General features: G+C 39.5%; 1 protein-coding gene and 4 non-coding genes across 5 annotated transcripts; 2 read left to right on the top strand and 3 right to left on the bottom strand.

Moving 5' to 3' along the window:
• The first annotated feature begins 25,104 nt into the window (after positions 1–25,104).
• LOC130937745 (small nucleolar RNA R71) lies at positions 25,105–25,212 on the top strand. The gene has a single exon (XR_009068947.1). It is a non-coding gene; the product is annotated as a small nucleolar RNA R71 (small nucleolar RNA).
• Positions 25,213–32,609: 7,397 nt separating this feature from the next.
• On the bottom strand, positions 32,610–32,713 carry LOC130938459 (small nucleolar RNA R71). The gene has a single exon (XR_009069623.1). It is a non-coding gene; the product is annotated as a small nucleolar RNA R71 (small nucleolar RNA).
• Positions 32,714–44,609: 11,896 nt separating this feature from the next.
• Positions 44,610–46,981, bottom strand: LOC130933939 (F-box protein FBX14-like). The gene is made up of 4 exons (XM_057863536.1): positions 46,877–46,981; positions 45,185–45,576; positions 44,868–45,006; positions 44,610–44,780 (listed from the first exon to the last, which is right to left on the bottom strand). Exons 1-4 carry the CDS (start codon positions 46,979–46,981, stop codon positions 44,610–44,612), a joined length of 807 nt encoding a protein of 268 aa, XP_057719519.1.
• A 10,239-nt stretch (positions 46,982–57,220) lies between these two features.
• LOC130937686 (small nucleolar RNA R71) lies at positions 57,221–57,328 on the bottom strand. Its single transcript, XR_009068892.1, has one exon. It is a non-coding gene; the product is annotated as a small nucleolar RNA R71 (small nucleolar RNA).
• An 11,382-nt stretch (positions 57,329–68,710) lies between these two features.
• LOC130938093 (small nucleolar RNA R71) lies at positions 68,711–68,818 on the top strand. The gene has a single exon (XR_009069273.1). It is a non-coding gene; the product is annotated as a small nucleolar RNA R71 (small nucleolar RNA).
• Positions 68,819–72,089: the final 3,271 nt, after the last annotated feature.

Below are 72,089 nucleotides of genomic sequence, written 5' to 3'. Positions count from 1 at the left end.
ACTAACGTTGGCTCAAAGTCCTTCCTTCACGTTAGAGCTCACGTTAACTTAGTTAATGTGACTCTTAACGTGGGCAATGATGGCTTCGAGAGCGTTATTGGCAATCACTTTTCTCATTAACTTTGCAGGTTACCTCCCGTTCCACGTTAGTGGCTACGTTAATTAAATTAACGTGACTGCTAAGTGGTTCCTCCTTGCTTCCTTTGGTCCTGAAATCAAGCAATAGAGTGCATCAAAGTTCTAGTCCAAGTCATGGGTAATGCAACATACCAATTGTCACTAAATTCATGCAAAATCCTCATGAAATCATGTAAAATGCACAATGTATGCTTGAATCAAGGTGTAAGTGAATATCTATCCAAAACTAGCTTATTTCCTAAGGAAATTGCATGAAACTACCCTAAAAACAGTAAAGAAAAGGTCAGTAAAACTGGCCAAGATGTCCTTGCATCACAACACCAAACTTAAAGCTTGCTTGTCCCTAAGCAAGTACTGGAACAAGGGAATGATGAATGGAATGCCAAGAGAAATGAGTCATTCTTGTGGAGGTCATGTTACTGATTTTATGGTGGTTTCATGCATAGCAACTTAGGTTCATTCCATTACTGGCTTTCAGACCTTTATCATGCTCTAAAACACTGGTTTTGCTTACATACCATGAGACCTTTATTGATCCTTTTATTGTCATTTCAGGGCTTATTTGTGTTCTTCAGGCTAGGTGCTCTGTAAGGGGGCAACTCTTTAAAATAAGCTTTCAGCCAACACTCCCGAACCAGTTGGTTCAAGGTGCTAGGTGTTGAAACACCCCTACAGACTTACTTCCTCAAGTCTCTCCCCCATACATACACACCACAGGCATATGGTTTATTTGTTTTCTTTTCTTGAGACCTTGGTGTCCAGCACCTCTTGGGTTACTAAATGCTCTGTAGTGAGGGTTACTCTTGATAGTGGACTTTCAGCTGATAATATCGAGTTAGTTAACCCAAGTTACCAAGTGATAAGGCACCCCTAAGAGCTTATTCATCCAAGTAGATCCCTCACACAGGAACAAAATCCTTATTTCTTTCTTCAAAAAGTTTCCTATCTATAACGCATTAATTTAAGTTCGACAAACCGCGAAAATCATTGTCCGACCTAAAATGGTCTGCAAGATGAAGTGACGATGTACAAATTAATGTAAGAAGTTATATAAACAACTTGTGCAAAAACGACCTCAATTACAAGGTCAAGTAAAATACGAGCTGTAAACGTAACTTAGTAAAGGCCGATTCCTCAAAGTCGGGACTATGAAAGGAAACTCATGACTTAACAAAATTGCTAATATCTAGAATCAAGAAAACTACATTCAACCTCAAGGACCTAGTTCCAATCATTCAAAAAGCTGAAAGGTTCTTTAAGCATAAGAAAGTAACTGGAACACTACGTAATATAGATTATGGAAAAAGCAAACTATAAAGTAAAGTGTTCAGAAAAAAACTAACTAGTACAAAACAAAAAGTTTCATAAAACCCAGAAGTCGGGTCATTCCAAAATATCCCAAATAAAAAATAAGGGTATACTAAGACGACTCGCCAGTAAGTGGATTAAGCTTTTCACTGGTCACAACATCTTCTCCTCTGACAGAGGAAGTTGGGGGGGCATGGAAACTAGCACACCCGGGATAGCAGCAGAGGGTGAGGGAGAAGCTCCTGCATTAATGACCTTGGGATGGACCTCATAGGGTGCTGAAGCTTGACCGACCTGGGGAGCAGAAGTCTTCGGGTTGAGAGGAGGCCCCTCATCCTCATCAGGGACCGGCACGATCTTCCCATCAACAACAATATTGTATGGGCAGAACAAAGAAAGATTAAGGATGGGAGCGAGGACTTGAACTTGAGCCTTCAAATTATTGAATATCTCATCAATCCCGCCGACCACATGCTCCTGAAGAGCGGCATGTTCCTCCCGGGCATCCTTTAACTCCTGACGGAGGTCGATCAACTCCCCATAGGTCCGAGTATAACTCTCCTTCTCCTTCTTTCTTATCCCTTCAGCAATTAACGCCACAGTTTCAGCCTTTACCGCCCAAGAATGGGCTTTCTCCAGGTTAGACTTCAGTTAGGCATTCTCCTTTTCCAACTCCTCCTTCAAACCTGTCAGCCTCTCTACTTCAACTTGGGCGGAGTCCAAAAATGCTTGAGTAGCATGGCCAGGGGTCTTCCTTAGCTCATTTGCCAGAGTAGCACTCATCCCGCCATACGGATACAATTACGAGCCATGTGGTGGAGGTGATTTTGAATGGCCACATCATCCATAGTTATCTGGCTATAGGATAGGATATTTTTGTCGCTCCAGAAAAATCCGCCAAAATCCTTTTCGTTGATGCTCTACTCCCCAGTAGTCTTCTGTTTCTTGGGATGAGGCCCTGAAGGTGATGGGGACGACGATGAACCCAAAATCTCCAAAGGCAAGTCAGAGGGGATCAGAAGAACAGTAAGAGTGGGAATAAGCTTTTTCTGTGTAGCCAAACCAGAGTCCACCTTCTTTAGGGAAGTCGGACAGAATCACCCTCAGCCCCTTGACCTTGAAGACTTCGGGCCATAACTGACTTTTTAGTCTGGTGAAGGAATTCCATAGATGAAGTTTTGGAAGCTACAGTTTCTGAAAGAAATACAAAAGCACATTAAAGCAATGAAATTTAATCTGAGAAATCATTAACTACCTAGCTCGGACTGGAGTTGACCAAGATCCCCTAAGAACCTTTTTGTGTCCCAGTGAGAAGTTTGGCCCCAACACTCTTACAACACGTTCACGAAACCTTTTTCAACTTCATCTAGATTGACTATACTATATTTGGCCACTACATGTTCTTCTTGACAATATAAGGGAAAGGAAGGCTCGTCATTCTCGTCTAAAAAGAAAGGCCAGATGCCCTCCACGGCTCGGATCTTAAAGAAATAATTTTTGAAATCATGGAAGGATTCATCAAAAATAGAGAAAACTTTCCTACCCTGGACAACACAGAAGAAAAACCAATAAGCCTTTCCTTTTAATGTCTCGGGTTTTGTCAAAACAAACAGATAAAAAAAAGCTGGCTGGAAGGACAGACATCAAGTTCCCGACATAGAAGCTAAAAAATTTTTAGAAAGGCTCAAGAGTTTGGATGAAGTTGGGAAGGGGCAACATTATAAGCCCAAAGAATATTCGTTTCAAAGTCGGTAAAAAGAAGAGAAATGCCTAACTTGGTGAAAAAACAATCATATGCGTAAAAAAAGAAACGCTCCGACTTGTTTAAAGGGGGAAAACAAATTGTTTCTTCAGGGTTGGGCACCATTAGCTCATAATTTCTCTCATCCTCTCTATTCCCACATATCTTATGATGCCTACAAAAGGCATCGCTGTACTCCCTATCAACTACAGGGACACAGGAAAGGATGGTAGAATCTACCCAAGTCAAAAGGCTAGGAGGAACCTTAGTAGACATACTCAGAACTACTACACGTGACATAAAAGCTACACCTACAGATGTAAAATAAAGAGATCATTACTACAATAACTTCGACGTCGTATAAAAGAAGTCGGTCAAAACAAAGCCAAAACTAAAGAAAGCCAGTTTTCGAAACTCTCACAAGGCATGGCAAAAATGGTCTCTCTCCTATACAACAGAAGCAACATCATCACACAGAAACGACACCATTAGGGGCAATACAAATGCAATCAACAAAATGACTACAATCCTCAAGAAGCATAAACCAAGAGATTAACAGCAATCCTAATCAACAAAAAGTATTTTAAAAGAAAAGATAGAGCTTTCTTAGCAAAAGAAGCAACAGTAAAAAAAAAAGAAAAGAAAATTTCCAGCCCAAAATAGTGAAAGTCATCATCCACAACGACCCACCATCAAACATTACTAAAACCATTCAAGATAATGACAAGACAAACAGAAACGTGAAGCTACTGATAACATAAACAGAAGCACCAACCTCAAATGAAAAATTCAAAAAAGGAAAGGGCACGTTAAACAGCAAAACCATGAACATTCCTCTCCAAATTTGCAAGGCAAGGCCTTCAGAGAATCCAAGATGAAGAAATCTTGGGATCGAGACTGATCAAGAAAGCAAGAAGAAAAATAAAGGATCTTTACAGGCTTTCGAAACATGGAAAAGGAGAAGAAGAGAATCGAAACGCTTTTATAAGAGACAAAGGGGGCATAATAGCTCTTAACTCCTCTTTAAAACGTGCATGAATCCCTAGGAAAACTGTCTCTCAACATTTGCCTCCCATTTAAAGAGAGGCAACGTTCAAATTTTCAAACACGTCGAGTATTCAACCTCCAAAAAGGGGCATCTGATGTCTAAGCAGAAGCCACGAAATGCTTGAGCCCGACCTACAGAAGGCTTAGGACTCAAGCAAGGGCACTATTCACACCCTAGTCCAATAAGCAAAGCCAGGCCCAATAAACAAAAAGGCCCACCAAGAAAGGTGGCCTCCACAAACGTACCCGACCTCTTAGAAGAGGTCGGACACCAACAAAGGAGGCCAGCTCCACCAGCTCAAAGAAAGTAATTGCTTCCGCGAATCTTGCCTGCAATTTCTATCTTTACTATAAGATAGATTCCAACAAATTTCCAAGATATATGGAACGGCTATCCATCAGAAAAGATGGAACTACTCCAACAAAGGTGGTTATCGACTCTACTATAATACACAGATACCCCCTCAGGTATAATTTATGTTCTAATCGACTAAAAACCTGCCTAAAGTCCCTGCTGACTTAAGCATTGGAGCCTCTTGCAGGTACTACCCCCCACATCCTCACGCGAAACTTGAAAAATCAGCACCTCAACACTAACAAGTCGAACATTGCCACACATAAGGATCTAAACCTCACGTTCAGCCCCAAATCAATGTTTTAGATAATCCTCAAAATAGAACTAGATATTTACAAATAAACATAAATAACAATAAGGTGAGACGATTTATGAGGAAAAAAAAAAGCAAGCACCATCAATTATAAAATTCTAATTTATCCCGTCTAATCACCTTTATATTCTAACAATAGCAACAACATCCTCATAAAATTTTAACCATAAAATTCTAACAAAGTTATATCCTATCTAATCTCCTAAACATTTTACTAAAATTATATACTATCCAATTAATCAAACAAACAATTATAATTGATTACTAATCGCTAAAGTTTTACTCAAAAACATATAACTGAAAAGAAATTAAAATTTGGATGAGCTATGTAAAACGATACTATCTAAATCACAACAAATTATATTGATTTGTATTGTATCAGTTAAAATTTAAAGTAGGATAAGGTAAGAGATAATAATAATAATAATAATAAATAAAAAATAATAAATTCATCAAACTTTTAAAATGTGATAAGTACGAATAATAATAAAAAATAATTCAATCCAAATAATAATAATAATAATAATAATAATAATAATAATAATAATAATAATAATAATAAGTGCCTCAAAAAATAAATAAAATAATAAGAAATAAAAATATTAAAGTAATTGAAAAAAAACTTATCAGTTATGAATGAATAGATTAGTTGCTTTGTTTGTTATATACACGTTTTAGAGAGAGTTCTAAGTTTCTAACACGTTGGAGAGAAAAATTATGACTTATAATTTTAAATTTTTTTAATTTAAGTCATATCACGTCTAAATTTTACCGAGATAAAAATTTTAATTTAAAATTTTTAAATGGTTTCAATAAATTTTAATTTTAATTTTTAAATTATAAAATTATAAAATTTAGATAAAATATAAACCGATCTAAATCGTAATAAATTATATAAATTTTTATTTTTTAAATTAATCAAAACCATACTATAAAGGTATCTCAAGTTTTATTCATAAATTGTCTTAGACTATTGTAATTTAACTTTTGAATGTAAATTATTGATGATCGGATTTCCTGTCGATAAAGAAATTTACAAATATAATTGCGTTGTAAATATAGCTTTTAAACCAACAGAAAATTCTTTCGTACAAATGTTTGGTTGTCACAAGTAACAAAACCCAATAAAATTTATAACCGAAGTATTTAAATTTCGGGTCATCTTCTCAAGGAATTGCAAGGAAGTATGATTTATTATTGGTTATGGAAAACAATATTTTTGGGTTTTTAAAAGGTTTGAACAAGAGAAATAAATTGCAGTAATTAATAAATCAATAACTAATAAAACTCTTGGCAAGGTATGAAAACTGGAAGTCCTATCCTAGTTATCCTTATCAATGGTGATGAGAATTATATTTTTTCTCCCACTAAGTCAACCTCTAACTATGAAGGTAAGTCAAGTGGATAAATCAATTTAACACCTAAAGTCCTAGTAAACTCCTGAGGAAAAACTAGAGTTATAGGAATCTAAATCAAACAGCAAAGATATCAATTATCAATCATGATGAGTTTGACAACTCAAGAGTCACCAATCAATCAATTAAAGCCAAGAATAGAAAAAGCTAAGTAAAAATCATAAATATGAAATACCTCAAATTAATTAGAAAATCAATCTAAACATAAAGAGTTCATAAACCAAATTGAGAAAATAAATAAAAGGAACATTGAACCAGTGATTGAAGAACATGAAATCCTAATCCTAATATAAATCATAATCCTAATCCTAATCCTAAGAGAGAGGAGAGAGCCTCTCTCTAAAACTACATCTAAAAACTAAAGTTGTGTGTATGATCTGATATCTTGAGTCTCTGCATGTTCCCTGACTTTAATCTGTGTTTCTGGGCTGAAATCTAGGTCAAAACACGGCCCAAAATCGTCTCTAACGTTTCCTGAGTTTTCTGCAGATCGCGCATGTCACGCGTACGCGTCATTCGGCGATTTTCCTATCCACGCGTTCGCGTCACTCGTGTAGCTTCCAATCCACGCGTTCATATCAGGCACACGAGCGCGTCACTGCGATTTCCTCCATTTCGCGCGGTCGCGTGAGCCATGCGCCCGTGTCACTTCTCGCTGGTCATCTCCTTAATTTCTTGTGTTCCTTCCATTTTTGCAAGCTTCCGCTCCATTCTCTAAGCCATTTCTGCCATATGAAGCCTGAAACACTTAACACACAGATCACGGCATCGAATGGTATAAAGGAGAATAAAAATATACAATTAAAAGATCTTTAGGAAGTAAGTTTTCAATCATGGAATTGTTTTGGGAAGGAATTGTAACTACATGCAAATCCTATGAATAAGTGGGCAAGAATTTGATAAAAGCCACTCAATTAAACACAATATAAACCATAAAATAGTGGTTTATCAACCTCTCCACACTTAAACATTAGCATGTCCTCATGCTTAGCTTAAGGAGATAAAATAAATGAGTAGGGAAAAGGCAAGACTCATGCAATGCAACCTATGAATGTGAATGCAACTACATGCAAAATATTTCTACCTACTTGGTTAAAAGTAAACAAATTCTCCAAGACAAAAAAATAATTCAAATTCTACTAATTCAAATCATATAGTGAAAACAAGTGAACTTGTAAGAAGATAGCTCATGAAAGCAGGGAACACAAAATCAAGCATTGAACCCTCACTAGTAGTGTATGTGCACTCTAATATCTCTAGTGTATAGGGTAATTCACTCTACTCTTCTCTAGTCATGCTTTCTAAACTTTGTTCTTCATCTAACCAATCAACAAATATTTAGTATACCAATGTAAACATCATGAGGTCTTTTCAAGGTTGTAATGGGACTGAGGTAAAGGTAAGGATGTATATATAAGGCTAAGTGAGCTAACAAAGTGAATCCTTGATTAGTCTAAGATCTCACCTAACATACACGCTTTATATAATTTCAAAGTTCTTTATCTAGCTACCCAAATTTTCCCACTTTTGTATTAGATGCTCATGCACCAAATTTATTTTTGAATTTTGTCCCATGTGCATTGGTTCTTTTTATTTTGCATTGGGATAATTTTTGTATCCCCTTATTTAATTACTTAAAATTTTTTTTTCAATGCACAAGGTAATTTAATTATTTTGATTTCACATGAGCATGCTTCCCAAATTTTGAAATAACTTATTCAATTTAATTCCCTTTTTTCCTATCATCCCATGTTCCCATAAAATTTCCCATACTTAAACTATATACAATATCTATCTTAAGCTTACCAAGGATTCAACTTGGGATTTTTTAATTTGTTTTTCTGCTTAAGGCTAGTAATGTGGTTATAAAACAGAAGAGGGGTCAAAAAGGCTCAAGGGGGCTAACAAAGGTGATTGAAAGGGTAGGCTATTTGGGATAAGTGAGCTAATAATCAAATGATGGCCTCAATCATATGCAAGCATGTAAATACACTAAATAATGGACATATAGAATGGAACAAAGTAAAGATTGCAATTATAGAGAAGAAAATACACAAGAATAAAAATTTATGGTTAAATAATGTAACCATGTAAATAAGCTCAAAATCTCACAGGTTGTGTGTTCTTTGGCTCAAAAACCATGTTTCAAATACAACTTCAAACAAATTTAACACATAGAAAATTTTAATTTTTAATTTAAATTAGTGGAATTTTTTTTTCAAAAATAGGGTCCTAGAAAGAAACTTATTATTTTTCAACCAAGTAGTATTTAAATACAAACAATCAACTACACATGCAATCTATTATGCAATGCAACAATGAACTAATAAAGAAAATAAGATATTGGTGTCAAGAAGAGAATAACTAACCCGTGGAGATCGGTATCGACCTCCCAACACTTAAAGGTTTCACCGTCCTCGGTGCATGCTAAAATATACAAGTGGACGGGCTGCTCCAACTGATGCCTTTCTCTATAGATTGTGCAGATTGACTTGCCTGTCTCCCCATATAGAAGTTCTTCCTTTTCCCTTCCTCGGTGGCCATCCTGAAAGAGGAGGAAAAGGAAGAAAAGTAACCCAGAAATAAAGATAAGAAAGTAAATAAAATATGGGTGTTAATGCCAAATAATAAAGGTCTCAAGTACATGGTAGCTACAACATGCAAGTGAAAAAATAGTGGAAGCAAATGGCATATCAATAGTGGAAAAGTTGCAACAATGGGGAAGATAGCGTGGGTAATGCAAGATAGTGTAAGTGCATATAAATGCAAAAGGAATATCCGTATTATAAAAATTAGCATTGACTTATGAATAATAATACCCAATTAGAATAAAACAAGTCATGAAGTACCAGAATAATTCAAGAAAAGATGCAATAGTCGAAGAAGAGAATTTTAACACCAATGGAAAAGAAAAAGAAAGTAAGAAAGGAGGAAGAAATAAATAAGAAGGAAAGAAAAGATTTAGATATGGGGAAGAAAAGAGTAGATATTTGGCTAATCTGGATAAGCTGTGCACCGCTTGTGACGCGGACGCGTGAGTGACGCGTTCGCGCGGATATCGCTTCTACGAAATGACACAGATGCGTCATCCACGTGGTCGCGTGGATCGATTTGTGCCATTAGCGCGAGGGCAGCCTCGCGGTCGCGCAACTCTCTGTTTGAGACTCATTGCCAAATTTTAGGGTGACACAGTCGCATGGAGGACGCGATCGCGTGAATGGCCTTTCTTTTAAAATGACGCGAACGCATTCACGTGGTAGGGCTGGTGCTTCTAGCACGGTTCGAGCCCCACTCCATCACAACATGCTGCTATACACCCTTTTTACGTCGATTTTTAGGGCACGCGTTCTCGTGGGTGACGCGGACGCGTGGGAGGCATTTTTCCCACATGACGCAGATGCGTCAGCGACGCGGTCACGTGGGGCAAATTGTGCCAAAGGCACGCCTCCAGCCACGCTTTCGCGTGACTCTCTGTTCAATTTAGTTTTCTTCCCAACGCACATATGACGCAGACGCGTCGGCTACGCTTACGCGTCACGTGCGTATTTTTTTTATAATGAAGTATGCAGAATGCAATGCTTAATATGAATGCTATGCATGATTCCAGGTTCAATCAGAACTCAAAAATAGACTAAAATTAAAACTAAAAAAGGAACGATCATACCATGGTGGGTTGTCTCCCACTTAGCACTTTTAGTTAAAGTCCTTAAGTTGGACATTTGGTGATTCCTTTGTTATGGTGGCTTGTGCTTGAACTCATCCAGGAATCTCCACCAATGTTTGCAAATCCAATATCCCCCGGGATCCCAAACTAGGCACATAAAGCCTTCAAGCAAGTTAAAGCAGATGACTAGGCCCCAAGAGTGTTGATTGCCAGAATGGATTCCGGGGTCCCAAATCTTGCTTTTGCACCCGTCTTCTTGTTGAGCAATATTGTTCCATCCGGGTGGCAAGCAGTCTGAATTCTCACAGAAGCGGCTAAACAACATCCTAGACCTATTCAATTGAGTTCTACACCAACCTTTGCATTTAAACTTTGAGCACACAACCATGTTGAACCTTGCTTGACAACTCCAACCACTAACCAACTTCCTCTTACTCTTAATGCCACAAAGAGCTCTAAGTTGACCATCCGTCTCCAGTAGCCCATATTCAAGTGGAATTAGAAAGCTAAGGGATATGAATTTTACCCACTTGAATGTTGTGAAGGATGATGGCAACTTAGGGGGAGGGGTCTCCAACAACTTTGGCAAGGTAGATGCAGGCTTTACTCCCTTGTGCTCTTCTCTAACAACTTCCACATCTTTGCAAGCTTCTTCAATATCAACCTCTTCCTCTTGGTAGCTATCTTCCACTTCAATCTCTTCTTCATTGCTCACCAAGGGTATGGGAAGTTGTGCTTCTTCTTCTTGAATCTCCATCTCTTGATCAACCTCTTCCAAGTCTTCAACCATGACATGCCTTGGAGGTTGTACACCCTCCTAAACATTAATTTCAAGCATCTTGGAAGGAGGCTCTATGACTGGATTTTCCCATGGAGGTTCAGCATTTCCTAAGTCTTCAACAACTTCTTCCTCTTCAATGGCAAGCGTAGTGGTGCGATATTTTAGAACCCACAACTAACCAGCAAGTGCACTGGGTCATACCAAGTAATATCTTACGTGAGTAAAGGTCGATCCCACGATGATTGATGGATCAAGAAACAATAGTATTTGATAGGATTAACTTAGTTGGGCAAGCAGAAAATGGTTTTGAGATATTCAAAGAGTATTAAACAGCAAATTTGGAATATTAAAGACAGGCAGATAAATAAGTTGAGAATAAAGTATTGAGAAAGCAGTTAAGGTTTCAGAGTTATCTATTTTTCGGATTAACTTTTATTACTGATTAATTTAATCATGCAAGATTTAATTTCATGGCAAAATGTATGTGACTAGACCCTAATTCCTTAGACATTCCTAGTCTCCTCTAAAATTCATTAATTGCCAATTCCTTGGTCAATTAATTCCAATTAGAGGGTGATGATCAATTTCTAGTTTGTATGCCAAAAGAATCCTAATTATCCACAAATAAGGGGATTATATGTCACGTATCCCGTTAAATACAAACAATTAAAAATTCAGTATAATATATTTTCAAGTTGTTGTTCAAGTAAAGAGCTTTTCCAAGTTTTACAAGAACTCAATGAGAACATAGGTCATACTTCCGTTCCACCCATATTCATAAAATAAAGAACGAAAACAATTATTGAAATATAAATCAAGACATGAATTAAATTAAAAAGATCAAACGAATCAATCCATGAAAGTAGACAGAGCTCCTAACCTTAACAATGAAGGATTAATTGCTCATGGTTCAGAGAAGAAAAATAAGGGTTCTGGTCAATATCTCTCTTGTCTAAATGTACAGAGTTCCTATTTATAACTAATCCTAATAAATTTTAAAATCTAATTCTCTAAAATTAAAATTAATATCTTTTCCTAAAAATTAAGATTTGAATTTAAATTTGAATTAATTAACAAGTCTTCAATTGATGGGTGGGGACCACTTGATTTATCCATTCTGCAGCTTCTAATCTGTATTTTCTGGGCTAAAAACTGAGTCAAAATGCGGCCCAAAATCCACGCCAGCGATTTCTGCAAATTCTGCAGATCGCGTACGTGTGTCACGCGTACGCGTCGCTGGTCTTCTTCGCAAATCACGCAGACGCGTCGGTCACGCGGCCGCGTCGCTTAGCAAATCTTCAATTCATGCGTATGCGTCAGTCACGCGTAGGCGTCACCATGGATACTTCCAGATCACGCGCACGCGTCAGGCACGCGTGCGCGTCGCTTCTTGCAGCCATCTCCTTTGATTCTTGTGCTGCAAAAACTCCGTCAAATTCCGCCGAATGCTACTTAAAATAAATAAAATTGCCCAAAACTCAAAATAGCATCCATAATGGCTAAAATATAATTAATTCTTAATTAAACTCAACAATTTAAGTGTAAATTTACTAGGAAAAGATAGACAAGATGCTCACGCATCACAACACCAAACTTAGACTGTTGCTTGTCCTCAAGCAACCAAAAGTAATATAGGCTTGGGATGTGAATTTGCATGAGAATAAGAGTTCGATTAAGCTCATGTCTCTTATTATAGTGGGGTTTATAACTGTAATCCTGAATAGGTTTGGCATCTCACTCTCCTTTGAATCAAGAGTGTTATTGTCATTCGGAATTAGAATCTGGATAATATTATCAATTCTCTGATCTTTTATATTTCAGTTTAATCCTTGAACACAGCAAAATTTACTTTAATTTATTTTTCTTTATTGCTTTGCACCTTGAGCCTAGCCGTGACTTTAAATATTTTGTCTCAAGCTTTACTTGACACAAAAACACCACAAGCACTTAACTGGGGAACTCTCTTTGAGTTCTGATTTTTCTTTTAATTACTCCCAGACAGTGGTGCTCAAAGCCTTTGGCATACTCTGTTAAATGCAATTGATCTCGACTCTAAGTGTTCTGTCTCAAGGATTACTTGACACAATCACACCACAAGCATATGACTAAGGAAACAACTCTTTGAGCTTTTAATCATGTCTGACCTCCCTAGTCATTGATGCTCAGAGCCTTGGACCTTGCTTTTATTATTATTTATTTAAAATTTTTTTCTTTTGCTGTTTCTTTTGCTTCAAGGATTAAATTTTTCAACATTTCAGAGAAGTCATAATAATTCTCTAAATTCCTGTTCCTTATACATTAACATCCCTTGATTCAAATTCAAATATGCACTATTTATATCATGCAATCAAAAATCACAGAAAATACCACCACATTTAAGTAAATCAGACTATTCTTAGAATTAACTCAATATCTCATGCAATATTTCACTTTTAAAATTTTTTTATTTCAAGCTCAGTGGGTAATACACGAGACATCTTTCAGAATTAACGTACTTAAGGGAAAACTACACCTATGATTCTCACTAATAACATATCATGCAACAAACAACTTGCAAAATAGCAGAAAAACCGGAACATAACATAGAAAAAAGAAGGGGGAATAAAAAATGAAAGGAACTCAACCACCTTAGTTATCCTAGCGGTCGCTTTATTTTTCAGGTTGTGTTCCTTAGTGAAGATGATTCGCCTCTCTTTTGTGCCAGAAAACCAATAGCGCAGCGTCCAACAACACCAAACTTAAAGGTTTGCTTGTCCTCAAGCAAAGAAGAACTAAAAATAGAAACAAATAGTGAGAGAAAAGAAGAATATAACGATAAAAGAATAAGGGAGAATAAGGATTGGGTGAGAGAGAGAAAGAAAAGTAAAAACAGTGCGGTAATGGCGATGCGTACGGGTGCAGCATGCGTATGCGTGGGTCGCAAATTTTTCATAATGACGCGTAAGCATCAGGCACGCGTCTGCGGGCTCTTGATTTTGTGTGATTAGCGCGAAGCCAGCCGAGCGCCCGCACGACTCTCTGTTCGCATGGCTTGGGAGCCAAATTTTCATACGACGCGTTCGTGCCATGCACGCACTCTCGTGGATGGCCATAAGTGCAACTGACGCGAACGCATCGGTCACGCGTCCGCATGCCCAAATTTGTGCTTTTAGCACACTTCCTGCCCCAAGCCAGCGCAACTCTCTGCCCAAACACTCCTTTACGTCGATTTTGTAGGTCACGCATACGCGTCGACGCGTACGCGTGGATGGCGGTAAGTGCATACGACGCGCACGCGTGGGGTACGCGTACGCGTGGTCATGTTTGTGCGCCAAGCATGAGTCCAGCGCCATTCCTGCGCAACTCTCTGTCAATTATTATTTTTCACACACACATGATTGACGCGTTCGCGTCAGTGACGCTTGTGCGTCATGTGCTTCTTTTTTTTTAGCTTGAGGTGTTCGATTCCTGGAGATAAAATAGCTGCATGATCAATAAATTAGTAAGAAAAAAATCAAACAAGTAAGAAACTACTACTACGAAAAATTACTAAGGATACGAAATCATCGGGTTGCCTCCCGACAAGCGCTTCTTTATCGTCACTAGCTTGACGGTCAGTTCTGCTAATTCAGCAGTTGAGTGGACCTCTGGCGATTAATCTCGCCTCCAAGATAGTGCTTCAACCTCTGGCCATTCACTGTAAATTTCCTGTCAAAATTCTCTTCCTGTATTTCCACATGACCATATGGTGAAGCTCTGGTAACCACAAACGGTCCTGACCATCAGGATTTCAGCTTCCCGGGAAAGAATTTGAGACTTGAATTATATAAAAGCACTCTTTGTCCTGGCTCAAAGACTCTGATGGCAATCTTTTTGTCATGCAGTAGCTTGGTTCTTTCCTTATAGAGCTTGGCATTCTCATAGGCTGAATATCTGAATTCATCAAGCTCATTCAATTGAAGCATTCGCTTGATTCCTGTAGCTTCCGAATCAAGATTCAGATACCTGATTGCCCAGTAAGCTTTATGCTCCAGCTCAACTGGCAAGTGACAGGCTTTACCATAGACCAACTGATAAGGGGACATGCCAATGGGAGTCTTGTACGCTGTCCGGTATGCCCAGAGAGCATCATCAAGCTTCCTAGACCAGTCCTTTCTGGAAATACTGATGGTCTTCTCTAGAATCCTCTTAAGTTTCCTGTTGGAAACTTCAACCTGTCCACTTGTCTGAGGGTGATAGGGGGTTGCCACTTTATGACGGACTCCATATCTCAGCAAAAGAGAGTCCAGTTGTCTGTTGCAGAAATGGCTTCTTCCATCACTAATGAGTGTCCGTGGGACACCAAACCGGCTAAAGATATATTTCTGAAGAAAGCTCATTACCACTTTGGCATCATTGGTGGGCAAAGCCATAGCTTCCACCCATTTGGACACATAGTCAACTGCCACTAGGATATAGTTGTTTGAATGTGAGGGTGGAAAAGGTCCCATGAAATCAATACCCCACACATCAAACAACTCAACCTCAAGAATTCCCTGCTGTGGCATTTCATGGTTGGTAGGGAGATTTGCAGCTTTTTCACATCTGCCACAGTGCTTCACAAATGCCCTTGAGTCCCTGAAGAGAGTCGGTCAGTAAAACCCGCTCTGAAGGACTTTTGTAGTTGTCCTTTCATCACCAAAGTGGCCTCCATAATCAGACCCATGATAGTGCCAAAGAATCTGCTGCTTTTCCTCATCCGGGACACATCTTTGGATTATTCCATCTGAGCACCTTTTAAAAAGGTATGGTTCTTCCCAAATGTAGTACTTTGCATCAGTCAGTAGCTTCTTCACCTGTTGCCTACTGTACTCCCTTGGGATAAAATTCATGGCCTTATAATTTGAAATGTCTACAAACCATGGAGCCTGATGAATGAGAAACAATTGCTCATCTGGGAACGTCTCAGTCACAGCTGTGGGTGGTTGTACTCCTGCTTCTGGCTCAATTCTGGAGAGATGGTCAGCTACTTGATTCTCTGACCCTTTCCTATCTTTTATCTCAATATCAAACTCCTGAAGGAGCAACACCCATCTGATTAATCTTGGTTTAGAGTCCTATTTGGTTAGAAGGTACTTCAAAGTAGCATGATCAGTATAAATAATAAACTTAGAACCAAGTAAATAGGACCTAAATTTATCAACAACGTACACAATAGCTAATAATTCCTTTTCTGTAGTTGTGTAATTCTTTTGGGCATCATTTAACACACGACGGGCATAGTAAATGACATGTACAAGCTTACCATGCCTCTGTCCTAAAACAGCTCCTATAGCAAAATCACTAGCATCACACATTAATTCAAATGGTAGATCCCAGTCAAGGGGGCTATAATAGGGGCAGAGGTAAGGTTTGCTTTTAGAGTTTCAAAAGCATGCAAACAATCAGAATCAAAGACAAAAGGAACATCAGCAACCAAGAGGTTGCTTAGAGGTTTAGCTATTTTAAAAAAATCCTTTATAAATCTTCTATAAAATCCTGCATGACCCAAGAAACTCGTGATTGCCTTAACATTAGTTGGTGGTGGTAATTATTTAATTACTTCCACCTTTGCTCTATCAACCTCAATCCCTTTACTTGAAATTCGGTGTCCAACAATAATACCTTCTGTAACCATAAAATGACATTTTTTCCAATTTAAAACAAGGTTTGATTTTTGACACTGTTTCAAGACAAGAGATAAATGCTTAAGGCAAGATTCAAAAGAATTACCAAAAACAGAAAAGTCATCCATAAATACCTCAATAAACTTTTCAACCATATCGAAAAAAAATTGAAAGCATACACCTCTGAAAAGTTGCTGGAGCATTACAAAGTCCAAAAGGCATTCTTCTGTAGGCAAATACTCCAAAGGGGCATGTGAATGCTGTCTTTTCCTGATCTTGAGGGTCCACTGCAATTTGATTATATCCAGAATATCCATCTAGAAAACAGTAAAATGCATGACTAGCTAACCTCTCAAGCATCTGATCAATGAACGGTAGGGGGAAATGATCCTTTCTTGTAGCAGTGTTGAGCCTCTTGTAGTCTATACACATTCTCCATCCTGTGACTGTTCTAGTAAGGATAAGCTCATTCTTTTCATTCTTGATCACTGTTATCCCTCTTTTCTTGGGAACTACCTGCACAGGACTTACCCAAGGACTGTCAGAAATAGGATAAATAATTCCTGCTTCCCATAGTTTCATTACCTCTTTTTGGACCAGCTCTTTCATGGTTGGATTGAGTCTCCTTTGTGGTTGCACAACTGGTTTAGCATCATCTTCAAGGAGGATCTTGTGCATACACTTGGTTGGACTAATCCCCTTCAAGTCACTAATAATCCACCCAAGAGCTGTTTTATTACTCTTGAGCACTGAAATAAGTGCCTCTTCCTCTTCATGGTTCAGGGAAGAGCTAATAATCACTGGATATGAGTCATTCTCACCCAAGAACACATATTTCAGAGAAAGGGGTAGGGATTTAAGCTCAAGCTTGGGGGCTTCCTCCTCTGCTTTAGGCGTGTGAACCATAGCTTTCTGGGGTGGTGAATTATCAATTTCAACTAATTCATACTCAGAGATAGGATCCAAAATGTCATCAAGCACCTCAGCCTTCAGTACCTCTTGAACAAGTGGTTCAATAACATCTATTTTCATACACCCTTCAGAATCATTAGGGTGCTTGAGAGCTTCAAAAACATGAAGGACCACCTGTTCTTCATTGACCCTCAGGATTAATTCACCGTTTTGTACATCAATCAGAGCTCTACCTGTAGTTAAAAAGGGTCTACCAAGTATAATAAAGGATTTTACCTCCTCTTCCATGTCTAATATAACAAAATCAATAGGAAAGATGAATGGTCCTACTTTAACAAGTAAATCCTCAACAACACCCATAGGTAATTTAATAGAAAGATCAGCAAGTTGAAGAGAAATACGAGTGGGTTTTACCTCCTCAATTTGAAGCTTTTTAATCACTGAAAGTGGCATGAGATTGATGCTGGCTCCAAGGTCACATAAAGCTCTCTAAATGGTGACATCCCCAATAGTGCAAGGAATGACAAAGCTCCCTGGGACTAGCATCTTCTCAAGAAGGTTGTGTTGAATAACGGCACTGCATTCCTTGGTTAACACCAATGTTTCTTGTTCCTTCCAGTTCCTCTTGTGGGTCAACAATTCTTTCATAAATTTAGCATAGAGAGGCATTTGCTCAAGAGCCTCTGCAAAGGGAATGTTGATCTGTAGCTTCTTGAAGACATGTAAAAATTTAGAGAACTGCTTTTCTTTTGAAGCCTTCTGAAGTCTCTGAGGATATGGCATTTTTGGCTTGTATTCAGGAGCCTTTGGCAATGTAGGATACGTGTCTAGAGAGTCAGGAAATGGGTTGTCTACACGCTTTGGGGGGGCGTGCTCCACTTCTTCCTTTTTCTCCTCTGGAGCTTTCTTTTCAACTGGCTCTTCATTGGCCCTTGTCTCAGAGCCAGCTGTTTTACCACTTCTTAATTGAATAACCTTGCAGTCTTCTCTTGGGTTTACCACTGTATCACTTGGAAATGTACTTGCAGATTTCTCGGGTATTTGTTTGCTCAGCTGGCCCAATTGCACTTCCAAGTTTCTAATGGAGGCTCTGGTTTCCTGCATAAAACTCCTCATCATCTCCCAATTAGAATCTTCCTTGGATTTAGAGTTAGCCTGCTGAGGCTGAGATTGATGGTTATTGTAGCTGTTCTATTGGAATCTGCCCTGAGAGTTATTGTTGAAGTTCTGAGGTCTCTGGGGTTGGTCCCTCCACCCAAAAATTGGGTGATTTCTCCATCCTTGATTGTATGTCTGAGAATAGGGGTCATTATTTGGATTTCTGGAACCGCTCCCCATGTAATTAACTTGTTCAGAAGAGGATTGAGCATAATCATAGTTGTCATTTTGCACTAAATGTCCTGCCATGTCATAAGAAATCTCTTGAGGTGGATTTTGGGTGTTGATAGCTGAGACTTGCATGCCATTCATGTGTTGATTAAGCAGATTTATTTGCTGAGACATAAGCTTGTTCTGAGTAAGAATAGCATTAAGAGCTTCCACTTCCATGACACCCTTCTTCTGAGGAGCCTCAGAGTTCACAGGATTCCTGTTAGATGAGTGGTGCACGAAATTGTGATCACTACTTTTCACAACTCAAATAATCTCCGGTAATGAATCCAAAAACTTGGTGCTCAATACCATGGTATAAACACAACTTCGCACAACTAACTAGCAAGTGCACTGGGTCGTCGAAGTAATAAACCTTACGCGAGTAAGGGTCGATCCCATGGAGATTGTTGGTATGAAGCAAGCTATGGTCACCTTGTAAATCTTAGTCAGGCAGATTCAAATGGTTATGGATGATATATGAATAAAACATAAAGATAAAGATAGAGATGCTTGGTGAGAACTTCAGATAAGCGAATGGAGATGCTTTGTCCCTTCCGTCTCTCTGCTTTCCTACTGTCTTCATCCAATCCTTCTTACTCCTTTTCATGGCAAGCTGTATGTTGGGCATCACCGTTGTCAGTGGCTAAAATCCGGTCCTCTCAGTGAAAATGTTCAACGCACCCTGTCACGGCACGGCTATTCAGCTGTCGGTTCTCGATCATGTCGGAATAGAATCCAGTGATTCTTTTGCGTCTGTCACTAACGCCCCACAATCACGAGTTTGAAGCTCGTCACAGTCATTCAATCATTGAATCCTACTCAGAATACCACAGACAAGGTTTAGACCTTCCGGATTCTCTTGAATGCTGCCATCAATTCTAGCTTATACCACGAAGATTCTGGTTAAAGAATCCAAGAGATATCCACCCAATCTAAGGTAGAATGGAGGTGATTTACAGTCACAAGTTCATAGGTGAGAATGATGATGAGTGTCATGGATCATCACATTCATCAAGTTGAAGAACAAGTGATATCTTAGAACAAGAACAAGCTGAATTGAATAGAAGAACAATAGTAATTGCATTAATACTCGAGGTACAGCAGAGCTCCACACCTTAATCTATGGTGTGTAGAAACACCACCGTTAAAAATACATAAGAACAAGGTCTAGGCATGGCCGAATGGCCAGCCTCCCAATAATCTAAGAACTAGATGTCCAAAGATGAAAAATACAATAGCAAAAGGTCTTATTTATAAAGAACTAGTAACCTAAGGTTTACAGAAATGAGTAAATGACAGAAAAATCCACTTCTAGGCCCACTTGGTGTGTGCTTAGGCTGAGCATTGAAGCATTTTCGTGTAGAGACTCTTCTTGGAGTTAAACGCCAGCTTTTGTGCCAGTTTGGGCGTTTAACTCCCATTCTTGTGCCAGTTCCGGCGTTTAACGCCGGGCATTCTTGAGCTGATTTGGAACGCCGGTTTGGGCCATCAAATCTCGGACAAAGTATGGACTATTATACATTGCTGGAAAGCTCAGGATGTCTACTTTCCAACGCCGTTGAGAGCACGCCAATTGGGCTTCTGTAGCTCCAGAAAATCCACTTCGAGTGCAGGGAGGTCAGATTCCAACAACATCTGCAGTCCATTTCAGTCTCTGAATCAGATTTTTGCTCAGGTCCCTCAATTTCAGCCAAAAAATACCTGAAATCACAAAAAAACACACAAACTCATAGTAAAGTCCAGAAAAGTGAATTTTAACTAAAAACTAATAAAAATATACTAAAAACTAACTAAATCCTACTAGAAACATACTAAAAACAATGCCAAAAAGCGTACAAATTATCCGCTCATCACAACACCAAACTTAAATTGTTGCTTGTCCTCAAGCAACTGAAAATCAAATAAGATAAAGAGAAGAGAATATGCAATGAATTCCAAAAACATCTATGAAGATCAGTATTAATTAGATGAGCGGGGCTTTTAGCTTTTTGCCTCTGAATAGTTTTGGCATCTCACTCTATCCTTTGAAATTCAGAATGATTGGCTTCTATAGGAACTCAGAATCCAGATAGTGCTATTGATTCTCCTAGTTAAGTATGAGGATTCTTGAACATAGCTACTTTATGAGTCTTGGCCGTGGCCCAAAGCACTCTGTCTTCCAGTATTACCACCGGATACATACATGCCATAGACACATAATTGGGTGAACCTTTTCAGATTGTGACTCAGGTTTGCTAGAGTCCCCAATTAGAGGTGTCCAGGGTTCTTAAGCACACTCTTTTTGCCTTGGATCACAACTTTATTTCTTTTTTTTCTTTCTTTTTCTCTTTCTCCCTCTTTTTTTTCGTTTTTTTTCGCTTCTTTTCTTTTTTTTTTGTATTCACTGCTTTTTCTTGCTTCAAGAATCATTTTTATGATTTTTCAGATCCTCAGTAACATGTCTCCTTTTTCATCATTCTTTCAAGAGCCAACATTCATGAACCACAAATTTAAAATACATATGCACTGTTTAAGCATACATTCAGAAAACAAAAGTATTGCCACCACATCAAAATAATTAATCTGTTATAAAATTTAAAATTCATGCAATTCTTCTCTTTTTCAATTAAGAACATTTTTCATTTAAGAGAGGTGATGGATTCATAGGACATTCATGACTTTAAGGCATAGACACTAAGACACTAATGATCACAAGACACAAACATAGATAAACATAAGCATGATTTTTCGAAAAACAGGAAAATAAAGAACAAGGAAATTAAAGAACGGGTTCACCTTAGTGATGGCGGCTTGTTCTTCCTCTTGAAGGTCTTATGGAGTGCTTGAGCTTCTCAATGTCTCTTCCTTGCCTTTTTTGTTCCTCTCTCATGATTCTTTGATCTTCTCTAATTTCATGGAGGAGGATGGAATGTTCTTGGTGCTCCACCCTTAGTTGTCCCATGTTGGAACTCAATTCTCCTAGGGAGGTGTTGATTTGCTCCCAATAGTTTTGTGGAGGAAAGTGCATCCCTTGAGGCATCTCAGGGATTTCATGATGAGTGGGATCTCTTGTTTGCTCCATCCTTTTCTTAGTGATGGGCTTGTCCTCATCAATGGGGATGTCTCCCTCTATGTCAACTCCAACTGAATAACAGAGGTGACAAATGAGATAAGGAAAGGCTAACCTTGCCAAGGTAGAGGACTTGTCCGCCTCTTTATAAAGTTCTTGGGCTATAACCTCATGAACTTCTACTTCTTCTCCAATCATGATGCTATGAATCATGATGGCCCGGTCTATAGTAACTTCGAACCGGTTGCTAGTGGGAATGATTGAGCGTTGGATAAACTCCAACCATCCCCTAGCCACGGGCTTGAGGTCATGCTTTCTTAATTGAACCGGCTTCCCTCTTGAATCTCTCTTCCATTGGGCGCCCTCTTCACAAATGTCTGTGAGGACTTGGTCCAACCTTTGATCAAAGTTGACCCTTCTAGTGTAAGGGTGTTCATCTCCTTGCATCATGGGCAAGTTGAATGCCAACCTTACATTTTCCGGACTAAAATCTAAGTATTTCCCCCGAACCATTGTAAGCCAATTCTTTGGGTCCGGGTTCACACTTTGATCATGGTTCTTGGTGATCCATGCATTGGCATAGAACTCTTGAACCATTAAGATTCCGACTTGTTGAATGGGGTTGGTAAGTACTTCCCAACCTCTTCTTCGGATCTCATGTCGGATCTCCGGATATTCACTCTTTTTGAGTTTGAAAGGGACCTCGGGGATCACCTTCTTCAAGGCCACAACTTCATAGAAGTGGTCTTGATGCACCCTTGAGATGAATCTCTCCATCTCCCATGACTCGGAGGTGGAAGCTTTTGCCTTCCCTTTCCTCTTTCTAGAGGTTTCTCCGGTCTTGGATGCCATAAATGGTTATGGAAAAACAAAGAGCAATGCTTTTACCACACCAAACTTAAAAGGTTTGCTCGTCCTCAAGCAAAAGAAGAAAGAAGAGAGTAGAAGAAGAAGAAATAGAGGAGATGGAGATGGCTTTGTGGTTCGGCCAAAGGGGGAGAAGTAGTGTTTAGGATGTGTGAAAATGAAGGAGTGAAAATGGGTTTATATAGGGGTGGAGAGAGTGGTAGGGTTCGGTTATGTGAGGGTGGGTTTGGGAGGGAAAGTGGTTTAAATTTAAATGGTGAGGTAGGTGGGGTTTTATGAAGGATGGATGTGAGTGGTGAAGAGAAAGATGGGATTTGATAGGTGAGGGGTTTTTGGGAAAGATGTGTTGAGGGTGGTGGGGTAGGTGGGGATCCTGTGGGGTCCACAGATCCTGAGGTGTCAAGGAAAAATCATCCCTGCACCAAATGGCGAGCAAAATTACTCTTCATGCCAATTCTGTTAAACGCCGGGCTGGTGCCCATTTCTGGCGTTTAACGCCAACTTCTTGCCCTTTCCTGGCGTTTAACGCCAGTCTGGTGCCCCTTTCTGGCGTTAAACGCCTAGAATGGTGCCAGACTGGGCGTTAAACGCCCATTTGCTAGCTTCACTGGCGTTTAAACGCCAGCATGTTCTCCTCCAGGGTGTGCTGTTTTTCTTTCTGTTTTTCATTCTGTTTTTGCTTTTTCAATTGATTTTGTGACTTCTCATGATCATCAACCTACAGAAAACATAAAATAACAAAGGAAAATAGATAAAATATAACATTGGGTTGCCTCCCAACAAGCGCTTCTTTAATGTCAGTAGCTTGACAGAGGGCTCTCATGGAGCCTCACAGATACTCAGAGCAATGTTGGAACCTCCCAACACCAAACTTAGAGTTTGAATGTGGGGGTTCAACTCCAAACTTAGAATTTGGTTGTGGCCTTTCCAACACCAAACTTAGAGTTTGACTGTGGGGGCTCTATTTGACTCTGTTTTGAGAGAAGCTCTTCATGCTTCCTCTCCATGGTGACAGAGGGATATCCTTGAGCCTTAAACACAAAGGATTTTTCATTCACTTGAATGATCAATTCTCCTCTGTCCACATCAATCACAGCTTTTGCTGTGGCTAGGAAGGGTCTGCCAAGGATGATGGATTCATCCATGCTCTTCCCAGTCTCTAGGACTATGAAATCAACAGGGATGTAATGGTCTTCAACCTTTACCAGAACATCCTCTACAAGTCCATAAGCTTTTTTCTTTGAATTGTCTGCCATCTCTAGTGAGATTCTTGTAGCTTGTACCTCAAAGATCCCTAGCTTCTCCATTACAGAGAGAGGCATGAGGTTTACACTTGACCCTAGGTCACACAGAGCCTTCTTAAAGGTCATGGTGCCTATGGTACAAGGTATTGAAAACTTCCCAGGATCTTGTCTCTTTGGAGGTAATCTCTGCCTAGACAAGTCATCCAGTTCTTTGGTGAGCAAAGGAGGTTCATTCTCCCAAGTCTCATTACCAAATAACTTGTCATTTAGCTTCATGATTGCTCCAAGGTATTTAGCAACTTGCTCTTCAGTGACATACTCATCCTCTTTAGAGGAAGAATACTCATCAGAGCTCATGAATGGCATAAGTAAATCCAATGGAATCTCTATGGTCTCACTGTGAGCCTCAGATTCCCATGGTTCCTCATTAGGGAACTCATTGGAGGCCAGTGGACGTCCATTGAGGTCTTCTTCAGTGGCGTTCACTGCCTCTCCCTCCTCTCCAAATTCGGCCATGTTGATGGCCTTGCACTCTCCTTTTGGATTTTCTTCTGTATTGCTTGGAAGAGTACTAGGAGGGAGTTCAGTAATTTTCTTGCTCAGCTGACCCACTTGTGCCTCCAAGTTTCTAATGGAGGACCTTGTTTCAGTCATGAAACTTTGAGTGGTTTTGATTAGATCAGAGACCATGGTTGCTAAGTCAGAGTGGCTCTGCTTAGAATTCTCTGTCTGTTGCTAAGAAGATGATGGAAAAGGCTTGCCATTGCTAAACCTGTTTCTTCCACCATTATTGTTGTTGAAACCTTGTTGAGGTCTCTTTTGATCCTTCCATGAGAGATTTGGATGATTTCTCCATGAAGGATTATAGGTGTTTCCATAGGGTTCTCCCATGTAATTCACCTCTTCCATTGAAGGGTTTTCAGGATCATAAGCTTCTTCTTCAGATGAAGCATCCTTAGTACTGCCTGGTGCAGCTTGCATTCCAGACAGACTTTGAGAAATCAAATTGACTTGCTGAGTCAATATCTTGTTCTGAGCCAATATGGCATTCAGAGTATCAATCTCAATAACTCCTTTCTTCTGATTCGTCCCATTGTTCACAGGATTCCTTTCAGAAGTGTACATGAATTGGTTATTTGCAACCATTTTAATTAGTTCTTGAGCTTCTTTAGGCGTCTTCTTTAGATGAAGAGATCCTCCAGCAGAGCTATCCAAAGATATCTTGGACAGTTCAGACAGACCATCATAGAAGATACCTATGATGCTCCATTCAGAAAGCATGTCAGAGGGACACTTTCTGATCAATTGTTTGAATCTTTCCCAAGCTTCATAGAGGGATTCTCCTTCCTTCTGTCTGAAGGTTTGGACTTCCACTCTAAGCTTACTCAATTTTTGAGGTGGAAAGAACTTTGCCAAGAAGGCATTGACTAGCTTTTCCCAAGAGTTCAGGCTTTCTTTAGGTTGTGAGTCCAACCATATCCTAGCTCTGTCTCTTACAGCAAAAGGGAATAGCATAAGTCTGTAGACTTCAGGGTCAACCCCATTAGTCTTGACAGTGTCACAGATTTGCAAGAATTCAGCTAAAAACTGATGAGGATCTTCCAATGGAAGTCCATGGAACTTGCAATTCTGTTGCATTAGAGAAACTAATTGAGGCTTAAGCTCAAAGTTGTTTGCTCCAATGGCAGGGATAGAGATGCTTCTCCCATAGAAGTCGGGAGTAGGTGCAGTAAAGTCACCCAGCACCTTCCTTGCATTATTGGCATTGTTATTGTTTTCGACTGCCATGGGTTCTTCTTCTTTGATGATTTCTGTTAGGTCCTCTACAGAGAGTTGTGCCTTAGCTTCTCTTAGCTTTCGCTTCAAGGTCCTTTCAGGTTCAGGGTCAGCCTCAACAAGAATGCTTTTGTCTTTGCTCCTGCTCATATGAAAGAGAAGAGAACAAGAAAATATGGAATCCTCTATGTCACAGTATAGAGATTCCTTGAGGTGTCAGAGGAAAAGAAAAATAGAAGGAGAGGTAGAAGAATTCGAACTTATCAAGAAAGATGGAGTTCGAATTGTTCCCTGAGGAATAGTGTTAGTCCATAAATAGAAGGATGTGAGAAGAGGGGAAGAAATTTTTGAAAATTAAGTAAAAGATTTTAAAAACATTTTGAAAAACACTAATTGATTTTCGAAAACTAAGAGTGGAAAAGAAATCAAGTGATTTTTGAAAAAGATTTTGAAATTAGAAATCAAAAATATATGATTGAAAACTATTTTGAAAAAGATGTGATTAAAAAGATATGATTGAAAAGCAATTTAAAAAGATTTGATTTTGAAAATTAATGACTTGGCTAACAAGAAAAGATATGATTCAAACATTAAACCTTTCTCAACAGAAAAGGCAACATACTTGAGATGTTGAATCAAATCATTAATTGATAGCAAGTATTTTTGAAAATGGAAAGAAATTGATGTTGAAAAAGATTTGATTGAAAAGATTTGATTTGAAAAAGATTTGATTTTGAAAACTTGAAAAAAATTTGATTTGAAAACAAAATCTTCCCTCTTGTGCCATCCTGGCGTTAAACGCCCAGAATGGTGCACATTCTGGCGTTTAACGCCCAAAGCACTACCCTTTTGGGCGTTAAACGCCCAGCCGGACACCCTGGCTGGCGTTTAAACGCCAGTCTGCCTTCTTCACTGGGCATTTTGAACGCCCAGCCTTTTTCTGTGTAATTCCTCTGCTGTATGTTCTGAATCTTCAATTATCTGTATTATTGACTTGAAAAGACACAAATTAAAAATTTTTGGATTTTTTAATAATGAGGAATAATCAAAATGCAACTAAAATCAAATAACAATGCATGCAAGACACCAAACTTAGTAGTTTGTATACTACTGGCACTAACAAAATGAGAACGCATATAACAAAACACTCAAGTCAAGAGAATTCAAAGATCAGAGCAAGGAAATCATCAAGAACAACTTGAAGATTAATGAAGACACATGCTTGAATTCGAAAAATGCAAGAAAAATAGAAACATGCAATTGACACCAAACTTAAAATGAGACACTATACTCAAACAAGAAATATTTTTGGTTTTTATGATTTTGTAATTTTTTTTGGATTTTTCGAAAATTAAGTGGAAAAAGAAAATAAAGATATCAAAATTCTTAATGAGAATTCCAGGAATCATGCAATGTTAGTCTAAAGCTTTAGTCTAAAGAAATTAGACATGGCTAGCCAAGCTTCAGTAGGACATTGCATTCAAGAGCTAAATTGATGAGAATCAATCAGCTTTGGTGATGATAAGAACATCACTTTGAAACAGTAGAATTCAATCTTAAGAACTCTGAAGATAAATACCTAATCTAAGCAACAAGATGAACCGTCAGTTGTCCAAACTCGAAACAATCCCCGGCAACGGCGCCAAAAACTTGGTGCACGAAATTGTGATCACTACTTTTCACAACTCAAATAATCTCCGGTAATGAATCCAAAAACTTGGTGCTCAATACCATGGTATAAACACAACTTCGCACAACTAACCAGCAAGTGCACTGGGTCGTCCAAGTAATAAACCTTACGCGAGTAAGGGTCGATCCCACGGAGATTCTTGGTATGAAGCAAGCTATGGTCACCTTGTAAATCTTAGTCAGGCAGATTCAAATGGTTATGGATGATATATGAATAAAATATAAAGATAAAGATAGAGATACTTATGTAATTCATTGGTGAGAACTTCAGATAAGCGAATGGAGATGCTTTGTCGCTTCCGTCTCTCTGCTTTCCTACTGTCTTCATCCAATCCTTCTTACTCCTTTCCATGGCAAGCTGTATGTTGGGCATCACCGTTGTCAGTGGCTACAATCCCGTCCTCTCAGTGAAAATGTTCAACGCACCCTGTCACGACACGGCTATTCAGCTGTCAGTTCTCGATCATGTCAGAATAGAATCCAGTGATTCTTTTGCGTCTGTCACTAACGCCCCACAATCGCGAGTTTGAAGCTCGTCACAGTCATTCAATCATTGAATCCTACTCAGAATACCACAGACAAGGTTTAGACCTTCCGGATTCTCTTGAATACCGCCATCAATTCTAGCTTATACCACGAAGATTCCGGTTAAAGAATCCAAGAGATATCCACCCAATCTAAGGTAGAACGGAGGTGATTGACAGTCACACGTTCATAGGTGAGAATGATGATGAGTGTCACGGATCATGACATTCATCAAGTTGAAGAACAAGTGATATCTTAGAACAAGAACAAGCTGAATTGAATAGAAGAACAATAGTAATTGCATTAATACTCGAGGTACAGCAGAGCTCCACACCTTAATCTATGGTGTGTAGAAACTCCACCGTTGAAAATACATAAGAACAAGGTCTAGGCATGGCCGAATGGCCAGCCTCCCAATAATCTAAGAACTAGATGTCCAAAGATGAAAAATACAATAGCTAAAGGTCTTATTTATAAAGAACTAGTAGCCTAAGGTTTACAGAAATGAGTAAATGATAGAAAAATCCACTTCCGGGCCCACTTGGTGTGTGCTTGGGCTGAGCATTGAAGCATTTTCGTATAGAGACTCTTCTTGGAGTTAAACGCCAGCTTTTGTGCCAGTTTGGGCGTTTAACTCCCATTCTTGTGCCAGTTCCGGAGTTTAACGCCGGGCATTCTTGAGCTGATTTGGAACGCCGGTTTGGGCCATCAAATCTCGTGCAAAGTATGGACTATTATACATTGCAAAAAAGCCCAGGATGTCTACTTTCCAACGCCGTTGAGAGCGCGCCAATTGGGCTTCTGTAGCTCCAGAAAATCCACTTCAAGTGCAGGGAGGTTAGAATCCAACAGCATCTGCAGTCCATTTCAGTCTCTGAATCAGATTTTTGCTCAGGTCCCTCAATTTCAGCCAAAAAATACCTGAAATCACAGAAAAACACACAAACTCATAGTAAAGTCCAGAAAAGTGAATTTTAACTAAAAACTAATAAAAATATACTAAAAACTAACTAAATCCTACTAGAAACATACTAAAAACAATGCCAAAAAGCGTACAAATTATCCACTCATCAACGAGTATAAATATTTGTTGCTGATGAGCGGATAATTTATACGCTTTTTGGCATTATTTTTAGTATGCTTTTAGTATGTTTAGTTAGTTTTTTTTAAAAATTTACTTTTCTAGACTTTACTATGAGTTTGTGTGTTTTTCTGTGATTTCAGGTATTTTCTGGCTGAAATTGAGGGACCTGAGCAAAAATCTGATTCAGAGGCTGAAAAAGGCTGCAGATGCTGTTGGATTCTAACCTCCCTGCACTCAAAGTGGATTTTCTGGAGCTACAGAAGCCTAATTGGCGCGCTCTTAATTGCATTGGAAAGTAGACATCTAGGGCTTTCCAGCAATATATAATAGTCCATACTTTGCCCGAGATTTGATGGCCCAAGTAGGCATTCTAAGTCAGCTTCAGAATTCCCAGCGTTAAACGCCGGAACTGGCACAAAAGTGGGAGTTAAACGCCCAAACTGGCACAAAAGCTGGCGTTTAACTCCAAGAAAAGTCTCTACACATAGAGGCTTTAATGCTCAGCCCAAGCACACACCAAGTGGGCCCGGAAGTGGATTTTTACGTCATTTACTCATTTCTGTAAACCCTAGGCTACAAGTTCTCTATAAATAGGACCTTTTGCTATTATCTTGAGAAGCTTTCAATCTTTGGACGTCTAGTTCTTAGATCATGGGGGCTGGCCTCTCAGCCATGCCTAGACCTTGTTCTTATATATTTTCAACGGTGGAGTTTCTACACACCATAGATTAAGGTGTGGAGCTCTGCTGTACCTCGAGTATCAATGCAATTACTACTATTTTCCATTCAATTCAGCTTATTCTTGTTCTAAGATATTCATTCGCACCCAAAAACTTGATGAATACGCGTGCCTGACAACCACTTCCGTTCTACATACAAACAAGGCTTGAGTGGATATCTCTTGGATTCCTTAATCAGAATCTTCGTGGTATAAGCTAGAATCCATTGGCGGCCATTCTTGAGAATCCAGAAGGTCTAAACCTTGTCTGTGGTATTCTGAGTAGGATTCAGGGATTGAATGACTGTGACGAGCTTCAAACTCGCGATTGTGGGGCGTTAGTGACAGACGCAAAAGAATCAGTGGATTCTATTCCGACATGATCGAGAACCGACAGATGAATAGCCGTGCTGTGACAAAGCGCGTTGAACATTTTCACTGAGATGACGGGACTGTAGCCATTGACAACGGTGATGCCCGACATACAGCTTGCCATGGAAAGGAGTAAGAAGGATTGGATGAAGACAGTAGGAAAGCAGAGAGACGGAAGGGACAACGCATCTCCATACGCTTATCTGAAATTCTCACCAATGAATTACATAAGTATCTCTATCTTTATTTTATGTTTTATTTATTTTTTAATCATTAATCCTCCATAACCATTTGAATCCGCCTGACTGAGATTTACAAGATGACCATAGCTTGCTTCATACCAACAATCTCCGTGGGATTGACCCTTACTCACGTAAGGTTTATTACTTGGACGACCTAGTGCACTTGCTGGTTAGTTGTGCGAAGTTGTGATAAAGAGTTGAGATTGCAATTGAGCGTACCATGTTGATGGCGCTATTGATGATCACAATTTTGTGCACCAAGTTTTTGGCGCCGTTGCCGGGGATTGTTCGAGTTTGGACAACTAACGGTTCATCTTGTTGCTTAGATTAGGTATTTTTCTTCAGAATTTTTAAGAATGAATTCTAGAGTTTCAAGGTGATGTTCTTATCATCACAAAAGCTTATTGATTCTCATTAATTTAGCTGTTGAATGTAATGTCCTGCTGAAGCTTGGCTAGCCATGTCTAATCTTTTTAGACTAAAGCTTTAGACTAACATTGCATGATTCTTGGAATTCTTATTAAAAATTTTGAATCTCTTTATTTTCTCTTCCATATAATTTTCGAAAAATCCAAAAAAAAATTATAAAATCTTAAAATCAAAAATATTTTATGTTTCTTGTTTGAGTCTAGTGTCTAATTTTAAGTTTGGTGTCAATTGCATGTCTTTATTCCTCTAAATTTCGAATATTACATGCATTGTGTTCTTCATTGATCTTCAAGTTATTCTTGATGATTTTCTTGATCTGATCTTTAAATTCTCTTGTCTTGAGTGTTTTGTTGTTTCTCATATGCATTCTCAATTTTTTAGTGTCAATAGTATACAAACTTCTAAGTTTGGTGTCTTGCATGCATTGTTTATTTGATCTTAGTGGCATTTTGATTATTTCTCATCATTAAAAATTCAAAATTTTTTTTATTTGTGTCTTTTCAAGTCAATAATACAGAGAATTGAAGATTTAGAACATGCAGCAGAGGAATCACACAGAAAAAGCTGGGCGTTTAAAACGCCCAGTGAGGAAGGAAAACTGGCATTTAAACGCCAGCCAGGGTACCTAGCTGGGCGTTTAACGCCCAAAAGGGTAGCATTTTGGGCGTTAAATGCCAGAATGGATACCATTCTGGGCGTTTAACGCCTGGATGACACAAGAGGGAAGATTCTATTTTTAATTCAATTTTTTTCAAGTTTTCATAATTTTTCAAAATCAAATCTTTTTCAAATCATATCTTTTCAATCATATATTTTCAAAATCAATTTCTTTCCATTTTTCAAAAATACTTGCTAACAATTAATGATTTGATTCAACATTTCAAGTATGTTGCCTTTTCTGTTGAGAAAGATTTAATGTCTGAATCATATCTTTTAAATTTCTTGTTAGCCAAGTCATTAATTTTAAAAATCAAATCTTTTTAAATTGTTTTTCAATCATATCTCTTTAAAACCATAACTTTTCAATCATATCTTTTTAATCACATCTTTTTCAAAATAGTCTTCAATCATATCTTTTTTATTCCTAATTTCAAAATCTTTTTCAAAATCACTTTATTTCTTTCCCAACTTTAATTTTCAAAAATCATCAATCAAATTTTCAAAATTTCTTTTAATTATTTTAAAATCTTTTACTTTAATTTCGAAAATTCTTCCCCTCGTCTCACATCCTTCTATTTATGGACTAACACTCCTCCTCAATGCACAATTCGAACTCTATCCCTCTTGATAAGTTTGAATTCTTCTACCTCCTCCTTCTATTCTTCTTTTCCTCTGACACCTCAAGGAATCTCTATCCTGTGACATAGAGGATTCCATACTTTCTTGTTCTCTTCTCTTTCATATGAGCAGGAGCAAGGACAAAAGCATTCTTGTTGAGGCTGATCCTGAACCTGAAAGGACCTTAAAGTGGAAGCTAAGAGAAGCTAAAGCACTACTCTATGGAGAGGACCTAACAAAAATCTTCATATAAGAAGAAGACATGGCAGCCGAAAACAACAACAATGCCAACAATGCAAGGAAAGTGCTTGGTGACTTTACTGCACCTACTCCCGACTTCTATGGGAGAAGCATCTCTATCCCTGCCATTGGAGCAAAAAATTTTGAGCTTAAGCCTCAATTAGTTTCTCTAATGCAACATAACTGTAAGTTTCATGGACTTCCATTGGAAGATCCTCATCAGTTTTTAGCTGAATTCTTGCAAATCTGTGACACTGTTAAGACCAATGGGGTTGACCCTGAGGTCTACAGACTTATGCTATTCCCTTTTGCTGTAAGAGACAGAGCTAGGATATGGTTGGACTCACAACCTAAGGAAAGCCTGAACTCTTGGGAAAAGCTAGTCAATGCCTTCTTGGCAAAGTTCTTTCCACCTCAAAAACTGAGTAAGCTTAGAGTGGAAGTCCAAACCTTCAGACAGAAGGAAGGTGAATCCCTCTATGAAGCTTGGAAAAGATACAAGCAGTTGATCAGAAGGTGTCCTTCTGGCATGCTTTCAGAATGGAACATCATATGCATATTCTATGATGGTCTGTCTGAACTGTCCAAGATGTCATTGGACAATTCTGCAGGTGGATCTCTTCATCTGAAGAAGACGCCTGAAGAAGCTCAGGAACTCATTGAAATGGTTGCAAATAACCAATTTATGTACACCTCTGAGAGAAATCCTATGAATAATGGGACAAATCAGAAGAAATGAGTTCTTGAGATTGATACTCTGAATGCCATATTGGTTCAGAACAAAATATTGACTCAGTAAGTCAATATGATTTCTCAAAGTCTGTCTGAAATGTAAGCTGCACCAAGCAGTACTAAGGACGCTTCATCTGAAGAAGAAGCTTATGATCCTAAGAACCCATCAATGGAAGAGGTGAATTACATGGGAGAACCCTATGGAAACACCTATAATCCTTCATGGAGAAATCATCCAAATCTCTCATGGAAGGATCAACAGAGACCTCAACAAGGTTTCAACAACAATAATGGTGGAAGAAACAGGTTTAGCAATGGCAAGCCTTTTCCATCATCCTCTCAGCAACAGACAGAGAATTCTAAGCAGAGCCACTCTGACTTAGCAACCATGGTCTCTGATCTAATCAAAACCACTCAAAGTTTCATGACTGAAACAAGGTCCTCCATTAGAAACTTGGAGGAACAAGTCGGTCAGCTGAGTAAGAAAGTTACTGAACTCCCTCCTAGTACTCTTCCAAGCAATACAGAAGAGAAATCAAAAGGAGAGTGTAAGGCCATCAACATGGCCGAATTTGGAGAGGAGGAAGAGGCAGTGATCGCCACTGAGGAAGACCTTAATGGACATCCACTGGCCTCCAATGAGTTCCCTAATGAGGAACCATGGGAATCTGAGGCTCACACTGAGACCATAGAGATTCCATTGGATTTACTTCTGCCATTCATGAGCTCTGATGAGTATTCTTCCTTTGAAGAGGATGAAGATGTCACTGAAGAGCAAGTTGCTAAGTACCTTGGAGCAATCATGAAGTTAAATGCCAAGTTATTTGGTAATGAGACTTGGGAGGATGAACCCCATTTCCTCACTAAAGAACTAGATGACTTAACTAGGCAGAGATTACCTCAAAAGAGACAGGATCCTGGAAAGTACTCGATACCTTGTACCATAGGCACCATAACCTTTAAGAAGGCTCTGTGTGACTTAGGGTCAAGTATAAACCTCATGCCTCTCTCTGTAATGGAGAAGCTAGGGATCCTTGAGGTACAAGCTGCAAGAATCTCATTGGAGATGGCAGACAATTCAAAGAAACAGGCTTATGGACTTGTAGAGGATGTCTTGGTAAGGGTTGATGACCACTACATCCCTGCTGATTTCATCATCCTTGGCAGACCCTTCCTAGCCACAGCAAAGGCTGTGATTGATGTTGACAGAGGAAAATTGATCATTCAAGTGAATGAGGACTCCCTTGTGTTTAAGGCTCAAGGATATCTCCCTGTAACCATGGAGAGGAAGCATAAAGAGCTTCTCTCAATACAGAGTCAAACAGAACCCCCACAATCAAACTCTAAGTTTGGTGTTGGGAGGCTACAACCAAACTTTAAGTTTGGTGTTGAACCCCCACATTCAAACTCTAAGTTTGGTGTTGGGAGGTTCCAACATTGCTCTGAGTATCTTTGAGGCTCCATGAGAGCCCACTGTCAAGCTACTGACATTAAAGAAGCGCTTGTTGGGAGGCAACCCAATGTTATATTTATCTATTTTCCATTGTTATTTTATGTTTTCTATAGGTTGATGATCATGTGAAGTCACAAAATCAATTGAAAAAGCAAAAACAAAATGAAAAACAGAAAGAAAAACAGCACACCCTAGAGGAAAACTTGCTGGCGTTTAAACGCTAGTGAAGACAGCAAAATGGGCGTTTAACGCCCAGTCTAGCACCATTCTGGGCATTTAACGCCAGAAAGGGGCACCAGACTGGCGTTTAACGCCAGAAAAGGGCAAGAAGCTGGCGTTAAATGCCAGAAATGGGCAGCAGCCCGGCGTTTAACGCCGAGATTGGCAGAAAGGGCATTTTACACGCCACTTGGTGCAGGGATGAGCTATCCTTGACACCTCAGGATCTGTGGACCCACAGGATCCCCACCTACCCCACCCCTCTCTCTCTTCTTCACCCACTCACCAATCACCTCAACACCTCTTCCCCAAAAATCCCTCACCTATCAAATCCCACCATTCTCTTCACCACTCACATCCATCTTTCATAAAACCCCACCTACCTCACCATTCAAATTCAAACCACTTTTCCTCCCAAACCCACCCATAATGGCCGAACCATACCCCTCTCTCCACCCCTATATAAACCCATCTTCACCCCCTCATTTTCACACATCATACACACTACTTCTCCCCCTTGGCCGAATCACTCCCACTTCTCCATCTCCTCCATTTTCTTCTTCTTCTCCGTCCTTCCTTCTTCTTTTGCTCGAGGATGAGCAAACCTTCTAAGTTTGGTGTAGTAAAAGTGTTGCTTTTTGTTTTTCCATAACCATTTATGGCACCTAAGGCCGGAGAAACCTCTAGAAAGAGGAAAGGGAAGGCAAAAGCCTCCACCTCTGAGTCATGGGAGATGGAGAGATTCATCTCAAGGGTGCATCAAGACCACTTCTATGAAGTTGTGGCCAAGAAGAAGGTGATCCCCGAGGTCCCTTTTCAAACTCAAAAAAGGTCAACTTTAATCAAAGGTTGGACCAAGTCCTCATGGATATCTGTATGGAAGGAGCTTAATGCAAACAGGAGATCCCACTCAAAGACATGAGCATGAGGAAATTCCTTTTCATGAAATCCCTGAGATTCCTCAAGGGATGCACTTTCCTCCACAAAACTATTGGGAGCAAATTAACACCTCCCTAGGAGAATTAAGTTCCAACATGGGACAACTAAGGGTGGAGCACCAAGAACATTCCATCCTCCTCCATGAAATTAAAGAAGACCAAAGAGTCATGAGAGAGGACAACAAAGGCAAGGAAGAGACATTGAGGAGCTCAAGCACTCCATAAGATCTTCAAGAGGAAGAACAAGCCGCCATCACTAAGGTGGACCCGTTCTTTAATCTCCTTGTTCTTTATTTTTCTGTTTTTCAAATTTTTATACTTATGTTTATCTATGTTTGTGTCTTATTACATGATCATTAGTGTCTTAGTGTCTATGCCTTAAAGTTATGAATGTCCTATGAATCCATCACCTTTCTTAAATGAAAAATGTTCTTAATTGAAAAAGAGAAGAATTGCATGAATTTCGAATTTTATAACAGATTAATTATTTTGATGTGGTGGCAATACTTTCGATTTCTGAATGTATGCTTGAACAGTGCATATGTCTTTTGAATTTGTTGTTCATGAATGTTAAAATTGTTGGCTCTTGAAAGAATGATGAAAAAGGAGACATGTTACTGAGGATCTAAAAAATCATAAAAATAATTATTGAAGCAAGAAAAAGTAGTGAATTCAAAAAAAAAAGAGCAAGCAGAAAAAGCCAATAGCCCTTTAAACCAAAAGGCAAGGATAATAAAAAGGATCCAAGGCTTTGAGCATCAGTGGATAGGAGGGCCTACAGGAATAACATCCTGGCCTAAGCGGCTAAACCAAGCTATCCCTAACCATGTGCTTGTGGCGTGAAGGTGTCAAGTGAAAACTTAAGACTGAGCGGTTAAAGTCGTGATCCAAAGCAAAAAGAGTGTGCTTAAGAACCCTGGACACCTCTAATTGGGGACTCTAGCAAAGCTGAGTCACAATCTAAAAAGGTTCACCCAGTTATGTGTCTGTGGCATGGATGTATCCGGTGGTGATACTGGAAAACAGAGTGCTTTGGGCCACGGCAAAGACTCATAAAGTAGCTATGTTCAAGAATCATCATACTTAACTAGGAGAATCAATAACATTATCCGGATTCTGAGTTCCTATAGAAGCCAATCATTCTGAACTTCAAAGGATAAAGTGAGATGCCAAAACTGTTCAGAGGCAACAAGCTAAAAGCCCCGCTCATCTAATTAATACTGATCTTCATAGATATTTTTGGAATTCATTGTATATTCTCTTCTTTTTATCCTATTTGATTTTCAGTTGCTTGAGGACAAGCAACAATTTAAGTTTGGTGTTGTGATGAACGGATAATTTATACGCTTTTGGCATTATTTTTAGTATGCTTTTAGTATGTTTTAGTTAGTTTTTATTTAAAATTCACTATTCTGGCTTTTACTATGAGTTTGTGTGTTTTTATGTGATTTCAGGTATTTTCTGGCTGAAATTGAGGGACTTGAGCAAAAATCTGATTCAGAAGCTGAAAAGGGCTGCAGATGCTGTTGGATTCTGACCTCCCTGCACTCGAAGTGGATCTTCTGGAGCTACAGAAGCCCAATTGGCGCGCTCTCAATTGCGTTGAAAAGTAGACATCCAGGGATTTTTAGCAATATATAATAGTTCATACTTTGTCCGAGATTTGATGGCCCAAGCAGGCGTTCCAAGTCAGCTTCAGAATTCCCGGCGTTAAACGCCGGAACTGGCACAAAAGTGGGAGTTAAACACCCAAACTGGCACAAAAGCTGGCGTTTAACTCCAAGAAAAGTCTCTACACATGGAAGCTTCAATGCTCAGCCCAAGCACACACCAAGTGGGCCCGAAAGTGGATTTTTACGTCATTTACTCATTTTTGTAAACCCTAGGCTACTAGTTCTCTATAAATAGGACCTTTTGCTATTATCTTGAGAAGCTTTCAATCTTTGGACATCTAGTTCTTAGATCATGGGGGCTGGCCTCTCGGTCATGCCTAGACCTTGTTCTTATGTATTTTCAACGTTGGAGTTTCTACACACCATAGATTAAGGTGTGGAGCTCTGCTGTACCTCGAGTATCAATGCAATTACTACTATTTTCCATTCAATTCAGCTTATTCTTGTTCTAAGATATTCATTCGCACCCAAGAACTTGATGAATGTGATGATTATGTGACGCTCATCATCATTCTCACTTATGAACGCGTGCCTGACAACCACTTCCGTTTTACATGCAAACAAGGCTTGAGTGGATATCTCTTGGATTCCTTAATCAGAATCTTCGTGGTATAAGCTAGAATCCATTGGCGGCCATTCTTGAGAATCCAGAAGGTCTAAACCTTGTCTGTGGTATTCTGAGTAGGATTCAGGAACTGAATGACTGTGACGAGCTTCAAACTCGCGATTGTGGGGCGTTAGTGACAGACGCAAAAGAATCACTGGATTCTATTCCGACATGATCGAGAACCGACAGATGAATAGCCGTGCTGTGACAGAGCGCGTTGAACATTTTCACTGAGAGGACGGGACTGTAGCCATTGACAACGGTGATGCCCAACATACAGCTTGCCATGGAAAGGAGTAAGAAGGATTTGATGAAGACAGTAGGAAAGCAGAGAGACGGAAGGGACAAAGCATCTCCATACGCTTATCAGAAATTCTCACCAATGAATTACATAAGTATCTCTATCTTTATTTTATGTTTTATTTATCTTTTAATCATTAATCCTCCATAACCATTTGAATCCGCCTGACTGAGATTTACAAGATGACCATAGCTTGCTTCATACCAACAATCTCCGTGGGATCGACCCTTACTCACGTAAGGTTTATTACTTGGACGACCTAGTGCACTTGCTGGTTAGTTGTGCAAAGTTGTGATAAAGAGTTGAGATTACAATTGAGCGTACCATGTTGATGGCACCATTGATGATCACAATTTCGTGCAGCAGTTGCTAGCAACCAATTCAATAAGCTCAATAGTCTCCTCTGGTGTCTTCTTCTTGTGCAATGAATCTCCTGCAGAATTATTTAGGCACATCTTGGACATTTCACCCAAGCCTTCATAAAAGATGTCTAGTTGAGTCCATTTGGAGAGCATGTCCGGAGGGCATTGCCTAGTCAGTAGCTTGTATCTCTCCCAAGCTTCATACAGAGTCTTACCATCCTTCTGCCTGAAGGTCTGAACCTCTATCCTAAGCTTAGTCAGCTTCTTTGGTGGAAAAAAATTTGTGAGAAACTCAGTAACCACCTTGTTCCAAGTATCCAGACTTTTCTTGGGTTGGGAATCTTGCCATAGCTTTGCTCCATCCCTCAGAGCAAACAGAAAGAGCATGAATTTATACACATCTGGGTTTACTCCATTTGTCTTCACAGTATCACAAATTTGCAGAAAACTAGAAATAAACTGATTTGGGTCTTCGTGGGAGAGACCATGATACTGGCAGTTTTGTTGCACCAGAGTGACCAGTTGAGGCTTCAACTCAAAGTTGTTCGCAGCAATAGAAGGCACCACGATGCTTTTTCCATAAAGATCTGCAGTAGGAGATGAGTAAGAGCCAAGCACTCTCCTTTGTTGCTCATTCCCATTCGGATTTGCCGCATTGGCATTCTCAGTATTAGTCAGATCCATAGTGGATTCTGCAACCTTGTAAAGTCTTGCTTGTTGTAAACGCCGCCTGAAAGTCCTTTCAGGTTCAGGATCAAAGTCTAAGAGATGTTCTTTGTCTCTGTTCCTGCGCATAAACAAACAGAAAACAAGAAAGAATGGGAATCTCTACGTTAGAGTGAAGAGAATTTCCAGTGAGGTAACCTGTGTAAAGAAATAAAATACTAAATAAAATAAATAATAAATAGGTAACACCAAACTTAATTTCAGAAATTAAGAAAGATATTAGTGCTATTTATTTTAAAAAGATTTTTTTTCGAAAACTTTTTAAAAAAATAGATTTTAATAAAATTAAAAATAAAACGCCTAATCTAAGCAATCAAACAATTGATAGTTGTTAATCACTATCAATCCCCGGCAACAGCGCTAAAAACTTGGTGCGGTATTTTATAACCCACAACTAACCGGCAAAGTGCACCGGGTCATACCAAGTAATACCTTATATGAGTAAGGGTCGATCCCATGAGGATTGATGGATCAAGCAACAATAGTGTTTGATAGGATTAACTTAGTTAGGCAAGCAGAAAATGGTTTTGAGATATTCAAAGAGCATTAAACAGCAAATTTGGAATATTAAAGACAGGCAGATAAATAAGTTGAGAATAGAGTATTGAGAAAGCAGTTAAGGTTTCAGAGTTATCTATTTTCTGAATTAACTTTTATGACTGATTAATTTAATCATGCAAGATTTAATTTCATGGCAAACTATATGTGACTAGACCCTAATTCCTTAGACCTTCCTAGTCTCCTCTAAAATTCATTAATTGCCAATTCCTTGGTCAATTAATTCCAATTAGAGGGTGATGATCAATTTCTAGTTTGTATGCCAAAAGAATCCTAATTATCCACAAATAAGGAAATTATATGTCACGTATTCCGTTAAATACAAACAATTAAAAATTCAGTATAATATGTTTTCAAGCTGTTGTTCAAGTAAAGAGCTTTTCCAAGTTTTACAAGAACTCAATGAGAACATGGGTCATACTTCCGTTCAACCCATATTCATAAAAAAAAGAATGAAAACAATTATTGAAATATAAATCAAGACATGAATTAAATTAAAAAGATCAAACGAATCAATCCATGAAAGTAGACAGAGCTCCTAACCTTAACAATGAAGGATTAGTTGCTCATGGTTCAGAGAAGAAAAATAAGGGTTCTGGTCAATATCTCTCTTGTCTAAATGTACAGAGTTCCTATTTATAACTAATCCTAATAAATCTTAAAATCTAATTCTCTAAAATTAAAATTAATATCTTTTCCTAAAAATTAAGATTTGAATTTAAATTTGAATTAATTAACAAGTCTTCAACTGATGGGTGGGGACCACTTGATTTGTCCATTCTGCAGCTTCGAATCTGTATTTTCGGGGCTGAAAACTGAGTCAAAATGTGGCCCAAAATCCACGCCAGCGATTTCTGCAAATTCTGCAGATTGCGCACGTCACACGTACGCGTCAGTCACGCGTACGCGTCGCTGGTCTTCTTCGCAAGTCACGCGGACGCGTTGGTCACGCGGCCGCGTCGCTGAGCAAATCTTCAATTCACGCGTATGCATCAGTCACGCATACGCGTCGCCATGGATACTTCTAGATCATGCACACGTGTCAGGCACGCGTACGCGTTGCTCCTCGCAGCCATCTCCTTTGATTCTTGTGCTGCAGAAACTTTGTCAAATTTTGCCGAATGCTACCTAAAATAAATAAAATTGCCCAAAACTCAAAATAGCATCCATAGTGGCTAAAATATAATTAATTCTTAATTAAACTCAACAATTTAAGTACGAATTCACTAGGAAAAGATAGACAAGATGCTCATGCATCAGGTAGCTTCTTCCAGTTGTTCTAATACAAAATCGTGCTACTCACTGTCCACCGAAATTTCTAATATCTCCTTCATGTTATGTTCTTCATTAGATTGCCCATATGAAGCCATGGGGGTTCCTTGAGTATCCGAACGTCGGGAAGGTAACCGATTTATCGCTTGGTCCAGTTGGCGAAGGGTTGCATTAAGTTTTTCCACCGTTTCCTTGAAATGATCCCTTGATTCTTGTTGTGCTCGGCTATCATAAGTAGGATCATAGTGCTCTTGGATTGATGGATATGGAGATGGTGAATATTGAGGTGGTGGCTCTAAGTATGGCTCATAAGGTGGTTGGTATGGTGGATATGGGTTAGGGTCATATGGAGATGAATGGCTGAAAGGGGCTTGTGAGTTTGGTGGTTCAAAGGCATGTTGTGGAGGTGGTTCATAATCATAGGGTGGGGCTTGTTGGTAACTACCAGGGGGTCCACCATATCTATCTTCTTAGTACGCACCTCGAAATGGCTCTTGACCATGGTAAATTGGTGGAGGTTGGTTGTCACGAAGGGGTCCACCATAACTATTGTCTTAGCATGCATTGTAGAATGGTCGTCGTTCATGGTACTTTGGAAGGTGTTGTCGCCGAAAGGGTTGATCAGATCCTCGTGGCTCCTTCCATCTTTGATTGCTTTGACCTTGATGCATGTTCCTGTTATAGCTTCCATTCCTTTCAACAAAATTTGAACCAAACACATAGCGACAGGGGTGAGAATTCATAGTAGTGAGAGAAAATAAAAACAAAAACTAACAAAAAGAAAATGTTTTGAAAAAGATATGATTTTTGAAAAAAGATGAGATAAGATAAAAATTTAAAAAAATATTTACAATAACCAATAATAAGGCACACGTTTGCAATTTTCCGGCAACGGCGCCATTTTGACGATCGGATTTCATGTCGGTAAGGAAATTCACAAATATAATTGCGTTGTAAGTATAGCTTCTAAACCAACAGAAAATCCTTTCGTACAAACGTTTGGTTGTCACAAGTAACAAAACCCAATAAAATTTATAACCGAAGTATTTAAACCTCGGGTCGTCGTCTCAAGGAATTGCAGGGAAGTATGATTTATTATTGGTTATGAAAAACAGTATTTTTGGGTTTTTAAAAGGTTTGAACAAGAGAAATAAATTACAGTAATTAATAAATCAATAACTAATAAAACTCTTGACAATGTATGAAAACTGGAAGTCCTATCCTAGTTATCCTTATCAATGGTGATGAGAATTATATTTTTGCTCCCACTAAGTCAACCTCTAACTATGAAGGTAAGTCAAGTGGATAAATCAATTTAACACCTAAAGTCCTAGTCAACTCCTGAGGAAAGAATAGAGTTATAGGAATCTAAATCAATCAGCAAAGATATCAATTATCAATCACGATGAGTTTGACAACTCAAGAGTCACCAATCAATCAATTAAAGCCAAGAATATAAAAAGCTAAGTAAAAATCATAAATATGAAATATCTCAAATTAAATAGAAAATCAATCTAAACATAAAGAGTTTATAAACCAAATTGAGAAAATAAACAAAAGGAACATTGAACCTGTGATTGAAGAAGATGAAATCCTAATCCTAATCCTAAGAGAGAGGAGAGAGCCTCTCTCTCTCTAAAACTACATCTAAAAACTAAAGTTGTGTGTATGATCTGATATCTTGAGTCTCTGCATATTCCCTGACTTTAATCTGTGTTTTTGGGCCGAAATCTGGGTCAAAACGCGGCCCAAAATCGTCTCCAGCGTTTCCTGAGTTTTCTGCAGATCGCGCATGTCACACGTATACGTCAGTCACGCGTACACGTCATTCGGCGATTTTCCTCTCCACACGTACACATCGTCCACGCGATCGCGTCACTCGTGCAGCTTCCAATCCACGCGTTCGCGTCAGGCACGCGAGCGCGTCACTGCAATTTCCTCCATTTCGCGCAGTCGCGTGAGCCATGCGCCCGCGTCACTTCTCGCTGGTCATCTCCTCAATTTCTTGTGTTCCTTCCATTTTTGCAAGCATCCTCTCCATTCTCTAAGCCATTTCTGCCATATGAAGACTGAAACACTTAACACACAGATCACGGCATCGAATGGTATAAAGGAGAATAAAAATATACAATTAAAAAATCTTTAGGAAGCAAGTTTTCAATCATAAAACAGTTTTGGAAAGGAATTGTAAATACGTGCAAATCCTATGAATAAGTGGGCAAGAATTTGATAAAAGCCACTCAATTAAACACAATATAAACCATAAAATAGTGGTTTATCAATTATCATAGTCTAAAACAACTTAGATATGTGTTTTTAACACACATTAAGCTAATACGTTTTATCTTTATTTTTTAGTTAAAATTTTAACTCATAAATTTTCCTGCCTGGATGATTTATATTCTAACATAAAATTGAGCATTTTAAAATGATTTATATGAATAATAAAAAATTACTTTTGTATATTTGATTTTTGTTAAGGAAAATTATGTAATATTAATTGTTTTTAAGTTTATATATATAAAAATTATATCAACTTAATTATTATAGTGCCTCACTGCCTCTTTGACCACTTGTAATGGATTAATTTTGAATATTTTACTCGATGCATTTATTCGGAGAGAAATTACTAATATGCTTTTTAATCTCTTCTTGCATGAGATACAAGATATCAAAAACATTCTCAACTAAAAATCAAAGCCTTTTATTCACTTTGAACATATCCAAGAAATATCGATATTTGTCCTACACAGTAATTTCCTTTTTCCGCATATGATAATTGTACTATGTACAGTGTTTGCGTGTAAAAGTCTCCCAAAAATAGTATTTGGATTTGTACTTCTTGTCTTTGGAAGTTGCCAGCTATTGAAACGCAATTTCCAACATCGGAGAACAGTTATGTCTTTTGATTTTTTATTTCTTCCAGTAATACAAATTCTTAGGCTCAAAAATTAGTATATGAATAAAATTTTGGTGTAATGCACGTAAATAGACTTGCCAGGTATAATATATATCTGGCCAAACAATTTTTGCAGGTTGCGAAAATTATAGATTTGTGATATGTGTTATTTGTTACAGGAGAAATAAACATCTGATTGGTCCATTCCATTTATATTTTTGCAGAATAAATGATTATTTGTACCCATGAGAGTTCAGAATGCTGACATTTGTACCCATCGTAGATTGAAACTGACTTTGTAACCATGAGAGATGGACTCCGTGTGACAAAAGTAGTCTGGCTTGGATTGGCACCTGCTTCGGGCTTGAAGGGTCCTACGTGGCTCTCCGAACCTCCCAAAGCCCAATCAACGTGGAATTAAACAATTTTTTTTAGTAAGGGCAGGAAGATTGAACAAAATTTTGCAAATTTCGCGGGACTCTGCGGATGCCCTAGCAGAGATCGTCGTTTTGCTTCCAACTATGGAGAAGACGTCTGGAACACTCCCAAGCCATCACCCTGAAACTACGGCTTTCAACGCTGTCATTCCCAAGACAGAAACGCCATTCGGAGCAGTAGCAAGCCATCAGTACGAAAACGTGAAAGAGGAACGTGCAAGGAATAGCTAGCAGAGGTCGAACCCAAGGATTAATCCGGCAAAATATCCCGGAACCCAGACAAACAAACTAGGGATTTGCAAGCTGCAAAGGCAGATGAGTAATCCAGTTCCTGATCACCAACAGCCACATCATCTGATGCACAGAATGAACCTGTCCCAAGATGGGTGAGCTGTGGAGCTCGATGCATCAGGCCGTACAACTGAGGAATGGAAACATAATGATTCAACCTAAGCTTCTTTAGTTAAGGTGATCTAGCCACTAGCCTCTCCAAGGCCTCAAAATTCACCGGGCACTCAACGCACTCAAACACAAGAGACTCCAGATGAGTCTCACCATCCGAAAAACATGATATCCAATCCATCACCTCCTCGTCTTCATCAGCATCCTCAACCACAGACTCCACAAGGTCAAGCACTCTCATCAACCTGCCAATACAAGGCAATGAAGGTATGAAACCCCTTTAACACAACAAACAAATACCACACAATGAAGAGTCAAATGTACAAACACCTAGAGTGCATACCCAGTACCCAACAATGCCACAAATATATGCAACCTTTCCTTATCAAACAAGAACCCAATATAGATAAAAACAACGAATACCTGCAGTTGGCAGCAATAGCGCCAATTCCCGCGATCCCAAAACCTTCATGGCACACGAGAACGAGTTCCTTCAAGGAAGGGAAGGAGCGAGCGATAAGGTTGAGGTCATCATCAGTGAGAGACACACGCTTCAGGTGAAGCTTCTCGAGCCAAGGGTAGGCATCGGCGAGTGCAGAGCCCCAGGGAGAGAAGTGGGCACCCCAGTTAAGCGGCAACAGATCGAAGTCCGCAAAACAAGGCTTGCCCTTCACGGTGAGGAACCGGACACGGCGGAAGCGGGAGGTGGCGCGGTGTGGCGAAACGGCGTAGCAGTTTCCGATGAAGAGATCAGATCGGGTGAGCACCTCCGCCCGGTACCATGAATGGCAGACGAATGAGGCGGCGTTCCGGTCCTGGCAGCATGTTAGGGTTCGTAATCGTTCAAGTCTCCATCAACACAACATTGGGCTTTGGAGGGTTCGGAGAGCCATGTAGGACCCTTCAAGTCCGAAGCAAGTACCAATCCAAGTCAGGTTACTTTTGTCACACGGAGCTCATTTTTCATGGTTATAAAGTTAGTTTCAATCTATGATGGGTACAAATGTCAGCGTTATGAACTCTCATGGATACAAATGGTCATTTATTCTATTTTTGCAGGTTGTGAAAATTAAAGAAAATAATTCATTTAATTTTTCTAGTCAGGGTTTTTTGCTTACCACAAAAATTTTTTTGTTGTTGTTAATCGAAAAATATTTTCGATTAGGACAAGCTAATTCGAAGTATTGAAGAAATAATGAGAAGGGAAGTAGATGTTAAAAAAGGTGCACGTGAAAGTATTATTTGGAAGTTGCTCATTATGAACTCGATTTTGGATTTCTTCTTAAATCGAACGGGCTAAATCGAACGGTTATATAGGTGGAGGAGTTGAAGACTTTCAACACGCGAAGAATTGATGGGTAACGTTTCATTAGCAAAAGAGTGGGAACGATTACTAGGGAGTGCGCGCGAGATAGCACTGGGTAATTAATAATCGGTTACAGAAGTAGACTATAAATATTAGAAAGTTTTAGGGAACAGGGGTTGAAATTTTACTTCAAAAAATACTCAAGCACACTCACATCCCCAGCGAGTTTCTGAGTCTGCGATCGAGTCTCTTTCTGTAGGGTTCCTTCCATATTTTTATCTTTTCAATTTATGCAAAAACTTTACTTTCCATGTTCAATTTACCTTTCAAGCAATTTTAATTTCCTTGTCAAATTTACATTTTAGCATCTTTTAATTTCCATGTTGAAAGTCCTTTGATTCACTCGAAGGCATTTTATTGCTTTGTTTAATTTTAATGCAATCTTTTATGATTCCAGTCAATTTACCTTTCAAAAACTTTATTTTTTCATTTCTTTTATTCTTTAACAAATTTCAATTTATCTTTCATTTTGATATCCGGCTAATCGAAGATGCTTTGATGCACTTATAAAAAACTGGTACCTGCAAAAGAGGAGTTGGTTTCGCTCCCAAACCATTAGAATCAAACCACCATCAATTTGCTAAAAATCGACAAAACAAATTGAAACGTTCGGTGGGACAGTTTAAATTGAAGTGTGTCAAAAAGTTTTTGTGTTATTTGGTGTATGCGATTGAGAAGTGGAAAGATCATTCACATGGATGATGAAGTGTCAAATGTGAATGGTGGTTCATCCACCAATGATAGCATACCAGTATTGTGCAATAAGCGGATGTGACTTCACGTTCGGAAGGTGCAATTGGAAGTAAAAGCATAGCGGTTACCACTGTGCAGACTGGAAATGTTGGACGTAACATTCGTCCACGTGGTAATTTGCCACCACCTCCTAACTACCGGTTGGACTCCTTATGGCCTTCCTCCCGGTTATACTCCACCGGTGGGTAGTTTTGTTCCTCCTGTTCGATTTGAGAGTGTAAATGGAGGGAATAACTCTCAAAAATCCACAACAACATTCTGAGTATTCTCGTGATTACAATGTGGGCTCTACTTCGAATGCTACTAATTCCATGGCAGTATATCGACAGTAAGTAGAGGAAAGTCATCATGACTTAGTCAATTTGTTGACTCAACAAATGACCACAATTCTAAATCTTATGATGGCTGATCACGAATCGAAATTCGAACGTCTTGCTAGACAAGTCGAACGTATTGCTCGAATCGTAGATTATGAGGAAAGTGAAAGGAACAATGCCAAGGGAAATAATGGATTCGAAAATATGTTTCAAAATGAAAAAAATATTTTTAACAGAGAAAATCCTCATGTAATTCCCCGTGGTCAAAATGCTGATGAATTTCTAGCCAGATTACGTGCTAATCATGGTGGTGAACGTTATCAAGTCACTAAATTGTGGAAGAAGTGCTCAATCGAGTCGGTTTAAATGTTGGCTTTATGAATCGACCTCAGTTTGTGTCTGCTTTCCCTCAAGTTGTCCAAATGACTGAAGTGCTAAGAGGAATGAAAAACCCAAAGATAACCACAAAATTTGCTGGGGAAGTTGGAGAATCAACCACTGAACATGTTGCTCGATATTTGGTTGAGATTGAAAATTTAGCCAATGATGAGAATTTGAAAATGAAGTTTTTCCCTTCTTCGTTAACGAAGAATGCGTTTACTTGGTTTTCGAATCTTAGACCAAATTCGATAACGACATGGAATCAATTGGAAACTGCTTTTCACGCTCAGTTCTATCGAGGGAAATTGAATGTGGCAGTTATTGATCTAGTTGCTTTGAAACATGAAGATGATGAAACCATTGATGACTATATGATACGTTTCAAAAATGCTAGAAGTAGGTGCTATGTGTCATTATCCGAGAGCAAAGTGGTGAAAATAGCAATTATGGGGCTAGGATTTTATATGCGCCGAAAGTTACTTAATGGGCATTTCTTTGATTTAGCCCATCTGGTTGAAAAGGTCCGTTAGACCAAACTCATGAATAAAGAGAAGGAGAAATATAGGAGTGAGCAAAGATCAAAGAGTAAATCTTTTACTCAAAAAGAGAAAGTTGCTTATGTGACTATCAATTCCTCAGAGGAGGAACTTGATTTCAAAATAGAGATCGACTTGGCCGAACTTAAAAAGGGCCCTTCATATGTTTGTTCTTTACTTAAAAAGCTTCCTAGTAATGAAAAGTTGAATGATTCAAGACTAAAAACTGGAAAGAAATACAATTTTGATATTTCGAAATCTGATCAAATTTTTGATATGTTGCTTAAAGATAAACAATTAGTTCTTCTTGAGGGTAGAATCTTACTTTCGGTGAAAGATTTAAAAGAGAAATCTTATTGCAAATTTTACTAGGCAACTAGTCATTCTACTAACAGTTGTGTTCGTTTCAGGGACTTAATTCAAGAAGCTATAATGGAGGGATGGTTGAAGTTTGATGATGGCAAGAAGGAAATGAAGGTTGATCCCTTCGATGCTGATGCTAGCTTCATTGAACCATATTTCGGAGTGAATATGGTTGGTATGTCTTACGACTTTGATGTGGCCTTTGACGATTTTGAGTCACAAGTTCGATCTGTGTATCCTCGAGCTGGGGATAGCCTGCTAGATTTTCTAGTACAACAAAATATTAAAGATCGGGAAGTGCCTCTATGTCCACGATGCAACGTTGTATTCGATGCTGAAGCTACAGTGATTTTTGAGAATGAAAGAATTGGCTCATAGAGAAGAGCAAGTGCGTCAGAGGCAGCCGATTCGACGTCTAGAGGGTCAGAGTTCTAAGACCCCTCAACAAAATTTAGTTACACCTTTGAGCATCCCAGGCTATAGGTGTTCAGTAGATTTGGAACTGTCAGGAGTTCCAGAAGCGGGATGCTCTTTATCGTCATAACCTACAGTGGGGACATCGGGAACCTCCTCGAAACCAATATCCTCACTACCATGGTCGAGCCAGAGGGTATCCAAGAGGGAGAGGAAGAAGGAACCCTAATCAAAATAAGAAGCCTCAAACAGATCTAAGCAAGGGGGCAACGCCTTCCGTTCATTCTTGAATAGTCTTTTATTCTAATGGAGAGACGTGTCCAAAGGGAATTCCATCTCCTGCGAAGATGGAGAAAGTAAAAGCAATAGCTCAGTCTTTGGGGGTCGACAAAGGTAAGGAAGTTGATGTTGATGAAGAGTACTTCGAAGAAGGGGATAATGATATGGTTGGAATGATTTCGATTATTCCGACCGAGTTTCTAGGGGAATATGCAGGTGACTCAGAGGAAGACTATGATATGGAAGCCGAAGAAGCTTTTTCCTTCATCTGATATGAGGATGAACTGGGTTACATTCTGAGGCCTACTGAGAGGCAAAAATCCCATCTCCGCCCACTCCACATCACTACTACTCTGAGTGGGATCAAAGTGAGTAAAGTTCTGATTGATGGGGAAGCAACAATAAATCTCCTGCCTGAAAGGATGTTGATGAAGGTTGGGAAGTATCCTGATGACTTGGTCTCCACAAATATTGCTGTAACGAACTTCAGTGGGGCTTTGACCTTAGCAAAGGGTCTAGTCACTTTGAGTGTAAAAGTTGGGTCCTCCGAACGAAATACTGTGCTCATGGTAGTACCGTCAAAAGCAAGCTACAATGCTTTATTGGGACAAGATTGGATCCATGGTGTGGGGGATGTACCTTCTACCGTGCATCAAAGCGTCCTTCTTTGGACGGAAGATGACAAACCTGACGTCATTAAAGCAGATTCAAACTTGTAAGTCGAACAGCTGCATGTTGACTTTAGAATGTATAGCCCTAAATTGAAACCTTTGAATGTTGACAGGACCAGGATGTTTCAGACTACCTGGTAATTGTAAACAATTATTTAAGTAATTCTCTTAATGTAGAAAATTAAAGTGGTTCTTCTGATGAAGTGGAATCATGTAGGAATATAAGTTCTTCTAGTAGTTGTAATGGCTCAATTTGTTCAATCGAGTTTAGTCATGGTATAAGTATTTCTTCATTATGTAATCCAAGTAATGTTTCAAACCAAATTGCTGATGTAGTAACAGAAGTACATGGTGTTGAAAATCAAGTTGATGTTAATTTAGTAAATGATCAAGTACATTTCATTCCCGATGAATCTGTTGATCTCTCTTTTGATTGCATCTATGATTTAGAGCCTTTGGGTTTCAAAAAACATTCTGTAATAGATGATGAAAAAGGTTTAAATCTCAGGGTCCCTTAGAAGAAATTAATTTGGGGACTTCTGATGATGTTCGAATCACTTATATCTGTAAATATTTTGTTGATCCTTTTCGAACTGAACTTTTTCATCTTTTGCATGAATTTAAAGATTGTTTTGCTTGGGATTATCATGAGATGCCAGGTCTCGATCGTTCTCTCGTAGAATATCGATTAGCATTAAAACCAAATGCTTGACCTGTGAAGCAAACTTCACGTCATTTTGCTCCAGAAATAAATCAAAAGATTAAAGAGAAAATCGAATGCTTGATTAAAGCGAAATTTATCCGAACCGCTCATTATGTCGAGTGAGTTTCAAATATTGTTCATATGATGAAGAAAAATGGGAAGTTAAGGGTATGCATTGATTTTCGGGATCTGAACAATGCTATCCCAAAATATGAATATTTTATGCCAATTGCAGTTATATTGATCGATTCTGTAGCAGGAAACAAAATCCTAAGTTTTATGGATGGTTATTTAGGATATAACCAAATCTTCATTGCAGAAAATGACGTGTCCAAAACTGCTTTTCGTTGTCTTGGAGCATTAGGCACTTATGAATGAGTGGTTATGCCTTTCGATTTAAAAAATGCCTTTCGATGAATACTATATTTCATGAGTATATTGGGAGATTTATGGAGGTATATATCGATGATGTCATGGTTAAATCAATTTCAGTGAATCAACACATTGATCACTTAAGAAAGGCATTTGTTACCATGAGAAAGAAGGGATTAAAGATGAATCCTTTAAAATGTGCTTTTGGTGTGTCAGCCGGAAACTTCTTAGGTTTTGTTGTTCATAAAAAAAGAATTGCAATTGATAAAATTAAAGCAGATGCAATATTAGCATTATCTGCGCCCAAATCGAAAAAGGAAGTGCAGCCCTTCCTAGGAAAAGTGAATTACCTCAGAAGGTTCATCTCGAATCTTTCTGATCGAGCTCGAGTGTTTGCACCTTTAGTGAAACTAAAGAATGACTCACAGTTCGAATGGACAGATGAGCATCAACTAGCATTCGATTCGATTAAGGCTTATTTATCTAGGGCTCCAATTATGGCAAATGCTCGTCCACATGAGCCTTTGAAGTTGTACATTATAGAATCTGTAAACACAATTGGGTGTATGTTAGCAAAAGATGATGAGAATAGGCATGAACGGGCAGTTTATTACCTTAGTCGGGTGCTAATTGATATCGAGATGAGGTATTCCTCGATAGAAAAATTGTGTTTGTCTTTAAATTATGCCTGTATGAAACTAAAATGTTATATGGTGGCTAAATCAGTTAAAGTTATAGCACAAACTGATCTCATCAAATATATGTTAAGTTTCCCAATGTTACAAGGACGTTTAGAGAAATGGATGCTAGCCTTGACAGAGTTTGATTTACAGTATGTCCCGGCCAAAGCTGTGAAAGGTCAGGTCAATGCAGATTTTCTTGTAGATAATTCGAAAGATCTGAATGACCAGGGGGCAAATTTAATCAACATTGAAGTTGATTATTGGAAGTTATATTTTGATGGATCGAAGCATAAAGATGGTGCAGGGGTTGAATTCTTATTATCTCACCAGAGGGGATTCCATCAGAATTCTTGTTTGAATTAAAATATCCTTGTTCGAATAATGTGGCAGAGTACAAAACTTTGATTTTGGGTCTCAAAATATTAATTAGTAAAGGGGATTTGGAAGTTTCAATACTTGGTGATTCTTAGTTGGTTTTAAAGCAGTTATTGAAGGAGTTTAAATGCAATAATGAGAAGTTGCAAAAGTATTTAACAACTGCTTAGGAGTTGTTAACCTCCTTTCGAAAAGTTTCTTTGGTTCATGGTGCACGAAATTGTGATCATCAATGGCGCCATCAACATGGTACGCTCATTGCAATCTCAACTCTTCATCACAACTCCGCACAACTAACCAGCAAGTGCACTGGGTCGTCCAAGTAATAAACCTTACACGAGTAAGGGTCGATCCCACGGAGATTGTTGGTATGAAGCAAGCTATGGTCACCTTGTAAATCTTAGTCAGGCAGACTCAAATGGTATAGATGATGAATAAAACATAAAGATAAAGATAGAGATACTTATGTAATTCATTGGTAGGAATTTCAGATAAGCGCATGAAGATGCTTGGTCCCTTCCGTCTCTCTGCTTTCCTACTGTCTTCATCCAATCCTTCTTACTCCTTTCCATGGCAAGCTTATGCAAGGGTTTCACCGTTGTCAGTGGCTACCTCCCATCCTCTCAGTGGAAATGTTCAACGCACCCTGTCACGGCACGGCTATCCATCTGTCGGTTCTCGATCATGCCGGAATAGAATCCAGTGATTCTTTTGCGTCTGTCACTAACGCCCCGCCCTCAGGAGTTTGAAACACGTCACAGTCATTCAATCATTGAATCCTACTCAGAATACCACAGACAAGGTTAGACCTTCCGGATTCTCTTGAATGCCGCCATCAGTTCTAGCCTATACCACAAAGACTCTGATCTCACGGAATGGCTGGCTCGGTTGTCAGGCGAGCGCTCGGTTGTCAGACGATCAACCATGCATCGTGCAACAGGAATCCAAGAGATATTCACCCAATCTAAGGTAGAACGGAGGTGGTTGTCAGGCACACGTTCATAGGTGAGAATGATGATGAGTGTCACGGATCATCACATTCATCAAGTTGAAGAACAAGTGATATCTTAGAACAAGAACAAGCGGAATTGAATAGAAGAACAATAGTAATTGCATTAATACTCGAGGTACAGCAGAGCTCCACACCTTAATCTATGGTGTGTAGAAACTCCACCGTTGAAAATACATAAGAACAAGGTCTAGGCATAGCCGTGAGGCCAGCCCCCAAATGATCTAAGAACTAGATGTCCAAAGATGAAAATACAATAGTAAAAAGGTCCTATTTATAGAGAACTAGTAGCTTAAGAATTACAAAGATGAGTAAATGACATAAAAATCCACTTCTGGGCCCACTTGGTGTGTGCTTGGGCTGAGTGATGAGCGGATAATTTGTATGCTTTTTGGCATTGTTTTTAGTATGTTTTTAGTATCTTTTAGTTAGTTTTTAGTATATTTTTATTAGTTTTTAGTTAAAATTCACTTTTCTGGACTTTACTATGAGTTTGTGTGTTTTTCTGTGATTTCAGGTATTTTCTGGCTGAAATTAAGGGACCTGAGCAAAAATCTGATCCAGAGACTCAAAAGGACTGTAGATGCTGTTGGATTCTGACCTCCCTGCACTCGAAGTGGATTTTCTGGAGCTACAGAAGCCCAATTGGCGCGCTCTCAACGGCGTTGGAAAGTAGACATCCTGAGCTTTCCAGCAATATATAATAGTCCATACTTTGCCCAAGATTTGATGGCCCAAACCGGCGTTCAAAGTCACCTCAAGAAATTCCAGCGTTAAACGCCGGAACTGGCACCTAATTGGGAGTTAAACGCCCAAACTGGCACTAAAGCTGGCGTTTAACTCCAAGGAGAGTCTCTACACGAAAAAGCTTCATTGCTCATCCCAAGCACACACCAAGTGGGCCCGGAAGTGGATTTTTATGTCATTTACTCATCTATGTACTAGTTTTCTATAAGTAGGACCTTTTACTATTGTATTTGGAGAGACTTTTGGTAGCTATCTTCGTTTTATGCTATCTTAGACCTTTGGGAGGCTGGCCATTCGGCCATGCCTAGACCTTGTTCTTATGTATTTTCAACGGTGGAGTTTCTACACACCATAGATTAAGGTGTGGAGCTCTGCTGTACCTCGAGTATTAATGCAATTACTATTGTTCTTCTATTCAATTCCGCTTGTTCTTTATCCAAGATATCACTTGTTCTTCAACATGATGAAGGTGATGATTGACGCCCATCACCATTCTCACTCATGAACAAGGTGACTGACAACCACTCTTGTTCTACAAGCATATGAGGCTTAGTGAATATCTCTGGGATTCTTTAATCGGAATCTTCGTGGTATAGGCAGGACCTGATGGCGGCATTCAAGAGAATCCGGAAGGTCTAAACCTTGTCTGTGGTATTCTGAGTAGGATTCAATGACTGAATGACTGTGACGTGCTTCAAACCTGCAACCTACTGGGCGTTAGTGACAGACGCAAAAGAGGGATTCTATTCCGGTAGGGGAGGGAACCAAACCGGTGATTGGCAGTACTGTGACAGAGTGCGTGCATTAGCTTTCACTGCGCGGATGGGAGGTAGCTGCTGACAACAGTGAAACCCTACACGAGCTTGCCATGGAAAGGAGTAAGAAGGATTGGATGAAGGCAGTAGGAAAGCAGAGAGACGGAAGGGAAGGCATCTTCATACACTTATCTGAAGCTCTTACACCAATGATATGCATAAGTATCACTATCTTTATCTTTTATATTATTTTCGTTCATCATCATATACATTTGAGTTTGCCTGACTAAGATTTACAAGATGACCATAGCTTGCTTCAATGCTAACAATCTCCGTGGGATCGACCCTTACTCACGTAAGGTATTACTTGGACGACCCAGTGCACTTGCTGGTTAGTTGTGCGAAGTTGTGTAATGCCATGGTATTGAGCTACCCAGTTTTTTGGAGCCATTACCGGGGATTATGAAAGTTGTGAAAAAGTATTGTTCACAATTTCGCGCACCAAGTTTTTGGCGCCGTTGCCGGGGATTGTTCAAGTTTTGAGCAAGCTTTTGGTAACAATGCCTGGGATTGTTCTAGTTTGGACAACTGACGGTTCATCTTGTTGCTTAGATTAGGTATTTTTTTTCGAAATTCTTGAAGGTGAATTCTAGAGTTTCATGATGATTTGTTGAAATCTGGCTGGCTGAGAAGCCATGTCTAATCTGATTGGACCGAGGTTTCAACTTATCACCACAAGAGCTTGATGATTTTCATCAATTTTGCTTTTGGAGCAGTGATCCGCTAAGGCTTGGCTGACCTTTGGTCATGTCTAGTGTTTTGGACCGAAGCTTTCTTTGAAAGCTTGGCTGGCTGTGAAGCCATGTCTAATTCCTGGACCGGAGTCTTAGACTAGCATTGCACTGATTCCTGGAATTCTCATTAAGAATTTTGATACCTTTTTCCACTTAATTTTCGAAAAACACAAAAAATTTACAAAATCATAAAAACCAAAAAAAAATATTTGCTGTTTCTTGCTTAAGTCTAGTGTCTCATCTTAAGTTTGGTGTCAATTGCATGCATTCATTCATGTGTCTTAAGGATCTTCAAGTAATTCTTGATGATTTCTTACTCTGATCTTTGAATTCTTTTGGCTTGAGTATTTATGTGTCTCATATAGTGTCAGTAGTACACAAACTGCTAAGTTTGGTGTCTTGCATGCATTGTTATTTGATTCTTGTTGCATTTTGATTATTAAAAAATCCAAAAATATTTTTAATTTGTGTCTTTTCAAGTCAATAATACAAAGAATTGAAGATTCAGAACATACTGCAGAGGAATTATACAGAAAAAGCTGAGCATTCAAAAATGCCCAGTGAAGAAGGCAGACTGGCGTTTAAACGCCAGCCAGGGTACCTGGTTGGGCGTTTAACGCCCAAAGAGGTAGCATTTTGGGCGTTAAACGCCAGAATGTATACCATTCTGGGCGTTTAACGCCAGGATGGTGCTAGGGGGAAGATTTTGTTTTCAAATCAATCTTTTTTCAAGTTTTCAAAGTTTTTCAAAACCAAATCTTTTTCAAATCATATCTTTTCAATCAAATGTTTTCAAAATCAATTTCTTTCCTTTTTCAAAGATACTTACTAACAATTAATGATTTGATTGAACATTTTTTGCCTTTTCTATTAAGGAAGGTTTTATGTTTGAATCATATCTTTTCTTGTTAGGCAAGTCATCAAAATTTTTTTTTAATCACATCTTTTCAAATTGTTTTCAAATCATATCCTTTAAAATTGTTTTCAAATCATATCTTCTCAATCACATCTTTTTAAAACCATAACTTTTCAATCAAATCTTTTTAATCACATTTTTTTAAATAGTTTTCAATCAAATCTTTTTAATTTCTAATTTCAAAATCTTTTTCAAAAATCATTTTATTTCTTTCCCACTTTCATTTTCGAAAATTAAGTGATGTTTTTCAAAAATATTTTCAAAATCTTCCACTTAATTTTCGAAAATTACTTCCCCTCTTCCCACATCCTTCTATTTATGGAGTACCACTCCTTCTAAATGCACAATTCGAACCTTATCTAATTAAAGTTCGAATTCTTCTTCTCCTTCTTCTTACTATTTCTCTTTTCCTCTGACACTTCAAGGAATCTCTATACTGTGACATAGAGGATTCCACATTTTCTTTTTCTCTCCTCTTTCATATGAGCAGGAGCAGAGACAAAGGCATTCTTGTTGAAGCTGATCCTGAACCTGAAAGGACCTTGAAGAGAAAGCTAAGAGAAGCTAAAGCACAACTCTCTTTAGAGGACCTGACCGAATTCTTCAAGGAAGAAGAACACATGGCAGCCGAAAACAACAACAATGCCAATAATGCAAGGAAGGTGCTGGGTGACTTCACTGCACCTACTCCTGATTTCTATGGGAGAAGCATCTCTATCCCTGCCATTGGAGCAAACAACTTTGAGCTTAAGCCTCAATTAGTTTCTCTAATGCAACAGAATTGCAAGTTCCATGGACTTCCAATGGAAGATCCTCATCAGTTCTTAGCTGAATTCTTGCAAATCTGTGACACAGTCAAGACTAATGGGGTTAACCCTGAGGTCTACAGACTGATGCTATTCCCTTTTGCTGTAAGAGACAGAGCTAGAATATGGTTGGATTCTCAACCTAAAGAAAGCCTGGACTCTTGGGAAAAGCTAGTCAATGCCTTCTTGGCAAAGTTCTTTCCACCACAAAGATGGAGTAAGCTTAGAGTGGAAGTCCAAACCTTCAGACAGAAGGATGGAGAATCCCTCTATGAAGCTTGGGAAAGATACAAACAATTAATCAGAAAATGTCCTTCAGACATGCTTTCTGAATGGAGCATCATAGGTATTTTCTATGATGGTCTCTCTGAACTATCCAAGATGTCTTTGGATAGCTCTGCTGGAGGATCTCTTCATCTGAAGAAGACGCCTGCAGAAGCTCAAGAATCGATTGAAATGGTTGCAAATAACCAATTCATGTACACTTCTGAAAGGAATCCTGTGAACAATGGGACTAGTCAGAAGAAAGGAGTTCTTGAGATTGACACTCTGAATGCCATATTGGCTCAGAACAAGATATTGACTCAACAAGTCAATTTGATTTCTCAAAGTCTGTCTGGAATGCAAAATGCACCAAACAGTACTAAGGATGCTTCATCTGAGGAAGAAGCTTATGATCCTGAGAACCCTTCAATGGAAGAGGTGAATTACCTAGGAGAACCCTATGGAAACACCTATAATTCTTCATGGAGAAATCACCCAAATTTCTCATGGAAGAATCAAGAGAGACCTCAACAAGGTTTCAATAACAATAATGGTGGAAGAAACAGGTTTAGCAATGGCAAGCCTTTTCCATCATCTTCTCAGCAACAGACAGAGAGTTCTAAGCAGAATACTTCTGACTTAGCAACAATGGTCTCTGATCTAATAAAGACCACTCAAAGTTTCATGAATGAAACAAGGTCCTCCATCAGAAATTTGGAAGGACAAGTGGGACAGCTGAGCAAGAAAATTACTGAACTCCCTCCTAGTACTCTTCCAAGTAATACAGAAGAAAATCCAAAAGGAGAGTGCAAAGCCATAAACATGGCCGAATATGGAGAGGAAAGAGAGGAGGAGGACGCCACTGAGGAAGACCTCAGTGGGCGTGTACCAATCTCCTCTGAGTTCCTCAATGAGGAACAATGGGAATCTGAGGCTCAAAATGAGACCATAGAGATTCCATTGGACTTACTTCTGCCATTCATGAGCTCTGATGAGTATTCTTCCTCTGAAGAGGATGAGTATGTCACTGAAGAGCAAGTTGCTAAATACCTTGGAGCAATCATGAAGCTAAATGACAAGTTATTTGGAAATGAGATTTGGGAGGAAGAACCACCTTTGCTCACCAAAGAACTGGATGACTTGTCTAGGCAGAAACTGCCTCTAAAGAGGCAAGATCCTGGGAAGTTTTCTATACCTTGTACCATAGGCACCATGACCTTCAAAAAGGCCTTGTGTGACTTAGGGTCAAGTGTAAACCTCATGCCCCTCTCTGTAATGGAGAAATTAGGGATCTTTGAGGTGCAAGCTGCAAGAATCTCATTAGAGATGGCAGACAATTCAAGAAAACAAGCTCATGGACTTGTAGAGAATGTTTTGGTGAAGATTGAAGACCATTACATCCCTACTGATTTCATAGTCCTAGAGACTGGGAAGTGCATGGATGAATCCATCATCCTTGGCAGACCCTTCCTAGCCACAGCAAAGGCTGTGATTGATGTTGATAGAGGAGAGTTGATCATTCAAGTGAATGGAGAATCCTTGGTGTTTGAGGCCCAAGGACATCCCTCTATCATCATGGAGAGGAAGCATGAAGAGCTTCTCTCAAAACAGAGCCAAGCAGAGCCCCCACAGTCAAACTCTAAGTTTGGTGTTGGGAGGCCACAATCAAACTCTAAGTTTGGTGTTGAACCCCCACATTCAAACTCTAAGTTTGGTGTTGGGAGGTTCCAACACGGTTCTAAGTATTTCTGAGGCTCCATGAGAGTCCTCTGTCAAGCTAATGACATTAAAGAAGCGCTTGTTGGGAGGCAACCCAATGTTTTATAGTTAACTATTTTCTTTTGTTATTTTATCTTTTTTGTAGGTTGATGATCATAAGAAGTCACAAAAACAATGAAAAAAGCAAAAACAGAATGAAAAACAGGAAGAAAAATAGCACACCCTGGAGGAGAAGAAGCTGGCGTTCAAACGCCAGTAATGCTAGCTGTTGGGCGTTTAACGCCCAGTCTGGCACCATTCTGGGCGTTTAACGCCAGAAAGGGGCACCAGACTGGCGTTAAACGCCAGTAAAGGGCAACAACCTGGCGTTAAACGCCAGGAATGGGCACCAGCCCGGCGTTTAACGCCAGAAACAGCTCAAAACGTGATTTTGAGCAACATTTGGTGCAGGGATGACTTTTCCTTGACACCACAGGATCTGTGGACCCCACAGGACCCCACCATCACTCTCTCTCTTCTTCCCCCATTCACCAATCACCTCAATACCTCTTCCCCAAAAAACCCTTCACCTATCAAATCCCATCTTTCTCTTCACCACTCACATCCATCCTTCATAAATCCCCACCAACCTCACCCTTCAAATTCAAACCACTTTCCCTCCCAAACCCACCCATCATGGCCGAACCATTACCCCCCCTCTCTCCTATATATACCCTTCTTCAACCCTTCATTTTCACACAACCTAAACACCCCTTCTTTCCCTTCTTGGCCGAACACACCACCTTCCCCCTCTTCCTCATTTCTTCTTCTTCTACTCTCTTCTTTCTTCTTTTGCTCGAGGACGAGCAAACATTTTAAGTTTGGTGTGGTAAAAGCGTTGCTTTTTCATAACCATTTATGGCATCCAAGGCCGGAGAAACCTCTAAAAAGAGGAAAGGGAAGGCAAAAGCTTCCACCTCCGAGTCATGGGAGATGGATAGATTCCTCTCAAGGGTGCATCAAGTCCACTTCTATGAAGTTGTGGCCTTGAAGAAGGAGATCCCCGAAGTCCCTTTTTCACTCAAAAAGGGTGAATATCCGGAGATCCGCCATGAGATCCGAAGAAGAGGTTGGGAAGTGCTTACCAACCCCATTCAACAAGTCAGAATCTTGATGGTTCAAGAGTTCTATGCCAATGCATGGATCACCAAGAACCATGACCAAAGTATGAACCCGAATCCAAAGAATTATCTCACTATGGTTCGGGGGAAATACTTGGATTTTAGTCCGGAGAGTGTGAGGGTGGCGTTCAACTTGCCTATGATGCAAGGAGATGAGCACCCTTACACTAGAAGGGTCAACTTTGATCAAAGGTTGGACCAAGTCCTCACAACCATATGTGAAGAGGGCGCACAATGGAAGCAAGATTCAAGAGGAAAGCCGGTTCAATTAAGAAGGCATGACCTCAAGCCTGTGGCTAGAGGATGGTTAGAGTTCATACAACGCTCAATCATTCCCACTAGCAACCGGTCCGAAGTTACCATAGACCGGGCCATCATGATCCATAGCATCATGATTGGAGAAGAAATAGAAGTTCATGAGGTTATAGCCCAAGAACTCTACAAGGTGGCGGACAAGACCTCCACTTTGGCAAGGTTAGCCTTTCCTCATCTCATCTGTCACCTCTGTTATTCAGTTGGAGTTGACATAGAGGGAGATACCCCCATTGATGAGGACAAGCCCATCACCAAGAAAAGGATGGAGTACACAAGAGACCCCTCTCATCAAGAGATCCCTGAGATTCCTCAAGGGATGCACTTTCCTCCACAAAATTATTGGGAGCAACTAAACACCTCCCTAGGAGAGTTGAGTTCCAACATGGGACAACTAAGGGTGGAGCATCAAGAACACTCCATTCTCCTCCATGAAATTAGAGAAGACCAAAGAATCATGAGGGAGGAGCAACAAAGACAAGGAAGAGACATTGAGGAGCTCAAGCACTCCATAGGATCTTCAAGAGCAAGAAAGAGCCGCCATCACTAAGGTGGACCCGTTCCTTGATTTCCTTGTTCTTTATTCTTCTGTTTTTCGATTTTTATGCTTTATGTTTGTCCATGTTTGTGTCTTGTGATCATTAGTATCTTAGTGTCTATGCCTTAAAGTTATGAATGTCCTATGAATCCATCACCTTTCTTGAATAAAAACGTGCTTAATTGATAAAGGAAAGAATTGCATGAATTCTGAATTTTATAATAGTTTAATTATTTTGATGTGGTGGCAACACTTTTGTTCTCTGAATGTATGCTTGAACAGTGCATATGTCTTTTGAACTTGTGGTTCATGAATGTTGGCTCTTGAAAGAATGATGAAAAAGGAGACATGTTACTGAGGATCTGAAAAATCATTAAAAATGATTCTTGAAGCAAGAAAAAGCAGAAAAAAAAAAAAGAGAAAAAGCAAACGAAAAAAAAAAGAGAAAAAAAAAAGAAAAACCGAAAAAAAAAGAGAAAGAAAAAAAAAAGAATAAGAGTTGTGATCCAAGGCAAATAAGAGTGTGCTTAAGAACCCTGGACACCTCTAATTGGGGACTTTAGCAAAGCTGAGTCACAATCTGAAAAGGTTCACCCAATTATGTGTCTGTGGCATGTATGTATCCGGTGGTAATACTGGAAGACAGAGTGCTTTGGGCCACAGTCAAGACTCAATAAGTAGCTGTGTTCAAGAATCATCATACTTAGCTAGGAGAATCAATAACACTATCTGGATTCTGAGTTCCTAAAGAAGCCAATCATTCTGAGTTTCAAAGGATAGAGTGAGATGCCAAAACTGTTCAGAGGCAAAAAGCTAAAAGCCCCGCTCATCTAATTAATACTGATCTTCATAGATGTTTTTGGAGTTCATTGCATATTCTCTTCTTTTTATCTTATTTGATTTTCAGTTGCTTGGGGACAAGCAACAATTTAAGTTTGGTGTTGTGATGAGCGGATAATTTGTACACTTTTTGGCATTGTTTTTAGTATGTTTTTAGTATATTTGGTTTAGTTTTTAGCATATTTTTATTAGTTTTTAGTTAAAATTCACTTTTCTGGACTTTACTATGAGTTTGTGTGTTTTTCTGTGATTTCAGGTATTTTCTGGCTGAAATTAAGGGACCTGAGCAAAAATCTGATCCAGAGACTCAAAAGGACTGCAGATGCTGTTGGATTCTGACCTCCCTGCACTCAAAGTGGATTTTCTGGAGCTACAGAAGCCCAATTGGCGCGCTCTCAACGGCGTTGGAAAGTAGACATCCTGGGCTTTCCAGAAATATATAATAGTCCATACTTTGCCCAAGATTTGATGGCCCAAACCGGCGTTCAAAGTCACCTCAAGAAATTCCAGCGTTAAACGCCGAAACTGGCACCTAATTGGGAGTTAAACGCCCAAACTGGCACTAAAGCTGGCGTTTAACTCCAAGGAGAGTCTCTACACGAAAAAGCTTCATTGCTCAGCCCAAGCACACACCAAGTGGGCCCGGAAGTGGATTTTTATGTCATTTACTCATCTATGTACTAGTTTTCTATAAGTAGGACCTTTTACTATTGTATTTGGAGAGACTTTTGGTAGCTATCTTCGTTTTATGCTATCTTAGACCTTTGGGAGGCTGGCCATTCGGCCATGCCTAGACCTTGTTCTTATGTATTTTCAACGGTGGAGTTTCTACACACCATAGATTAAGGTGTGGAGCTCTGCTGTACCTCGAGTATTAATGCAATTACTATTGTTCTTCTATTCAATTCCGCTTGTTCTTTATCCAAGATATCACTTGTTCTTCAACATGATGAAGGTGATGATTGACGCCCATCACCATTCTCACTCATGAACAAGGTGACTGACAACCACTCTTGTTCTACAAGCATATGAGGCTTAGTGAATATCTCTGGGATTCTTTAATCGGAATCTTCGTGGTATAGGCAGGACCTGATGGCGGCATTCAAGAGAATCCGGAAGGTCTAAACCTTGTCTGTGGTATTCTGAGTAGGATTCAATGACTGAATGACTGTGACGTGCTTCAAACCTGCAACCTACTGGGCGTTAGTGACAGACGCAAAAGAGGGATTCTATTCCGGTAGGGGAGGGAACCAAACCGGTGATTGGCAGTACTGTGACAGAGTGCGTGCATTAGCTTTCACTGCGCGGATGGGAGGTAGCTGCTGACAACAGTGAAACCCTACACGAGCTTGCCATGGAAAGGTGTAAGAAGGATTGGATGAAGGCAGTAGGAAAGCAGAGAGACGGAAGGGAAGGCATCTTCATACACTTATCTGAAGCTCTTACACCAATGATATGCATAAGTATCACTATCTTTATCTTTTATATTATTTTCGTTCATCATCATATACATTTGAGTTTGCCTGACTAAGATTTACAAGATGACCATAGCTTGCTTCAATGCTAACAATCTCCGTGGGATCGACCCTTACTCACGTAAGGTATTACTTGGACGACCCAGTGCACTTGCTGGTTAGTTGTGCGAAGTTGTGTAATGCCATGGTATTGAGCTACCCAGTTTTTTGGAGCCATTACCGGGGATTATGAGAGTTGTGAAAAAGTATTGTTCACAATTTCGCGCACCACTGAGCAATGAAGCATTTTCGTGTAGAGACTCTTCTTGGAGTTAAACGCCAGCTTTTGTGCCAGTTTGGGCGTTTAACTCCCATTTTGGTGCCAGTTCCGGCGTTTAACGCTGGGAATTCTGAAGGTGAATTTGAACGCCAGTTTGGCCTATCAAATCTTGGGCAAAGTATGGACTATCATATATTGCTGGAAAGCCCAGAATTTCTACTTTCCAACGCCGTTGAGAGCGCGCCAATTGAGATTCTGTAGCTCCAGAAAATCCACTTCGAGTACAGGGAGGTCAGAATCCAACAGCATCTGCAGTCCTTTTCAGTCTCTGAATCAGATTTTTGCTCAGGTCCCTCAATTTCAGCTAGAAAATACCTGAAATCACAGAAAAACACACAAACTCATAGTAAAGTCCAGAAAAGTGAATTTTAACTAAAAACTAATAAAAATATGCTAAAAACTAAACCAAATATACTAAAAACATACTAAAAACAATGCCAAAAAGTGTACAAATTATCCGCTCATCACAACACCAAACTTAAATTGTTGCTTGTCCCCAAGCAACTGAAAATCAAATAAGATAAAAAGAAGAGAATATGCAATGAATTCCAAAAACATCTATGAAGATCAGTATTAATTAGATGAGCGGGGCTTTTAGCTTTTTGCCTCTGAACAGTTTTGGCATCTCACTCTATCCTTTGAAACTCAGAATGATTGGCTTCTTTAGGAACTCAGAATCCAGATAGTGTTATTGATTCTCCTAGCTAAGTATGATGATTCTTGAACACAGCTACTTATTGAGTCTTGACTGTGGCCCAAAGCACTCTGTCTTCCAGTATTACCACCGGATACATACATGCCACAGACACATAATTGGGTGAACCTTTTCAGATTGTGACTCAGCTTTGCTAAAGTCCCCAATTAGAGGTGTCCAGGGTTCTTAAGCACACTCTTTTTGCCTTGGATCACAACTTTATTTCTTTCTTTTTCTTTTCTTTTTCTTTCTCTCTTTTTTCTTCTTTTTTTTTCTTTTTTCGTCTCTTTTCTCTTTTTTCTTTTTTTTTGTATTCACTGCTTTTTCTTGCTTCAAGAATCATTTTTATGATTTTTCAGATCCTCAGTAACATGTCTCCTTTTTCATCATTCTTTCAAGAGCCAACATTCATGAATCACAAATTCAAAAGACATATGCACTGTTTAAGCATGCATTCAGAAAACAAAAGTGTTGCCACCACATCAAAATAATTAAACTGTTATAAAATTCAAAATTCATGCAATTCTTTTTCTTTTTCAATTAAGAACATTTTTTTTTATTCAAGAAAGGTGATGGATTCATAGGACATTCATAACTTTAAGGCATAGACACTAATTATCATAAGACACAAACATGGATAAACATAAGCATGAAAACCGAAAAACAAGAAAATAAAGAGCAAGGAGATTAAAGAACGGGTCCACCTTAGTGATGGCGGCTTGTTCTTCCTCTTGAAGGTCTTATGGAGTGCTTGAGCTCCTCAATGTCTCTTCCTTGTCTTTGTTGCTCCTCTCTCATGATTCTTTGATCTTCTCTAATTTCATGGAGGAGGATGGAATGTTCTTAGTGCTCCACCCTTAGTTGTCCCATGTTGGAACTCAATTCTCCTAGGGAGGTGTTCAGTTGCTCCCAATAGTTTTGTGGAGGAAAGTGCATCCCTTGAGGCATCTCAGGGATCACATGATGAGAGGGGTCTCTTGTTTGCTCCATCCTTTTCTTAGTGATGGGCTTATCCTCATCAATGGGGGTGTCTCCTTCTATGTCAACTCCAACTGAATAACGGAGGTGACAAATGAGGTGAGGAAAGGCTAACCTTGCCAAGGTGGAGGACTTGTCCGCCACCTTATAGAGTTCTTGGGCTATAACCTCATGAACTTCCACTTCTTCTCCAATCATGATGCTATGAATCATGATGGCCCGGTCTAGAGTAACTTCGGATCGGTTGCTAGTGGGAATGATTGAGCGTTGGATAAACTCCAACCATCTTCTAGCCACGGGCTTGAGGTCATGCCTTCTTAGTTGAACTGGCTTCCCTCTTGAATCTCTCTTCCATTGGGCGCCCTCTTCGCAAATGTCAGGGAGGACTTGGTCCAACCTTTGATCAAAGTTGACCCTTCTAGTGTAAGGATGTTCATCTCCTTGCATCATAGGCAAGTTGAATGCCAACCTTACATTTTCCGGACTAAAATCCAAGTATTTTCCCCGAACCATAGTAAGCCAATTCTTTGGATCCGGGTTCACACTTTGATCATGGTTCTTGGTGATCCATGCATTGGCATAGAACTCTTGAACCATTAAGATTCCGACTTGTTGAATGGGGTTGGTAAGAACTTCCCAACCTCTTCTTCGGATCTCATGTCGGATCTCCGGATATTCACTCTTTTTGAGTGAAAAAGGGACCTCGGGGATCACCTTCTTCAAGGCCACAACTTCATAGAAGTGGTCTTGATGCACCCTTGAGATGAATCTCTCCATCTCCCATGACTCGGAGGTGGAAGCTTTTGCCTTCCCTTTCCTCTTTCTAGAGGTTTCTCTGGCCTTGGATGCCATAAATGGTTATGGAAAAACAAAAAGCACTGCTTTTACCACACCAAACTTAAAAGGTTTGCTCGTCCTTGAGCAAAAGAAGAAAGAAGAGAGTAGAAGAAGAAGAAATGAGGAAGAAGGGAATGGCTTTGTGTTCGGCCAAAGAGGGGGAGAAGTGGTGTTTAGGTTGTGTGAAAATGAAGGGGTGAGGAAGGGTTTATATAGGAGAGGGGTGCTCATGGTTCGGTCATGTATGGGTGGGTTTGGGAGGGAAAGTGGGTTGAATTTGAAGGGTGAGGTAGGTGGGGTTTTATGAAGGATGGATGTGAGTGGTGAAGAGAAGGATGGGATTTGATAGGTGAAGGTTTTTTTGGGGAAGAGGTGTTGAGGTGATTGGTGAAGAAAAGAGAGAGTGGTGGGGTAGGTGGGGATCCTGTGGGGTCCACAAATCCTGAGGTGTCAAGGAAAAGTCATCCCTGCACCAAATGGCATGCAAAATTGCGTTTTTAGCCAATTCTGGCGTTAAACGCCGGGCTGGTGCCCATTTCTGGCGTTTAACGCCAGGTTCTTGCCCTTTCCTGGCGTTTAACGCCAGTCTGGTGCCCTTTTCTGGCGTTAAACGCCCAGAATAGTGCCAGACTGGGCGTTAAACGCCCATCTGCTAGCCTTACTGGCGTTTAAACACCAGTAGGTTCTTCCTCCAGGGTGTGCTGTTTTTCATCCTGTTTTTCATTCTGTTTTTGCTTTTTCAATTGATTTTGTGACTTCTCATGATCATCAACCTACAAAAAACATAAAATAACAAAGGAAAATATATAAAATATAACATTGGGTTGCCTCCCAACAAGCGCTTCTTTAATGTCAGTAGCTTGACAGAGGGCTCTCATGGAGCCTCACAGATGCTCAGAGCAATGTTGGAACCTCCCAACACCAAACTTAGAGTTTGAATGTGGGGGTTCAACACCAAACTTAGAGTTTGGTTGTGGCCTCCCAACACCAAACTTAGAGTTTGACTGTGGGGGCTCTGTTTGACTCTGATTTGAGAGAAGCTCTTCATGCTTCCTCTCCATGGTGACAGAGGGATATCCTTGAGCCTTAAACACAAAGGATTCTTCATTCACTTGAATGATCAGTTCACCTCCATCAACATCAATCACAGCCTTTGCTGTGGCTAGGAAGGGTCTGCCAAGGATGATAGATTCATCCATGCACTTCCCAGTTTCTAGGACTATGAAATCAGCAGGGATGTAATGGTCTTCAATCTTTACCAGAACATCCTCTACAAGTCCATAAGCTTGTTTTCTTGAATTGCCTGCCATCTCTAGTGAGATTCTTGCAGCTTGTACCTCAAAGATCCCTAGCTTCTCCATTACAGAGAGAGGCATGAGGTTTACACTTGACCCTAAGTCACACAAGGCCTTCTTGAAGGTCATGGTGCCTATGGCACAAGGTATTGAGAACTTCCCAGGATCTTGTCTCTTTTGAGGTAATTTCTGCCTAGAAAAGTCATCCAATTCTTTGGTGAGCAAAGGAGGTTCGTTCTCCCAAGTCTCATTTCCAAATAATTTGTCATTTAGCTTCATGATTGCTCCAAGGTATTTAGCAACTTGCTCCTCAGTGACATACTCATCCTCTTCAGAGGAGGAATACTCATCAGAGCTCATGAAAGGTAGAAGTAAGTCCAATGGAATCTCTATGGTCTCATTCTGAGCCTCAGATTCCCATGGTTCCTCATTAGGGAACTCATTGGAGGCTAGTGCACGCCCATTGAGGTCTTCCTCAGTGGCGTTCACTTCCTCTCCTTCCTCTCCAAATTCGGCCATGTTGATGGCCTTGCACTCTCCTTTTGAATTTTCTTCTGTATTGCTTGGAAGAGTACTAGGAGGGAGTTCAGTAATTTTCTTGCTCATCTGTCCCACTTGTGCCTCCAAATTCCTAATGGAGGACCTTGTTTCAGTCATGAAACTTTGAGTGGTTTTGATTAGATCAGAGACCATGGTTGCTAAGTCAGAGTGGTTCTGCTTAGAATTCTCTGTCTGTTGTTGAGAAGATGATGGAAAAGGCTTGCCATTGCTAAACCTGTTTCTTCCACCATTATTGTTGTTGAAACCTTGTTGAGGTCTCTGTTGATCCTTCCATGAGAGATTTGGGTGATTTCTCCATGAAGAATTATAGGTGTTTCCATAGGGTTCTCCCATGTAATTCACCTCTTCCATTGAAGGGTTCTAAGGATCATAAGCTTCTTCTTCAGATGAAGCATCCTTAGTACTGCTTGGTGCATTTTGCATTCCAGACAGATTTTGAAAAATCAAATTGACTTGTTGAGTCAATATCTTGTTCTGAGCCAGAATGGCATTCAGAGTATCAATCTCAAGAACTCCTTTCTTCTGATTAGTCCCATTGTTCACAGGATTCCTTTCAGAAGTGTACATGAATTGGTTATTTGCAACCATTTCAATTAGTTCTTGAGCTTCTGTAGGCGTCTTCTTCAGATGAAGAGATCCTCCAGCAGAGCTATCCAAAAACATCTTGGATAGTTCAGAGAGACCATCATAGAAAATACCTATGATGCTCCATTCAGAAAGCATGTCCGAAGGACATTTTCTGATCAATTGTTTGTATCTTTCCCAAGCTTCATAGAGGGATTCTCCATCCTTCTGTCTGAAGGTTTGGACTTCCACTCTAAGCTTACTCAATTTTTTGAGGTGGAAAGAACTTTGCCAAGAAGGCATTGACTAGCTTTTCCCATGAGTCCAGGCTTTCTTTAGGTTGTGAGTCCAACCATGTCCTAGCTCTGTCTCTTACAGCAAAAGGGAATAGCATAAGTCTGTAGACCTCAGGGTTAACCCCATTAGTCTTGACAGTGTCACAGATTTGCAAGAATTCAGCTAAGAACTGATGAGGATCTTCCAATGGAAGTCCATGGAACTTGCAATTCTGTTGCATTAGAGAAACTAATTGAGGCTTAAGCTCAAAGTTGTTTGCTCCAATGGCAGGGATAGAGATGCTTCTCCCATAGAAGTCGGGAGTAGGTGCAGTAAAGTCACCCAGCACTTTCCTTGCATTGTTGGCATTATTGTTGTTTTCGGCTGCCATGTGTTCTTCTTCTTTGAAGATTTCTGTTAAGTCCTCTACAGAGAGTTGTGCTTTAGCTTCTCTTAGCTTTCGCTTCAAGGTCCTTTCAGGTTCAGGGTCAGCTTCAACAAGAATGCTTTTGTCTTTGTTCCTGCTCATATGAAAGAGAAGAGAACAAGAAAATGTGGAATCCTCTATGTCACAGTATAGAGATTCCTTGAGGTGTCAGAGAAGAAGAAAAATAGAAGGAAGAAGGAGAAGAATTCGAACTTAGTCAGATAGAGTTCGGATTGTGCATTGAGGAGGAATGGTACTCCATAAATAGAAGGATATGAGAGGAGAGGAGGAAATTTTTCGAAAATTAATTAAAAAGATTTTAAAAGCATTTTGAAAAACTTTAATTTGATTTTCGAAAATCAAGAGTGAGAAATGGATCAAGTAATTTTTGAAAAAGATTTTGAAATTAGAAATCAAAAAGATTTGATTAAAAACTGTTTTGAAAAAGATGTGATTAAAAAGATATGATTGAGAAGATATGATTTGAAAACAATTTTAAAAAGATTTGATTTTAAAAATTAATGACTTGCCTAACAAGAAAAGATATGATTCAAACATTAAACCTTTCTCAACAGAAAAGGCAACATACTTGAAATGTTCAATCAAATCATTAATTGTTAGCAAGTATCTTTGAAAAAGGAAAGAAATTGATTTTGAAAACATTTGATTGAAAAGATATGATTTGAAAAAGATTTGATTTTGAAAAACTTTGAAAACTTGAAAAAAAATTGATTTGAAAACAAAATCCTCCCCCTTGTGCCATCCTGGCATTAAACGCCCAGAATGGTGCACATTCTGGCGTTTAACGGCTAATGCACTGCCTTTTTGGGCGTTAAACGCCCAACCAGGCACCCTGGCTGGCGTTTAAACGCCAGTCTGTCCTTCTTCACTGGGCGTTTTGAACGCCCAGCTTTTTCTGTGTAATTCCTCTGCTGCATGTTCTGAATCTTCAGTTCCCTGTACTATTGACTTGAAAATAGAACCAAGATCAAATAAATAATGCATGCACGACACCAAACTTAAATTTAGACACTAGACTCAAACAAGAAACATAAAATAATTTTTTGGTTTTTTTTTTATTTTGAATTTTTTTTTTGGATTTTTTCGAAAATTATATGGAAATAGAAAATAAAGGTTTCAGAATTCTTAATGAGAATTCCAGGAATCATGCAATGTTAGTCTAAAGCTTTAGTCTAAAGGAATTAGACATGGCTAGCCAAGCTTCAGCAGGACATTACATTCAAGAGCTAAATTGATGAGAATCAATCAGCTTTGGTGATGGTAAAAATATCACCTTGAAACACTAGAATTCACTCTTAAGAATTCTGAAAAATACCTAATCTAAGCAACAAGATGAACCGTCAGTTGTCCATACACGAAACAATCCCCGGCAACGGCGCCAAAAACTTGGTGCACGAAATTGTGATCATCAATGGCGCCATCAACATGGTACGCTCATTGCAATCTCAACTCTTCATCACAACTCCGCACAACTAACCAGCAAGTGCACTGGGTCGTCCAAGTAATAAACCTTACGCGAGTAAGGGTCGATCCCACGGAGATTGTTGGTATGAAGCAAGCTATGGTCACCTTGTAAATCTTAGTCAGGCAGACTCAAATGGTATAGATGATGAATAAAACATAAAGATAAAGATAGAGATACTTATGTAATTCATTGGTAGGAATTTCAGATAACCGCATGAAGATGCTTGGTCCCTTCCGTCTCTCTGCTTTCCTACTCTCTTCATCCGATCCTTCTTACTCCTTTCCATGGCAAGCTTATGCAAGGGTTTCACCGTTGTCAGTGGCTACCTCCCATCCTCTCAGTGGAAATGTTCAACGCACTCTGTCATGGCACGGCTATCCATCTGTCAGTTCTCGATCAGGCCGGAATAGAATCCAGTGATTCTTTTGCGTCTGTCACTAACGCCCCGCCCTCAGGAGTTTGAAGCACGTCACAGTCATTCAATCATTGAATCCTACTCAGAATACCACAGACAAGGTTAGACCTTCCGGATTCTCTTGAATGCCGCCATCAGTTCTAGCCTATACCACAAAGACTCTGATCTCACGGAATGGCTGGCTCGGTTGTCAGGCGAGCGCTCGGTTGTCAGGCGATCAACCATGCATCGTGCATCAGGAATCCAAGAGATATTCACCCAATCTAAGGTAGAATGGAGGTGGTTGTCAGGCACACGTTCATAGGTGAGAATGATGATGAGTGTCACGGATCATCACATTCATCAAGTTGAAGAACAAGTGATATCTTAGAACAAGAACAAGTGGAATTGAATAGAAGAACAATAGTAATTGCATTAATACTCGAGGTACAGCAAAGCTCCACACCTTAATCTATGGTGTGTAGAAACTCCACCGTTGAAAATACATAAGAACAAGGTCTAGGCATAGCCGTGAGGCCAGCCCCCAAATGATCTAAGAACTAGATGTCCAAAGATGAAAATACAATAGTAAAAAGGTCCTATTTATAGAGAACTAGTAGCTTAAGAATTACAAAGATGAGTAAATGACATAAAAATCCAATTCCGGGCCCACTTGGTGTGTGCTTGGGCTGAGCAATGAAGCATTTTCGTGTAGAGACTCTTCTTGGAGTTAAACGCCAGCTTTTGTGCCAGTTTGGGCGTTTAACTCCCATTTTGGTGCCAGTTCCAGCGTTTAACGCTGGGAATTCTGAAGGTGACTTTGAACGCCGGTTTGGGCCATCAAATCTTGGGCAAAGTATAGACTATCATATATTGCTGGAAAGCCCAGGATGTCTAATTTCCAACGCCGTTGAGAGCGCGCCAATTGGGCTTCTGTAGCTCCAGAAAA

The sequence above is a fragment of the Arachis stenosperma genome, chromosome 6 (assembly GCF_014773155.1).
Source record: "Arachis stenosperma cultivar V10309 chromosome 6, arast.V10309.gnm1.PFL2, whole genome shotgun sequence".
Taxonomy (NCBI): Eukaryota; Viridiplantae; Streptophyta; class Magnoliopsida; order Fabales; family Fabaceae; genus Arachis; species Arachis stenosperma.
The sequence above is the reverse complement of the archived record's forward strand: the minus strand, read 5'-3'. Positions and strand labels throughout refer to the sequence as shown.

Bases quoted from the DNA above. Each gene is read 5' to 3' on its own strand.
- LOC130933939 (XM_057863536.1), bottom strand. From the start codon at position 46,981: ATGTTACGTCCAACATTTCCAGTCTGCACAGTGGTAACCGCTATGCTT. The intron at 45,577-46,876 runs GTATGCTATCAT...ACATGCTGCCAG, and splicing joins CCGCTTATTGCACAATACTG to GACCGGAACGCCGCCTCATT. The intron at 44,781-44,867 runs GTGAATTTTGAG...TCCATTCCTCAG, and splicing joins TTGAGTGCGTTGAGTGCCCG to TTGTACGGCCTGATGCATCG.